General features: G+C 50.2%; 7 protein-coding genes across 9 annotated transcripts; 4 read left to right on the top strand and 3 right to left on the bottom strand.

The window, feature by feature from the left end:
• Positions 1 to 21039: 21039 nt before the first annotated feature.
• On the top strand, positions 21040 to 24520 carry RIPK3 (receptor interacting serine/threonine kinase 3). The gene is made up of 9 exons (XM_063090108.1): positions 21040 to 21158; positions 21292 to 21601; positions 22077 to 22222; positions 22349 to 22395; positions 22595 to 22762; positions 22873 to 22940; positions 23197 to 23559; positions 23697 to 23757; positions 24300 to 24520. Exons 2-9 carry the CDS (start codon positions 21320 to 21322, stop codon positions 24518 to 24520), a joined length of 1356 nt encoding a protein of 451 aa, XP_062946178.1. The 5' UTR covers positions 21040 to 21158; positions 21292 to 21319.
• A 1128-nt stretch (positions 24521 to 25648) lies between these two features.
• On the top strand, positions 25649 to 41335 carry ADCY4 (adenylate cyclase 4). Of its 2 annotated transcripts, XM_063088740.1 has the most exons (25): positions 25649 to 26144; positions 27448 to 27645; positions 27755 to 27916; positions 28539 to 28688; positions 29123 to 29271; positions 29350 to 29461; positions 30184 to 30311; positions 30459 to 30617; positions 30869 to 31001; positions 31208 to 31378; positions 33749 to 33792; positions 33928 to 34014; positions 34199 to 34268; positions 34668 to 34765; positions 35564 to 35648; positions 35759 to 35896; positions 36502 to 36612; positions 36868 to 37052; positions 37247 to 37331; positions 37714 to 37872; positions 39552 to 39698; positions 40010 to 40117; positions 40220 to 40346; positions 40677 to 40801; positions 40901 to 41335. In XM_063088740.1, exons 1-25 carry the CDS (start codon positions 25986 to 25988, stop codon positions 41051 to 41053), a joined length of 3243 nt encoding a protein of 1080 aa, XP_062944810.1. In that variant the 5' UTR covers positions 25649 to 25985; the 3' UTR covers positions 41054 to 41335. The 2 variants fall into 2 exon arrangements, with proteins under 2 accessions (XP_062944810.1, XP_062944811.1); XM_063088741.1 differs by lacking the exons at positions 29350 to 29461; positions 30184 to 30311; positions 30459 to 30617.
• A 1493-nt stretch (positions 41336 to 42828) lies between these two features.
• On the bottom strand, positions 42829 to 43905 carry LTB4R (leukotriene B4 receptor). Its single transcript, XM_063090106.1, has one exon. The coding sequence runs from the start codon at positions 43894 to 43896 to the stop codon at positions 42829 to 42831; it is 1068 nt and encodes a 355-aa protein (XP_062946176.1). The 5' UTR covers positions 43897 to 43905.
• Positions 43906 to 47061: 3156 nt separating this feature from the next.
• On the bottom strand, positions 47062 to 48855 carry LTB4R2 (leukotriene B4 receptor 2). Its single transcript, XM_063092127.1, has 2 exons — positions 48778 to 48855; positions 47062 to 48404 (listed from the first exon to the last, which is right to left on the bottom strand). Exon 2 carries the CDS (start codon positions 48382 to 48384, stop codon positions 47311 to 47313), a length of 1074 nt encoding a protein of 357 aa, XP_062948197.1. The 5' UTR covers positions 48385 to 48404; positions 48778 to 48855; the 3' UTR covers positions 47062 to 47310.
• A 2523-nt stretch (positions 48856 to 51378) lies between these two features.
• On the top strand, positions 51379 to 53642 carry CIDEB (cell death inducing DFFA like effector b). 2 transcript variants are annotated; one of them, XM_063091831.1, is made up of 5 exons: positions 51379 to 51419; positions 51728 to 51872; positions 52751 to 52900; positions 53150 to 53340; positions 53510 to 53642. In XM_063091831.1, the coding sequence occupies exons 1-5, from the start codon at positions 51379 to 51381 to the stop codon at positions 53640 to 53642; spliced, it is 660 nt and encodes a 219-aa protein (XP_062947901.1). The 2 variants fall into 2 exon arrangements, with proteins under 2 accessions (XP_062947901.1, XP_062947902.1); XM_063091832.1 differs by lacking the exon at positions 52751 to 52900.
• Positions 53643 to 54048: 406 nt separating this feature from the next.
• On the bottom strand, positions 54049 to 59552 carry NOP9 (NOP9 nucleolar protein). Its single transcript, XM_063090857.1, has 10 exons — positions 59204 to 59552; positions 58564 to 59007; positions 57632 to 57742; positions 57245 to 57386; positions 56925 to 57117; positions 55951 to 56091; positions 55422 to 55547; positions 54996 to 55232; positions 54669 to 54774; positions 54049 to 54331 (listed from the first exon to the last, which is right to left on the bottom strand). Exons 1-10 carry the CDS (start codon positions 59448 to 59450, stop codon positions 54174 to 54176), a joined length of 1905 nt encoding a protein of 634 aa, XP_062946927.1. The 5' UTR covers positions 59451 to 59552; the 3' UTR covers positions 54049 to 54173.
• An 88-nt stretch (positions 59553 to 59640) lies between these two features.
• On the top strand, positions 59641 to 66478 carry DHRS1 (dehydrogenase/reductase 1). The gene is made up of 9 exons (XM_063090588.1): positions 59641 to 59870; positions 60293 to 60466; positions 62803 to 62946; positions 63100 to 63179; positions 64258 to 64390; positions 64717 to 64863; positions 65422 to 65491; positions 65839 to 65919; positions 66068 to 66478. Exons 2-9 carry the CDS (start codon positions 60317 to 60319, stop codon positions 66202 to 66204), a joined length of 942 nt encoding a protein of 313 aa, XP_062946658.1. The 5' UTR covers positions 59641 to 59870; positions 60293 to 60316; the 3' UTR covers positions 66205 to 66478.
• Positions 66479 to 67473: the final 995 nt, after the last annotated feature.

The following is a 67473-nucleotide window of genomic DNA, read 5'->3' as shown; positions in this document are numbered from 1 at the left end:
CTTCAGGAAGGATGGGAACCAAAGTGGTTCTGGGGACTAGTCAGCAGGGTTCAAGGCACAGTCTCTTCATGGTGCTGGACGTTTTCAATTCCTGTTATATACCAAGTCCTTCCTGCTTCCAGTACTTTGCAGATATTGTTCCTCCTGTCTGGGTCTCTCTTCCCACACAACCCTTCTTGCCTGACTAACTTCTACTCATCTCTAGATCTCAGTTACAGTCTCATAGCATTCTCATATCATTCATAACACACATCCCAATTGTAATAAGATAACTGTGTAAGTACTTGCTTAATGTCTGTATACCCCACTTGAATGTAAATTCTCTAAGGAGAACTTTGTCTTATTTATCTACTAAATTCCTTTACTTTTTATTTGTGATCTACTTAAAAAACATTTGTGGAAACAAATGAAGACCAACCAAATGAGAACAGGCAAAGACTATTCAGAGCATGCTATAGCAAGGAAGTCAGCCACCATCACTTGCATGTTGGCACAGAATCAAAGGAAGAGGAGTGGGAAAGATTAAAAAGGGAAGACTTCAGCTGTGCTCTGATAGGACACTGTTGGCCTGGAGAAGCTGTAGGTGGGCTAACTAGAAGTGGGGCATCCTCTGTGATTGGGTAGGGATGTTTATTTGCCTGTGTCTGTTTGGTCCTGAGCTGGAAGGGACAAAAATTAGGGAAGCTGTCAGTTAGTAATCAAGTCCTGGCTGTTTGGAACAGATTGTTACAGGGATTATTGTTTGGCTTCCTGGGCTGGTTGCTAGAGATAGTGGTCTAACTTCCTACAAGTCTGCTTTATAGGTATTAGCCTGGCTTCCTGGGTTGGTCACTGAAGATAGTAGGTTGGTATTCTGGGCTAATTCCTGCAGGTTGTGGGTCGGAGTTCTATTTTTATAGATGGTATAGCCATTATCCACTTGTATATTCAGTCTCTCACATTCATTGGGCATCTGTTACATGCCATACACCATGCTGGGCTCTGGGATAAAAAGGATAGAAGGTAGTTGCTGACTGATTGAAGAGTTGGTAAAAGATGGTGTTTAAATAACTAGATGCATCCATTAGAATTAGACTTGGCTGTTCAATGACATAAAAACCTGAAATAATTGGGCCGGCCCGTGGCTTACTCGGGAGAGGTGGTGCTGATAACACCAAGGCCATGGGTTCGGATCCTATATAGGGATGGCCAGTTGGCTCACTAGCTGAGTGTGGTGCTGACAACACCAAGCCAAGGGTTGAGATCCCCTTACCGGTCATCTTTAAAAAAAAAAAAAAAAAAACCTGAAATATTAATGGCTTAAATGAGGCGGAAGACCATTTCTCTCTCATGTAAAGGCTCTGCAGGTAGGCACTCAGTCCTAGTATGGCAGCTCCATGACCATCAGGATCTCAAGCTCTAACTACCTCGCTTCTGGACTATCCTTAGCCTTCCGCTGTAAGGAAGAGGGCCGTGTAGCATCACATCCATATTTACACCAGCAAGAAGAAGAGCAGAAGAATGGCACACCCTCTCCCTCCTCACACCACTTATCTTTACTTCCAATTGGCCAGAATCTGGTTGTCACATGGCCATACATGTAGCTGCAAGAAAGGCTAGGACATGTGTTTATTCCAAGTGAACACAAGTCTACTAAAAATGCCAGGTTTTATTATTAAGGAAGATGGGAAGAAAGGCTGTTGGAGTTTGCCTCTGCAAACTAGAGAAATGGGATTTGGGAATTATCTGTAGATTTCAATTACCCATGTTATCTCTTTCCTCTAATAGGGGATATTCTTGACTTACTATGTGATTATTCTCATTATTTATTACACAGATCAAAACAAGTTCTTTTCATGGTTAAAACAAAACAGCTCTATGATATTCTTTGTTATCCTATTTTAGGGATGCTGTCTGTGTTGTTGTCTATGGCAACTATTTGGAGTCCTCACTCTGTGACCAGGGACACTTTTCTCTCAGGTCTTAGTGTCAGCAATGACTATGCTTCCCCTGAATCATCAGGCAAAGAGCAAGACCATCGAGACATTTAAAATGACAGATGTAGGGCTTTTTTTGTGGGCAAAGCATTTGCAATATACATTGTAGACCATTTGCTATGATTTGAATATTTCTCCCCTCCAAAGCTCATGTTGAAGCTTAAATCCTTGATGTGGCAGTGTTGAGAGGTGCGGCTGTTAGAAAATGATTGGACCGTGGGGCCTCTGCCCTCATGAATGGATTCATCCATTCATGGATTAGTGAGTTAATGGATTCATGGGTTGTCATGGGAGTAGACTGGTGGCTTTATGAAGAGAGGAAGAGAGCATGTTATCCCTCTCTCCATGTAATACCCTGCACTGCCTCAGGGCTCTGCAGAGAGTCCCCACCAAAAACAAGGCCCTCACCAGATGCATCCCCTCAACTTCAGACTTCCCAGCCTCCAACACTGTGAGAAATAAATTTTGTTTCTTTATAGATTGTGCAGTATTTATGCAGTATTCTGTTATAAGGGACAGAAAATGGACTAAGACATCATTATTGCAATTAATTTGGTCCAATCTAAAATTATGTTCATCTTTTTGTATAAAATATATGATCTAATTAAATTTATGATCACATACATTAAATTTCACATAGAATTCCCCTGATTTTGCCTTAGAAAATTCCTGCATTCTGATTTACTTTGATGTTTTCGCTTCTCACCCTTTGTTTCTTCCTAGTCAGAGAATGAGCCTAAGGAGCTGAAGTACAGCAAGTGGGAATAGCAAAGCAGACTCTCTCCACTGCAAGATGGACACAGTGAAAAATATATCAAATATTTTGGGTTTGGGTTTTCCCAAAACTTATCATTCTTTTTTTATAGCCATATTTGGATTATCAAGATGCTGATCTTTTTCCAGATCATTATTTTTACTTTCACTGCAGAAACTTGGTCAGTCTGTAAACTTATCTGCAGTTCAACAACTTGCAAGATCAGTTTCCGAATTCAGTTTATGTCTGACATCTGCTGAGAGAAGGATGCATGCAACAGTGCTTTATTTATTTATTTATTTTCTGGGCTTTGAGGTGAATATTCTGTGTTCTAAAATTTTTATTCTTCCACCTTTAGGTATCCAATGCAATTAGAATCAAAAATCTGATCCTAAAATCCTACATTCCTCATCACATTTAAATTGTTCTATAGGAACTGCTAACTCGTCCCTCAGAATCTAATCTAGTTTGTCTTGCTGGAATGTGAAAAAAAGTCTCATTTCCTTTTTCCCAGTATGCACCCCATATCCAATTCCAAATACCTCACATATTCCCTGAAGTTTTGGTGCATACGAACCTATCTACCACTCTGGGTCCTCACTTAGGTTCACACAGGCCCTTTCTTAGGCCTGTGATTCTTCTCTCTCTACTACCACCTGGGAGGGTTTTGGAAGTATAAGCATAGGAAGATGTGCATGTTCATCAGTCAAGGAGAAAGTGTTGTAGGAATGTGTTTATCCTCGTCTATTCCTCGCCTCTGCTACATGACCCTGGCTGGAGCTGACTGGATATAGAGTGGACAGCTGACCAAAGCTGAGCCAATTAAATTCTTTTCCTCTGAAACTTGGACTAACACACAGACATTAGAGATTTTAGCTAATTGGTTTTAATAGTATTAATTCATGAGCTGAATTACCAAGAACTGCCTTAGTTCCTAACAGTGTTGTTCACCCTCCGCTTGGGGGTGGAAAGATTTCCTGATGTTGCTTGACTTCAGGTGCTTCACCAGTCATTGTTAGTTTCTCTTATACCTGCCCACAACTTTGTAAATGGTTCCTTTATTAAATTCATCTCAACGACCCCTAACTGCTATACCTCTGTCTATGTTCTATAAATTCCCATTTATGCTTAAAGTAGTTTAAGTTATTGTATTAGTCCATTTTGTGTTGCTACAATAGAATACCTGAAACTGGGTGATTTATAAAGAAAAATTACATGTATTGCTTACAGTTTCTTTTTTCGTTTTTTTTTTTTTTTTTCTTTAAAAGATGACCGGTAAGGGGATCTCAACCCTTGGCTTGGAGTTGTCAGCACCACGCTCACCCAGTGAGCCAACCGGCCATCCCTATATGGGATCCGAACCCGTGGCCCTAGTGCTAACAGCACCATACTCTCCCGAGTGAGCCACGGGCTGGCCCTATTGCTTACAGTTTCTGAGGCTGGGAAGTCCAAAGTCCATCTGGTGGTGGTGACAATGACACAGGGGCCTCACATTACAAGATCGTGGAAGCAGAGAGAGAAAGAGAAACTCTCCTCTTTTAAAGCCCTCAGAACCATGCCCTTGACCACCATTTTTAATCCATTCCCTACTGCATGATCCTACAATCCAATCACCTCTTCAAGGCTCCACCTTTCAATTACCATAATAGGATTTCCCACCCTCTTAATAGTGACATGGAGGCTAAATTTCTAATAAATAAAACTTGGAGGAAACAATCAAGCTTTAGGGAGTTTTAGGGGGACATAATTCAATCCACTACAGTTATTATCTGCTATTCAAAAAATCAGGAATCTTGGTTACATCTGAGAGTCAGCTGACAGAATAAAAGGAAAGATGGGAGGACTAGGCTTTGAAATGAAGAAACTACACTGCAGATACCATAGCCAAGGTTATGTTCAAGAACAGTCTGGTTAGGATGTTACTATAGCTACCATCAGACACTGGCCAGTGCCCCATCACTGCTAGATGCTGCAATTAATTGATTCAAAGCTGTCCATGCACCCCCGCATCATTTTCTCATGATTCAAGTCCCAAGGAGGAACCAAGGTACCATTTCCATGCAAGGTCTGCCAGGCTGAGTAGAGTAAGGAAATATCTGGCCTCTTGGCTTCCTTAAAGAAAGGTAGACTCCCACAAAAATTCACATGATGTGGATTACTACATAGAAAGGGAACTTAAAAACTAATCAGGCAAAAGATGTTACATCTTTAAAACAAAATCATGTCACCCCTCAGAATGTAAACTTCTAAGGGCAGTGTCCACATCTGATTCATCTTTGTCTTTCCCTAATGCATGAGAGTGCCTTGCACTTTGAATGTGCTTAGTAAGTATTTGTTAAAGGAAGAAAGGAAGCAAGGCTATTCCTCCATTCCACCTCCTATTAACATTCTCCCTCCACCCAGGGAATCCACCATCATTGCAGTCTGCTATCTTCTTCTCTACTCCATCCCTACTTCTCCGCTGGAACAAGCCCATCCCCTTACCCTCACCTTGCTCCTTCCACCTTGTAGACCCCTATTCTCTTGGTGTAACTTCTTGTTTTCTCAACCCCTTCCCCAGAAACTCCTTTTTACCTTACCTGAGATCTGGACATTCTCTCACAATCTTCCCACCAACAAGCTGTCCTCCTACATATCAGGGGAGAAGGTGTGGTTTCCCCTTTCACAGCTTCACACACAGTGAAAGATTTCATCGTGCTATTCAGAATGGCACTCAACTTAAAATTTAAGGACCTGTCCATGGCTCACTTGGGAGACGGTGGTGCTGATAACACCAAGGCCACGGGTTTAGATCCCTATATAGGGATGGCCAGTTAGCTCACTTGGGAGAGTGTGGTGCTCTGACAACACCAAGTCAAAGGTTAAGATCCCCTTACTGGTAATCTTTAAAAAAAAGAAAAAAGAAAAAAAGAAAGAAATATGTGCAATTTATTGTTTATTTGTTTGGGGGTTTTTTGGTGGCTGGCCAGCACGGGAGATCTGAACGCTTAACCTTGGTGCTATCAGCACCATGCTCTACCAAGTGAGCTAATGGGCCAGCCCCGTGTAGTTTATTCAATGTCAGCTCTACTTCAATAAAGATTTTAAAATATGTAATTACAAAAACTAAGCCTTACTTGATTGATTCTATCAGATTCTATCAAAGGGCCTCACCCAAAAAGGAAGGTAGCTGAAAGAGCATAGATCTGTGTTTAAAACCCTGCTCTATCACAATGTCATTGTGTGACCTTGGGTTCATTACTTAACCTCTCAGGGCTTCCTCAGTTTCTTTATCCATAAAACGGAGTAATAATAATCTGCCTCACATATTATTTTTTATTGTTGCTAAAATTCAAAAGAGATGACAGATGACAGAGTCCTTAGCACATCCTAGGTGCCAGTACACAAGTAGGCCCCATGTGTGTTAGATGCATTTCTGTTCCCTTCCTTTCTCCTCCTTCCTCTTTCCTTCTAGATAGGGATCCTAGTCACAAAGATATTCAAAAGAGAAACAATGAGGAGGAAACAGGGCAAAGGGTGTGTCTGGGATTGTGTTCCCTCAAAAGAGTGCTGTGCTGGAGAGCTGGATTTGAGACTTCCTGAGGAGTGGTCCCAGGGATCAGGAGGAGGGAACAGAAAATGTGAGTCAGGGAAAGAGAAAATGCCAATGAAAAGGTACATGTTGGTCCAGCTACTGATGTGGAGCTCAGTGCAGCCACAGACCCTCTGAAGAACTGTTGACTGCACCTCAGAAAGGACAGGAGGATGGGTGGGAAGCCTGTCCTCTATTGGTTGAGTTTTGCCCTCAGAGAATTAACTCTCCTCTCCCCACACTGTCAGCTGAGAGAGAAAAGCAGACACAAGGCCTCATACATGCCATGCTGGCAGGGTCATAGGACCACCCACCACAGCTGCAGTTTCAATCAGAGGCAGGCTGAGGACTGTGGCTGATGGCACCCAAAGTGGCTGCCTCAAGCCTGGAGCCCATCCTTGGGTCAACAATACGACCTTTTTATAAAACCTTGTGGAATGCCTTTGCCCCAGACAACAAACATAAACTGCCTTTCATCAGAGAAGCCAGAGGCCCCGGATTGAAGCCCTCTACTCAAGACCACAGGCAGGGACACCCTGATTTCAATTCTCCCTCAGGACAGTTTTCTGGGAGAGAGGAGAGAGACTACCTGAGCAGTGATCACTGAAAGGGCTCTGGGAGGAAAGGGTGGGGCTGCGAATTCATCAGGAGAAGGAAGAGCCAGCTATTTCACTGAACAGTAGTTAAATCAGTTTTCTCTGCTCTACAAATAAACTGTGAACTAGAAGTGTTCCTCAAATTGGAAACTAATAATGCTTATTGTGATAATGTGTATCACTTATTGAGCATGTGCTGTATTCCCAGAAATGTGCTGTGTTCTTTTATGCCTTATTTCATTTTATCCTCACAAAAACACAATCCAAATAATTAACCAAACTCAGAGAGGTTGAGTAAGTTGCTAATGGTCAAACAGTAAGTAATTGACAGAGTAGAATTCAATCCCAGGTAGCCTGACTCCAGAATTTCTACCCCTGACTATTAGGCTATCCTCTTTATACCTGTAAAGAAAAAGACTTCTGGTCAAGATGGCAGAATAGACGGTGTGTAGGTTAATTCTAGGTGTCAACTTGGTTAGATGAAGGAATGCTGAGAAACCTGGTAAAGCTATCTTTTTAGGATTGTCCGTGAGGGTGTTTCCAGCAAAGATTAGTATGAGAGTCTGAGTGGACTGGGTGGGAAAGACCCACCCTCAGTGTGGGTGGGAACCATCCAATCCACTGGTGGTCCAGAGAGAACAAAAGACAGAGGAAAGAGGTGAAGCTCTCTCTGGGATACACTCTTCTCTCCTGTCTGTGGACATCAGAGCTAGAGACTCTTCAGCTTTTGGGTTCCAGGACTTACACCAAGGACGCCATCAGCTTCCCTGGTTTTGGGGCCTTTGGACTTGGACTGAGCCACGCTACTGGCATCCAGGTTATAGACGGCCTATTGTGGGACTTTTCTTCACAGTCGTGTGAGCTAATTCCCCTAATAAATCCTCTCATATACTTGTAACATAGCCTATTTATTCTGTCTCTCTGGAGAACCCTGACTAGTACACACGGTCCCCAGCATCACTCTCCCACAATCAACCAATTTACAACTATTAAAAAGCAACTGCCAAGCTGGGGCCGCTAGAACCCAGGGGAACAGGAGAGACCTACAGAATTTATGAAGGTGGGAGAAGCTGCGATGAGAGAAAGAAAGGATCACTCTGACTGTTTTGAGCCCCAGACACTTTAAGGCTGGCCTTGGTGAGCACACGGAGCAAGAACTGGCAAAAACCACTGCTGTGCCCTTTGTATGAAGTTTTTTGGAGGCTGCAGGGGAGAACAGGGCTATGGTGGCCCCCAGGGCAGCAAGACCGCTAACAGGATTCCTGTGGACACACATAGGAGTGAGGGGCCACAGACAACTGAAAAAAGGAGCCACTCAGAGGCTGGTGAGTCACTGCAAGGGAACAGCACATGGCCCGTCCTATGGGAAGTGTTTACAGTGCAGGCAGTGGAGGAGATGAGCCCACCAGGGGACCATTGGGGCACAGCATAAACAGCTGATCTGCCCTCCAGTCAGCACAGGACCACTCAGTGGAGACTGGTCAGGAATATAGAACTACAGGAGTGCAATTTGCTGAAAAGACTCAGTCCCAGACCAGAGTTTCACACAACCCATCTGTACCAGTCCTCACAAGACCCAGAAGTGCCTACAAGGTCAACCATTAAAACCTGAGCTTCACAAAAAGCCTTCCCCAAGAATCAGCATCAAAGCAGCAATTTAACTCAACCACAGAGCTCAAGTGCTGATCCCCACAGGAAGTTCCCCCATTTTCAAAGTACCAAAAGGACAACAAATTAGTTCCAGTGCAGAGTTTAAGTCGTGGGGGTAGCTAATAATCCAACACAGAACTGAAAGAAAAAACAAAAAACCCACATATCAGAGAAAAATTTTTGATATTAATCAGTAAAGGTCTAATACCACCAAAGAACATCTATAAAACCTAGAAGGACTGGAAGCCCCCTGGGCTCCCAAGTAGCAGAGGGGGAGAAAGTGGGAAGAAGGCTGAGGGCATCAGCCATGCCCCCCTGACATCTGCACCCAGCCCAGCAAAGACCACCAGGCTGCTGCCAGAAGTGCCCCGGGCTCCCAAGCTGGGGGGGGGAGCTGAGGGCCTCAGCCACATCCCCCCCATGTCTGCATCCAGCCCAGCCACAATTGAGCTGCCACTGGAAGCCCCCGGGGGTGCCACGGGCCTCAACCACCTCCCCCCACTTCCTCATCCTCCCACCCTATCCCCCTCCCCCTTCCTCTCTCCTCCTGCACCCCAACTGCTCCACAGCAACATCTTAGAATGTAAAAAAAATTAATAATAATTAATTTTTTTAAAAAAAGAAAAGAAAAAGTAGGACACCTGGCTGGGGAAGCAATTTAAAGCAGTGGCCTGCTCCACTGGGATGAGAGGGGCCAAGAGACCACAGAAATTACATCTTCAATATTAACTAGACATAGTAAAGAGAGAAGGGCTCTGCACTGATAGAAAGCACATTATGGTTGTATGTGTCTAGCACATCATTTATAGCTGCTCAAAATCTTTTTAATCCCACCATGCTAATGCAGAATCAAAAGAAGTTCCCTTTCCCAGCCTCCCTTTCCTTGAGGGTGCAGACAGGCAACTCAGGTTCTGGCAATGGGACACTCTGGGACACAACTCCGAAATGTCCTTTGTGAGGAACAGATGAGGAGCAGGGATTCCATTTGCTGGGACAGGTGACCATAGATAGGACAGGTGAGCTAGCGGCAGCATGGTTCTTTGTGAAAGCATCAATCTCTCAGGTTCCCTAAGAATAAGCAAGTAAAAGCGTGCTTTTGACCTGCTTGGAATCCTAAAGAAGAGCATGCCCTGGGCACTGGTTGGGGTCTCAAAAGGAGAGAACCCCAAGGGCAGGGAAAAGCAGGGCCATGGAGGATGGCACCCCTTTCAAAGTTTTCCCTATAACTCTTCTCTGAGCAAACTCTTGGGTCTATTTTGTGACTTTTCTCGAGTTGAGTACAGTCCCATCCCCCAAAGTGACAGTTTATTTGCCCATAGTTGTGCCCTTTCCCCCTCTGGTGAGGGTTTGTTTTTCAGCAGCTAGGAGCAGAGATAAGGGTTCCCTATGAGCTGGAGCAACTTCGCACCAGAGGGAGGGACCTGCACTGCCACCGGAAAAAAGGGATCCTATCACTCTATGTTCATTGTTCACATCCAGACAGAAAATGAGGACATTTTATTTCTTCATCTGCAAAACCAGCACAATAAGTCAGAACACACAGGATTGTGAGGATTTACTGTGAAAGTGCTTTGTGAACTATCAAGTGTGAAAAAGACCAGCTTTTATCATTGTTGATGATGCTGATGCCTGGGAGCAAAAACAGAAAAAGAAAGGCCACTCGGCCTGTCCGAACTCTCTCTCTCAGGTTTATGTCTGTCAAAATCTTACTCATCATATTGGAACTCCAAGAGCTGATGCTTCAATCAAGTATCAAAGGTGATGCCAGCAGGCCTATTTACAGTTGCAAGAAACCAGGAGGGAGTCACACAGAGTAGATTTCCAGGTTAGGGTAGTGGCAGGTGGGAGAGAGAATTTGCTACATCTCTGGGCAATGTCCTGAGGGAAAAGGAGAAGCTGAAATGTAGTATTACCATATTCATTTCATGAATTCGTTTTAGGAAAATCAGAAAATACAGATAAAAATAAGAATATAAAATACAAGAAAATAAAAATCACCTAAGAGTACTATGTGTGTGTGTATGCTTTTTGCCCTTTCCAATACATAGAATCATATTTTTAGCAGATTATTTTTTGTGACAAAATACACATAACATGAAATTTATTGTTTTAACCATTTTAAGTGTACAATTCAGTGGCATTAAGTACATTGCATTGTTGCAAAACCATCACCACCACCAATCTCTAGAACTTTTTCGTCTTCCCAAACTAAAATACTATACACATTAAAAAGTAACTCTCCATTCCCTCCTTCCCCAGCCCCTGGAAACCACCATTCTACTTTCTGTCTCTATGAATTTGACTATTCTAGGTACCTCGTACAATATTTGTCTTTTGGTGACTGTGGCTTATTTCACTTAGCATAAGCGTCCTCAAGGTTCATCCATGTTATAGCATGTGTAAGAATTTTATTAAGGCTGAAAATATTTTTGAAGGCTGGGTAATATTCCATTGTATGTATATACCACATTTTGGGTATCCATTCACCCATTAATGGATATTTGGGTTGTTCCACCTTTCGCTATTGTGAATAATGCTGCTATGAATGTTGGTATACAAATATTTGTTTGAATACCTGCTTTCAATTATTTTAGGTGTACATGCAGAAGTAGAATTGCTGGTAGCAGATCTTTTTTTTCTTTTCTTTTTTTTTTTTTTCTTTCTTTTTCTTTTTCTTTTTTTTTTTTTTCTTTAGTAGCAGATCCTTTTTCAAATTAGTGAGCCATCCCCTCTCATTTCTATGTGTCTGATATGATGCTAATTGGATTCATGATTAAACTTATTGAGAAACTGCTGCTCTTTCTTGCATCTTGCATATTCCTTCTGGGATAATTTTTCTTTATCTTCTTGATTCACATCCATTAGAAATTTCTTTAGGGAAGAGTCTGTTGATGGTAAATTCAGTTTTCATTTATTTTGAGAACATCTTTTTTTTACCTTGTTTTAGAAATAAATTTTTTTTTCTGGGTATACAATTCTATGTCTACAGATTGTCTTCCTATCTTTGAGCACTTTGAATCATTCAATGTCTTTTGGGTTCCACTGTGGCTATTGAGAAGTGTGCTACCAGTTTAGTTGCTGCTTTTTTTTTTTTTTTTTTTTTCCCTAAAAGATGACCAGTAAGGGGATCTTAACCCTTGACTTGGTGTTGTCAGCACCACACTCTCCGAAGTAAGCTAACCAGCCATCCCTATATAGGATCCGAACCCGTGGCCTTGGTGTTAGCAGCACCACACTCTCCCAAGTGAGCCACGGGCCAGCCCTTAGTTGCTGCTTTTTTGCAGATGTTGTATGCTTTCTCTCTAGCCTTTGAGATTGTTTCTTTGTCTTCATTGTTCTGCAGTTTCACTGAGATATATCTAGATATAGATTTTTTTATATTTACCCTTCTTGGCATATGTTGTGCTTCCTATATTTGTGGAGTATTGTCTTTCCTCAGCTCTTGAAAATTGTCAGTCATTTTCTCTTTAAATATTGCCTTGCTCCCATTTTTTTCTCTTCTCTCCTCATGGGGTTCCAATTTGACATAAGTTAGACCTCCTCATTCTTTGTTTCTTAACCTTTCTATATGCTTGTCTCTGCTGCATTCTCCAGAACTGCTTCAGATCCATCTTTCAATATACAAATTCTCTCTTCTGCAGCATTTTCTGTTTAATCAAGAATTGCAATTTTATTTTTATTTATTTTTTAAATTTATTTTATTTATTGAATCAAAATCGATTATACATATTTTGGGGGTTGAACATTGAGATATGTTGATTAAATCAATATTACTAGCATATATATTGTTACAAATGGTAATTATTCTTTATGCCCCTTGTCCAACCTCTCCCCTTCCCCCATTCCCTCCCCGTCCCCCCCCCAATTGCCCTAGATTTCTTCTCTCCTTCTGAAAGAATAATGGTTACTCTGTTAACTTGTTGCCTAGATGATCTGTCCAGTGCTGAGAGGTGTGATCAGGTCCCCCAATATTATCATAGAGCAGATGCTTTTGTCACTCTGAAATGGGTTTTGTGGAGACATCCTCTTATTTTCTTTGTCTCTGCTGGTGACTCTTCTTGTGTGAATGCCCTCCAGTGGTTGGCGGACCATCTGCATGGTGGCTGTGGCATCTGCCACTTTTGCAGCAGCCATGGTTATTGTGGTGGCTGTGGTGGGCCACCCACATGGAGATGCTGTTTTTGGCATGCTCCTTGGCACTGGCAGTATGCCTGGTTGTGGGGTGTGTTTGGTCCCCTTCTCCATGCCTCTGGTTGCTGGGCAGGCCCCAAGGCACTGGCGGCATGTGCCTGGTTGTGGGAGAGGGGTCCAGACCATTCTCCATGTCCTGGGTCCCTGGGCGGGCCCCGAGGTGCTGGCATTTTGTGCCTGGTGTGGGAGGAGGGTCCAGTCCCCTTCTGCATGCCTCTGGGCCAGGCGGGCCCCGAGGTACTGGCATGGTGTCCCTGGTTGTGAGAGAGAGGTCCAGTACCCTTCTCCTTGCCTCAGGTCCCTGGGTGGGCCCCGAGGTACTGGCATGGTGTGCCTTGTTGTGGGAGGAGGGTCTAGTTCCTGGTTCCATACCTCAGTTCACTGGGTGGGACCCAAGGTGCTGGCTTGGTGTGCCTGATTGTGGGAGAGAGGTCTGGTCCCCTTCTCCATACCCTGGGTCCCTGGGTGGCCTCTGAGGTGCTGGCATGTTGTGCCTGGTTGTGGGAGCGTGGTCTGGTCCCCAACTCCATACCCCAGATCCCTGGGTGAGCCCCAAGGTGCTGGCTCAGTGTGCCTGGTTGTGGGAGAGAGGTCTGGTCCCCTTCTCCTTGCCTCAGGTCCCTGGGCAGGCCCCAAAGTGCTGGTGTGGTGGGCTTGGTTGTGGGAGGGGGGTCCAGTCCACTTCTCCATGCTTCAGGTCCCTAGGCTGACCCCAAGGCACTGGTGCAGTTTGTCTGGAAGTAGGAGTGGAGTCCGGTCCCCAAACCAAGCCTCCAGTTCCCAGGCAGGCCCCAAGGTGCTGGTGGTGTGCCTGGGCCAGAACTAATTTTTTGTGCTTTGCTTCTAACACGGGGAACTTCCTGTGGGAACCAGTACTTGAGCTGTGTGGTTGTTTAAATTGCTACTTTGCTGCTGTTTCCCTAGGAAAGGCATTTTGTGCAGCTCAGGGTTTAATGGTTGACCTTATAGGCACTTCCGGCTCTCCAGAGACCCAGTGGATCTGTGTTCTGTAGAATCTCTGATCTGGGTCTGAGTTTTTTCATCTAACTGCACCCCATGCAATTCTGCATTCCTGACCAGTCTCCTCTGAGTTGTCCTACACTGATTGGGGGGCAGGTCGGCTGTCCTTGCTGTGTCCCAGTGTTCCCCTGGTGGGCCTCTCTCCCCCAATGCCCGTGCTGCAAACACTTCCCATGGGATGGGCCCTGTGCCAGTCCCTTGCGATGACTCACCAGCCTCTGAGTGGCTCCCTTTTTTCAGTTGTTCTGGCTCCTCGCTCCTGTGTGGGTCCATGTGAACCCTATTAGTGGTCTTCCTGTCCTGGGGGCCGCCAAGGCCCTCTTCTCTCTTGCTGGCTCCAAGTAACTCCATCTGAAGGGCATGGTTGGGGATTCTGTCGGCTCCTGCTCCATACACTCATCAGCTCCAGCCTTAAAGCAGCCACAGCTCAAAACACTCAGAGCAGCTTTTTCTTTCTCTCATCGTAGTTTCTATTTTTTTTTTTTTTTTAAAGATGACTGGTAAGGGGATCTTAACCCTTGACTTGGTGTTGTCAGCACCAAGCTCACCCAGTGAGCTAACTGGTCATCCCTATATGGGATCCGAACCCGTGGCCTTGGTGTTATCAGCACTACACTCTCCCGAGTGAGCCACGGGCCGGTCCCATCGTAGTTTCTCCCGCCTTCACGAACTTCATAGGTCTCTCCTCTTCCCCTGAGCTCCAGCAGCCCTGGCTTGGCTGATGTTACATTTTTATAATTGTAAATTTTGTTGATTTGTGGGAGAGAGAGACTCTGGGGACCGTCTATTCCGCCATCTTGATTGGATCCCAAGAATTGCAATTTTAATGATTACATACTTTTTTTATTTCTTGTTATTCTACTTTTGTCCTAAATCTATTGGGGCATTTATGATAATCTCTTATTCTTGAGCAGTTTTGTTTGTTTGTTTGTTTTGATCAGTTTTTCTATTCCATCTTTTATTTATTTAAACATTTTACAATAGTTTCTTTAGATTTTTTATCTAATTATTCCAAACTCTGAAGTCCTTAAAAATTTAAACCTGTTGATTATTGTTCCTGCTGATTCTTCTTCATGGCAGTTTGAATCTTTATATATTAGTCAATATTTTTGTGAGCTTATGTTTGGCTGAACTTAATCCAGCAGCCTGAATGAAGATGCTTTCCTCCAAGGAGGATTTGACTTGCTTCTGCTGAACTCCAGAGGACATTAATAATCTGGAGCCACTTAAATTTTATGGTTTACTTGATCAAAAGGAAATTAAAAATTCCATCCACAGATCCATGTGAGCAAGTCTAACATGGAAACTAACATTTTTATTAATTTTAATATCTAGTGCTACAGCCTAGACAGGTTTCCTTTTTGTTATGTATTGTTTTATTTTGCTGGGAGATGCTCTTGGAGGATTACCTTTATTTTCTTGGGAACTCACTAATAAATTTTAAAATATATTTATTGTCCTAGCCAGAGCAATTAGGCAAGAGAAAGAAAGAAAGGGCATCCCAACTGGAAAGGAGGAAGTCAAATTGTCCCTGTTTGCAGCTGACATGATCTTGTAAATAGAAAACCCTAAAAGCCCCATCAAAAACCTCTTAGAACTGATAAACAAATTCAGTAAAGTTGCAGGATGCAAAATTAACATACAATATTCAGTAGCATTTCTATACAGCAATAATGAGCAAGCTGAAGAAGATATCAAGAAAGCAAATCTATTTACAATAGCTACGAAAAATATTTAGAAATAAATTTAATCAAGGAGGTAAAAGATCTGTACAAGGAAAACTATAAATCACTGCTGAGAGAAATTGAAAAATACACAAGAAATGGAAAGACATTCCATGTTCATGGACTGGAAGAACTCATATTGTTAAAATGAACATACTACTAAAAGCAATCTACAGATTTAATGCAATCCCTATTGAAATACCAATGACCTTTTCTATAGAAATAGAAAAAACAATCCTAAAATTCATATGGAACCAAAAAAGACCCAAATAGTCAAAGCAATCCTGAGCAAAAAGAACAAAGCTGGAGGCATCACACTACTTGACTTCAAAATATACTACAAATCTATAGCAATCAAAATGGCATGGTACTGGCATAAAAACAGATACATGGACCAATGGAACAGCGTAGAGAACCCAGAAATAAATCCACATATCTACAGTCAATTGATTCTTAACAAAAGCTCCAAGAACATACTCTGGGGAAAGGACAGTTTCTTCAATGAAAAGTGCTGGTAAAATCAGGTATCCAAATGCAGGAAAAAAAACTAGGCCCCTCTCTCTCATCATATACAAAAATCAACCCAAATAGATTAAAGACTTCAATGTAAGATCTGAAATTATGAAACTACTAGACGAAAACATAGAGGAAATGCTTCAGGACATTGGTCTGGGCAAAGACTTTATGGGGAAGACCTCAAAAGCACAGGCAACAAAAGCAAAAATAGACAAAGGGGATTATATGAAACTAAAAGAATTCTGCACAGCAAAGAAAACAATCAATAGAGTGAAGAAACAACCTGAAGAATGGGGGAAAATATCTGCAAACTATGCATCATGCAAGCTATTATATTCAAAATATACAAAGAACTCAACTCAATAGCAAATAAACAAATAATCCCATTAAAAATGGGCAAATGATCTGAATAGACATTTCCCAAAAAGAAGACATACAAACGGCCAACAAGTATATGAAAAAATGCTCAGCATCATTAATTATCAGGTAAAGGCAATTCAAAACCACGAGATATGGCTTTACGCCAGTTAGAATGACTATTATCAAAAAGACAGAAAATAACAAATGCTGACAAGGATTCAGAGAAAAGGGAACTCTCACATGCTATTGTTGGAAATGTAAATTAGTGTAGCCATTATGGAAAACAGTACGGAGGCTCACCAAAAAATTAAAAATAGACTACAATATGGTCCAGTAATCCCACTACTGGGTATACATCCAAAGAAGAGGAAATTAGTATATTGAAAAGATATTTCCACTCCCATGTTTATTGCAGCACTATTCACAGTAGCCAAGATATGGAATCAACCTATGTGTCCATCAACAGGTGAATGAATAAAGAAAATGTGGTACATATACACAATGGAATACTATTCAGTGATGAAAATGAAACCCTGTCATCTGAGGTGACATGGATGAACTTGGAGGAGGACATTATGCAAAGTAAAGTAAGCCAGGAGGAGAAAGAGAAATACCACATGCTCTCACTCACATGTGGAAGCTAATTGATTGCATAGAAGTAGAGAGTGGAATGATTACCAGAGGCTGGGAAGTGGGGGTGAGGGGAGATAATGAGAGGTTGGGTAAGGATACAATAGCATATCTAGATAGGAGGAATAAGACCTAGTGCTCTATAGCAATGCAGAGTGACTTTAATTAATCACAATTTATTGTATACGCTCAACTAGCTAGAAGAGAAGATTTTGAATATTTCCAACACAAATAAATGATACATTTCATTTGAGGTAATGAAAAAAGAAAAAAAAGGTCAGTGATTGCCAGGGTTTCAAGATAGGAGGAAGAGAGGGAACATGAATAGAAGGAACACAGAGGATCTTTAGGGCAGCAAAACTATTCCGTATGATACTGTAATGGTGAATACATGACGTTATTCATTTGGCAAAATCCATAGAACTGTACAACACAAAGAGTAAACCCGAATGTAAAATTAAGTTGATAATAATGTGTCAATATTGGCTCATAAGTGTAACAAATGTACCACACTAAAGTTAGACGTTAGGGCCGGCCAGTGGCTCACTCGGGAGAGTGCGGTGCTGATAACACCAAGGCCACGGGTTCGGATCCTATATAGGGATGGCCGGTTGGCCCACTGGCTGAGCGTGGTGCTGACCACACCAAGCCAAGGGTTGAGATCCCCTTACCGGTCATCTTTTAAAAATAAATAAATAAAGTAAGATGTTAAAAATAGGAGAAAACTGCACCAACCAGCAGCCAAAAAAGAAAACCCCCAAAAACAAACAAGCAAAAAAGGAGAAACTGTGTGGGAGGGGGTCTGTGAACTGTCTGTATTTTCTGCTCAATTTTTCTGTAAACTTAAAACTGCTATAAAATTAAAACCTATGGGGCCGGCCCATGGCCCACTTGGGAGAGTGTGGTGCTGACAACACCAAGTCAAGGGTTAAGATCCCCTTACCAGTCATCTTTAAAAAAAAAAAAAAATTAAAATCTGTTACCTAACATAAGTACATATGTTTGTTGTGCTTTATACAGCATTTGGGTGTTCTGCTATCGGAGGCTTTCGAGAATATCAAATCTGTCCTACTACTGGAAGAGGATTTTTAAAACAAAAAAATGTGATTATATGATACACATTGTTTTATAACCTGCTTTTTCCCTCACTTGATATATGATTAAACACCTTCATATTAATAAATAAAGGCCTACCATGTCATCTTAATGACTGCATAGCCTTCCACGGCATAATTTGTTTTATCTCTTTACTATTATTGGCTTTTTAGGGTTCCATTTTTTCCCTATTATGAACAACATCCTTCAGTGAATATCCTTATAACTAAATCTTTGCATACATCATGATCTTCCCTCCTATTCAACTGTTAATAAAAGTAATACATACTCAATGTAAAAAAATTCAAACACTAAGAAAAATGAAAATTCTCCATAATTCTTTTTACTGTCACCTCAATTGATACCATTTGGTCTATAATTGGAATCTCTTAATCAACAACAGATGAGAATTAGGACTAAAATGTGCAGGAAGAGAGACCACACTTACCCCACACACACACCCCACACCCCGCACCCCCCTCAATAACCAGGGATAAGGAGCCAGAGCTGTCACTGGGGTTGGGCTGCAGGTAATCAGAGACAACAAGGAACAGAGAACTGATGGGATGACAGACACCCAAATAGACTCCAAAAGCCTGGGCGAACTGGGGTCAGGGGCAACAGGATTTAGGAAAGGCCAGAGTTCCTGAATCCAGGAATCACTCTGTCTCGGCCCATCGCCCTCCCCCTTAGCTGGTAGCCACTGGTCTTGCGCACTCACTCCAGGCTCTTCTCTTTGTCCCTCCTTCTTTTAAAGGGGCTCAGTTTATTCTGAGTCAAAAAATAGAATAGGTCCTGACACCATCTCCAACCCCATGCTTCATAGTAGCTTTTCCCCAATTCTCAGGGTATTGTCCTAAGCTGAAGAAACCCAGCCATAAAAAGGTCTTAAACACCTTTCCATCTCCTTTTTGCCTGCTCCACTCAAGTGGAGGTATCGAGCTCAGGGTCTTCTCCCTAAAGAGAATCACGAAGGGAGTGGCTGCCCTTTCTGATGGCTCTCAGCACCTGATTCTAGATTTTTTCTGAGAACCTGCTACACTTCTTGCTTTCTTGGGTTCTGTGAGATACCCTCTCTCCCTATACTAAAGCCTCCTTCAGATATATTTTGTCACCTGTGCAGGTGAGAGTCCCCAGACCATAAAGGAGCCTAATCTCCTCTTTCCTCCCAATGAGTATGGAGCTCCAGTGGAGTGATCAGTGTGTTAAGGAAGCCTCAACATTTTTGGTTGTTCATTTATTCATTCAATTCAACAAACATTTATTGGGCACTTACCATGTACTGGCTTTTAAAAAACCTACAGTCTAAGAATTCTTAAATAGCTTAAAATAGCATGTGCTAACTCCATCAGAATCCAGTGTGTGGATCTTAAGAGTCCCCAGTTGTTCTAAAAACCACAGTTTACTGATGGTCACTTCTGCTCCAACCAGCAGAACCCATGGACCACTGGACAGAATGAGCATTAGTGGGAGCTGACCCATGACCCAAAGGGTTGAGTCTCCGCACAATGGACTGAGGGCCTAGGGCTGGCCCTATCTGGTTCCCACAACCTCCAGCCATAGCCAGGCCTTGGGGAGGTAAAATATAGACACCTTCTGCCCACACTAAATCCTTAAGGCTCCTCAAGCTCCTGAGTTCTGAAAGGCCAGAGCATATACAAGTTAGGAACATGAATTGATCAGGGTATTTACATGGAAGATCTGCCATGCGAGGGAGCAAGGGAGAGGGCAGGGAAGCTCTGAGGTATTTCCATGGCAGTGTTCACCACCATGTCAGCAACCTTCTGGCTGGGCCAATACATCTTGCTTGACCACAATGCCTTAGGAGTGGGTCTTGGGCCTGCCAGCTCCAGGAACTTCTGTTTATAGGGCAGACCAGTCCAATGTCAGGGGCTCACCTCAGCAAGAGCAACTATCAGGGACTGGGCAAGAATACAGGTAGGGACTCTCTACACTGTTCGATGATTCCCACCTTCCCCAGCTACCTACACCACCAGGTGAGTGGTGCAGCCCTGAAGTCTATGTGCAAATAGAATAACTTGATGGTTCAGAGCCAGGCTGGGGCAAGGTATTTAAACCATCAGTGCCTTAGTTTCCTCACCCATAAAAAGGTAATAAAAGCAGTACCTTTCGTTTTAGGGTTGATGTGAGAATTAGATAAGCTAGTCTGTGAACCTGGCACATCTAAGCTTTAAAGAAGTGTCAGCTATGATCTTAGGGCAACTGTGGGGGAGCAGAGCCTTAGGACCGTAAAACCCTCCTAAGCACCATCTCCCCCCCTCCCCGCCCCCCAGCTGGGAATCCTGTGGGAAAAGGGAGAGACACCGGCTGTAGGCGTGGCCTGATTGTAGGTTCCTGGAAGGTGAGGACTTCTCCGTGGTACTCTCAATGCCCAGCTACCCCTAACCTGGCAGCGGCACGCAGCAGGTGCACAGAAAACACTGATCAGAAGAAGGAAGCGCTAGCTTTCGTTCTGCCCCACCTCAGAGGCGGGACGTAGTGGCGCCTGTAAGGGAAGGAAGTTGCTCGGCCTTTCGTTTTACGGGGAATGACCTGGGAAGCGGAACCCCTGCCTTGGTCTAGAGATCGACCCCTCTCCACATCCCTTGCCCACCTCCGCCGAGAACTCCAGCCCCAGTCGTTCCACCCGTACGCCCTGCAACTTCTAGAAGCCCCTCTCGCCTTCCAACCCGATGTCTTGCGTCAAGTTATGGTGAGCGGGGAGTGGGACGTTGATCCGCAGCTTCCGACATTCACACACAGGGCGCCCCGCGGACACGCTCAGAGGATGCCTTTGCGCCCAGTGCCAAGGCCCAGGGACGGGGCCCCTGCGGGGAGGCTGGGGATTGCACCGCCGCTGCCGAGCCACGGGGATCGGGGGCAGCAGCGCGGACTCGGGGCATGTCCGGCTAGTAGGCAAGACCCCTCTTTCAGGCCCAGGGGTGCCCCAGCCTCCCTGGTGCCCCTCGAGGAATTGGAGAACCCGAAGTTCGTCGCCGAAGGCGGGTTCGGCTCCGTGTTCCGGGCGCGACATAGGAAGTGGGGCCATGATGTGGCGGTCAAGATCGTGAACTCGTGAGTGACCCCAGCTGCGGGCCGGCCGGGAGTCTGACCAAGGAGGCCGAGCCGCTGAGCTCCGGGGCCTGAATGGGGAAGGGAGGGCTCTTCCAGGACCTGGGCGCGACTCTGGCTCTCTCCTGGAGGGTAGGAAGTCGATATCCAGGGAGGTGAAGGCCATGGCAAGTCTGCGTAGCCAGTACGTGCTGCTCCTGCTGGGGGTCACCGAGAACCTGGAATGGGAGTACGTGTCCGGGCCAGCTCTGGTGACTCAATTCATGGAAAATGGGTCCCTGGTGGGGCTGCTACAGCCTCAGTGCCCTCGGCCCTGGCCCCTCCTCTGCCGCCTATTGCAGGAGGTGGTGCTCGGGATGCGTTACCTGCACAGCCAGAACCCAGTGCTTCTGCACCGGGACCTCAAGCCCTCCAACGTCCTGCTGGACTCAGAGTTGCATGCCAAGGTCAGCCCATGCACACCCCAGCCCAGCCTCGGGCATAGCCCTGCCCCAGAGCTGCTCCAGCCCCGCCCACTGGACAAAGGACTGCAGCCCTGTCTATTGAATACCCTCGGCCTCTCCTTCTGGACACAGGGCTGCCCAGGGGTCATTGCCCAGCCAGGAGTTTTAGCCCCTGCCATACCAAGTGACAGAGGCCCTGACTAATCCAGATCAGTTCCACAGACCCAGCTCTCCAGACCCTCCAAATAGCCATGGCTGACATAGCCCAAGAGACTCAGACATTGACCCAGCCCCACCCAAAGGGAACTTAGATCTCACATCCAAGGGTCCCACTGCTTCTGTCTTTCGTCTGACCCTCCACACCCCCATTTACAAAGCAGGACCTGCACCTTGTGTGTGTATTGGAGAGGTGGGATTCCAGAGGTTGCCTGGCCCCTTCCGTTGTCCCCTATCTCCTCCTTCTTCCCTTCCTTTGCAGCTGGCAGATTTTGGCCTGTCCACTTTTCAGGGAGGCTCACGGTCAGGTCTAGGGTCCAGAGAGCCAAGGGGTACTCTGGCCTACTTGGCCCCAGAACTATTTGCTGATGTAAACCGAAAGGCCTCCATGGCCAGTGATGTCTACAGGTAAGTTACCCACTGAAAACACACATCCCAAATTTCTACACCTCTCTGAGCCCTTCTAGGGGATGGCATATGGGAGAGGAGCCTTGCCAGTGGTTGGGCCAGGCCTCAGCTTTGTGTCTCCTGCAGCTTCGGGATCCTAATGTGGGCAGTGCTAGCTGGAAGAGAAGCTGAGCGTAAGACTCTAGGCAGACTATGTGATCCCTAACCCCAGATGCCCTTGTCCCAAAAGCCCCCAAGCCTTCCCCTTCCTCAGAGTGCCCTTCTCCCTGCTCACCTCCCCCTTGGATTACACTCCCTACCCCTTTCCGTGATGGAGCAGTGTCCCCTTATACCCTGAATGCCTTCTCTCCTCACCCCTCACCCTCACCCCAGCAATGGCCCACACATCACTGGTGTGTAAAGCAGTGTGTGAGAAGCAGATACGGCCCCCACTGACAGAGCTGCCTCAGTCCAGCCCTGAGACCCCTGGCTTGGAAGATCTGAAGGAGTTAATGCAGTGCTGCTGGAGCTATGAGCCCAGGGACAGGCCCTCCTTCCAAGGTGAGCTGGTATTTAGCTGGCAGCTGGGGTAGGCTTGGATTTGTTAGCAGAGGGCTTTTCCCAGGGAAAGAGGTTCAGTTCATCTGTGACCCACTCTGCTGTCCCTCCAGAATGCCAACCAAAAACCGATGAAGTCTTCAATCTGATGAAGGGCAAGATAGATGCTGCTGTGTCCATGGTGAGCACTCAACACCATCCCACCACCCCAACCTGGCAACTGGTCAGGGATGGCACAACATGGCTCCCTGGCCATTCACTGACTCCCCACTGACCACCATTCTTTATGCCTTGACCCTCATCCCTACCCCCTCCATCCCAGCCCTGAATTCCCAGGCAACAGAGGATGGACAAGGGGACTACTCCCACAGACCACTCTCTCGAGTTTATTCTAGCTCACCCAACTCATGCCTAGCAAGCTCCTCCTGTCCCTGCAGGTGAAGAAGTTTCTGTCTGAGCACAGGAGCAGCAACAGGAGATTGTCTACCCCAGAGCCAGGCCAAGGAAGGACAGAAGTGGATGGCTTTGAGGGAACCACAGAAGCCAGTGCTTCCATGATTTCTGAGAGACTGAACAACCTGAATCTGGAGGGATCCCTCAGCTCTTTTCTTGAAAAATGCACAAGTCATACTGAGAGGAGCAGGGCTCAGGAAGAGCAAGTTCACCCTGCCAGCACAGCAGGGACATCTTCAGATTCAGTGGCCCGACCTCCCCAGACTCCAGAGAACTTACCTTTCAGAAACCAGATGCCCGGCCCCACCTTGACTGGGACTGCAGGTCTCGGACCCCAAGGGAATCAGGTAAGATATTGGCAGGATTAGAGGATGCAGTAGGATTCCTGTGAATCCTGTCCCCTTGCCAGGGAAAACTTGGGGTTGTGGGGGTATGCTGTGGAGAACCAAGCTCCAGAGGCTTGAGAGCCCTGTGTTGTTTGCAGGAGGCTGAGAGATGTGGCACAATCTGGTCCTCCAGGGCCCCAGGATCAAATCCAACAACAGGTATCCACTCTCCATCTCTTTCTTTCCCTTGTTCAATTCTTCCACCAGCTTCTTCCTCAAGACCTATATATAGATCCAGGGTACCTTGTTGGGGGAGGAGAGAAAGGGTTAGAGATGATTTAACCCAAGCTTCTCATTTCATAAATAAAGAAACTGACACCCACTGGGAGAGGATCCTACTGAGGTCACACAACAAAGCCTAATTTGTCCCTGGGTCTTCTAACTTTCCCTGGCACCAACTCTGTGAGCCCCATAAATTCTGTTGTTACTATGGCAGTCCAGAGGGCCTCCCAGCAAGAAAAAAAGTAGGGTCTCAAATGTCAGTTTTCACCCCTCTTGAGCTTCTGCAAACCCAATTCTAGAGAGTCAGCCTATACGGGAAGGCAAAGGACACCCCTGACAAGCCACTGGCTGGCGGAAACCCCATAATTGCATTTCCCCCAGGTGAACACGGGGTGTCGTTGCTTCTCTGCCCCCGCTTTGCCTGCTAACTTTGCCTTTCTGACTACTAAACCCTCCCGCCATCACTATTTCTCTTAAAGGGCCTCCATCTGTTACCTTACACAACTGCGCTGGGGTGCAAATTGGAAATAACAACTACTTGACTACGCAGCAGAGAACTGCCTGGCCCACGCAGAGGCTTTCAACTTCAGGCATGGGTAGGGGCTGGCAGAGCCTCCCACCAGTAGGTTCAAAAGAAAGAAGGCAAGAACCTGAAGCCTGGAGTGGGCCCCAGGGCCAGTATAATCATAGTGGGAATTAAAGCACCTTCTAAGCTGCCTCCAGGGGTTGGGGCAAAGCACTACCCTTTTTGGCTCCTGACTTTCTTAGAGGGCAGTCCAGCCTGCACCCAAACTGACTGTGATCTGCCCCCCAGAAGTTAATAAACATGATGGAATGTTAACCAAAGTCCGCCCAGGAGTCTGAGGCTCAGCCAAGGGCAAGGGACAGGGATGGGGGGCTGGGAGCTGACAGTGAAGGAGGGGGAGGCACTGCAACTCCACCAAGGCAGGAAGCAGGGACACTGGGATCTGGGAGCGGGCAACAAGGTGGCACACAAGGTCAGGGCCCAGCCGGTGGCAGGAAGGAATCCTGGAGTCCTGGCTCCCCAGACCACTCTGATCTCAGGGTGGAGTGCTTCCTCTAGGGCCCGGGAGGGCCACCCCAACCTAGGCCTAAACTCTGAGGCTAGATGCTGTGGGGCCCTGGGAAGCGGGGAGATCTCCGTGGGAATTCACAAAGCTCAGCCCTTCTATTGCCCTGTACGGTGCCCACTCTCTGAGGTCAACCCGCATACCATCCCTCCCTCCACCACACACTCACACATTGCTTCCTGGGTGTGGGAGCCCTTCTGATTCTCAGCTGGGGTCCGGGAGTGGAAAGTCATGGCTCCACAGCTACACATAGAAGTGTCACCTGCCATCGAGCTGGAGACAGCGGGAGCATGGACAATTCAGACCGGCCACAGCAGCTGCCAGCCAGGTGGGGAGGCAAGGGAAGTGAGGCCCCCAGTTCTGACCTAGATCCCAGTCTCCATCTGGCACTGGGACCCACACTCTTCCCTACCTTCTGGCCAGGCTTTAGCCCTCCCTCGGTCTCCCCACATCCAAACATTCCACCCCCATTTTGACACTTCCCATGCAGCCCACCCCCATGCCCTGGCGTCTCTTCCACAGTCCACATTCCCCTTCCTTGAGGGGGCTGATGTGGGGAGGCGATGGTGTTAGGAGAAACAATCTGAGTGGGGGAGGAGGCCAGGGGAGTTCGGCTCTGGCACGGGAAGGGGCCGGGCTGTCCCGTCGGGGAAGTGGGAGGGGGCCAGCGGCGCCGGGAGGGAAGCGCCTGTCCCCCTGGCTCCCTGCCGGGCTCAGCTCACTCAGCTGCGGCAGCGTCGCGGGCAGTGAGTTCAGGGGAAAAGGAGGAACCCGGGGCTCCTCTTCACCAACCTCAAGTCTTGTCCTTCTGGCGATAAGGCTTTTGCTTGGACACCTCCACAGTCTGGTTTGAGGGACGAGGGGGGAAGAATTGGGGAGTCCCCTCCCTACCAGCTGGGAGCGGGCTGGGAGGCCGCACGGAGTGCCTGGAAGGAGCCTGGGTTGCCTCAAAATTGGGGGCACGGGGTGTAAGCGGCTTGGAGCAGGAAAAAAGGCCGTGTGGCTGGCCGGGCTGCAGGAGGTAACCCGGAGCCTGGCCCTCCCCAGCCCCGGGAGCTCGGGGTTGGGGAGACCATGGCCCGCCTCTTCAGCCCCCGGCCGCCCCCCAGCGAAGACCTCTTCTACGAGACCTACTACAGCCTGAGCCAGCAGTACCCGCTGCTGCTACTGCTGCTGGTGATCGTGCTCTGCGCACTCCTGGCGCTGCTTGCCGTCGCCTGGGCCAGTGGCAGGGTGAGCAGGGCCTGTAGTGCCGGGGGCCTCCTCTATGGCCACGTCGCTGCTGCAGGGTCGCGGCGGGAGGGTCAACAGCCTAGGGGACATTTTCGAGGTTGGGATTTGTGGGGTCTTCTTTTCGATGTTTTTTGCTGAGAGCCAAGAAAGAAACGTTGACCCTTGCTAAGAACTGTAGTGACCCTGGGCAAGTCACTCCACCCTTCTGGGCCATGGTCTCTGTGTCTGCACAGGGAAGTAGCTGAGTCCTGGATGCTTCTAATTTCTCTCCCAGTCCTTGACAGACTTTATGAGCTTCTGTGGTCTACGGATTCCAGAACGAATCCAACACCAGATTTTCCAATTTTCCAGAGGGGAAATTCTACTCAGACCCCGGGGGAATTCATTTCCTGGTTTTCTCTCCCTCTTAAGGGATGTGGGGCAGTTGTACCCACAGACTCCCAGGAGTCACCCTTCATTCTGCTCTCATTTAGCACTAAAATAAATCATTTCCACTTTCTGTTTTGAGAGCAAGAGGGTCTTCAATTTCATTTCTGGAAATAGCCTGCTCCAGGTTTTCTTTTCACTCCTTAGAGGCAAGGTGGGAAAATCACTGGGCGCGGCCAGTCCTTGTTGGTCCACCCCGAAGTCCGGGAAGAGGTGGGGACAAAGGGCGGGGACAGTGATGGACCTTCCATGCCGGGAGCTGAGACAGGTGGAGAGGTCACAGCCTAGACGGCAAGGGAGGTGCTGGGTGCGGCGAGTCCCGGGCGCCCCCTGCTGCCCGAGCGCTACTTCGCGCCATCCCCGAAGCGAGCTGCCGGGTCCCCGGGGCGGGGAATCGAGCAATTGGCCAGATTTGGAGAAATTCATTCCTAACTGCTTTCTTGTGAGCTAGGATCCTTCACTTGCTTCGGGGCCCCAGGTGGGTGCCATGATTTCCGTTTGACAGATAAGAAAACTGAGGCTCAGAAAGGTCATGGATTCACAAATAGCAAATATAGGTTGGAGCCGGGTTTTCTGGGTAGATGTCCCAGGCTCAGCAGCCACCGCAGCAGGCAAGTGAAATATTTGGCTGGACTATACGAGATTGTGGACTCTAGATTAAAACAGTAGGATACTGGCAATTTCATATGGCTCCACCAAATGTGAATGGCAAACCAGCCGAGGTGCCCCGCCTCCTTTTCGTACTTGGGTTTGAGACCCCTCAGAACTGGCCTGGGGAGCTGCCCGTTCTTCCTCTATCTAGTTCGTTCCTCCTGGCCTTGGGCGAGCTCCCCAAACGCCCCATCACAATCTCGCCTCGCACACCCCTTCCCCGAAGGAGCTGGCCTCAGACGCGAGCTTCCTGACCACTGTGCTGTGCGCGCTGGGCGGCTTCTCTCTGCTGCTGGGCCTGGCTTCCCGCGAGCAGCGACTGCAGCGCTGGACGCGTCCCTTGTCTGGCCTTGTGTGGGCCGCACTGCTCGCCCTAGGCCACGGCTTCCTGTTCACCGCGGGCGTGGTGAGCGCCTGGGACCAGGTGAGAGGGGCGACAGGAGAGGAGGGGAGGGAACGCCGCGGCCTCAAACCCGCACCCACGTCCTGAGTAGCGCAGCGTAGGTCTTCAGCTTCCCGCGCCTCGCCCGCAGGTGTCCTTTTTCCTCTTCGTCATCTTCACCGTATATGCCATGCTGCCCTTGGGCATGCGGGACGCCGCTATCGCGGGGCTCGTCTCTTCGCTCTCGCACCTGCTGGTCCTCGGTCTGTACCTGGGGCCACAGCCGTATTCACGGCCCGCGCTGCTGCCGCAGGTGAGCACACAAGCAGCACAGGCTGCGCCCAGGGCCGACTCTGCCGCGCTCTGGGACGTTCCTTTGGGCGTTTGCAGATCTGGGACTCCAAGGCAGAGCGCGGTGCTGGGCCAGGATACAAACACAGCTAGACCCCGACCGTGCCCTTCTGAACCCGATGCACCGGAGCAGCGCGGTGCCTGCTGATACCGGAAAAGGGCTCTGGGCCCACGGGGAAGGGAGTCGTGGTTCGCCCGGGGGTTAGGGAGGTGGCGACAGATGTGGATGATGGAAACTTCACAGAGAATGTAAAATCAGAACTTGAGTAGTTTATGCGATGGGCGTGGTGTCGGGGGTCGGGGATGGTGGGGTGGTGTTCCAGGCAGAGGAAACGTACGCGCAAAGGTTTCTACACCTAAGAGACTATGGTGACGCAGCAGCTATAGTCGAGAAGGGAGCATGGGGGAGGGGAAACGCCCCTATGGATCCCACAGTGTGGCACCACTTGTCCCGCAATACGTAGGTCCCTAACTGTAGAGCCCGATCCTCCCCAGCCCATCTTCGAGACCATTTCTAGCTATGTACATAGCCGCCTCCAGCCCCACCCGGTCCGGCGCCCTCTGAGACCGGCCCTGACCCACAGCTGGCAGCAAACGCGGTGGTGTTCCTGTGCGGGAACGTGGCGGGAGCGTACCACAAGGCGCTGATGGAGCGCGCGCTGCGCGCCACGTTCCGAGAGGCGCTCAGCTCCCTGCACTCGCGCCGGCGGCTGGACACAGAGAAGAAGCACCAGGTGAGCCGGCCCTAGTAGGCAAGAAGGGGCGGGACTAGTGCTCCGACGGAGAGAAGATGTTTAGATTATGTCACCGGGCTCCTTCACAAGCTGAGTGGCTTTGGGCAGGTCACTTGACTGTCTACTTCCTCTTTTGCATACACCTCGGAAGACTGTTGCTAGGCTCAAACAAATCGAAGCTTATGAAAGCACCTTAAAACATTATGGTATTAAGTGAAGCACTCTAATGCAGGCGTCAGTGCTGGCAGCTCAGTCTCTAAGGGTGATCAGAACAGGACGAGGTGCTGGAGCCCTGCTATATAAGTAGCTGGGGGACCTGGGTAGTATGCCGGAGAGCACCTGCTGGGGGTGGGGCAGTGCCTAGGTGGTTTGGGGGACTGGGACTCCTGGCTTTAGGGTGCCGGAGGGCTGGTGCTCATAGTGACCTTCTCTAGGAACACCTTCTCCTGTCCATCCTTCCTGCCTACCTGGCCCAAGAGATGAAGGCAGAGATCATGGCACGGCTGCAGGCTGGACAGGGGTCACGGCCGGAGAGCACCAACAACTTCCACAGCCTCTACGTCAAGAGGCACGAGGGAGTCAGGTATGACGAAAGATGGCTGGAGAGGAGGGGCCCGTGGCCTCAGTCCCTAGCCCCACTGACACAGTCTGCTCTGCACAGCGTGCTGTATGCTGACATCGTGGGCTTCACACGGCTGGCCAGCGAGTGCTCCCCTAAGGAGCTGGTGCTCATGCTCAACGAGCTTTTTGGCAAGTTCGACCAGATTGCCAAGGTCAGAGGGGGCTTCCCTTCCCACCCAGGGACCCTGAAACATCCCATCCTGGGGAGCCCCTTCCATGGGAAACTCCAACCCTATAAGATCCCAATCCTACTTCAGAGCCCATGTGAGCTCCCAGATGCTCCAATGGAAGTAGAAAACCTCTCAAACATTCCCAGTCACAAAGCTGCTCACCATACATCTCTAACCTGGAGAGACCTCTCATCATTATAAATATCCCAACTGCAATGCCTCCAAATATGCTTAGAGCCCCCAACATGTGTCTCTGGACACTACAACCAAATCCAGAAAGATTTTCGGATGCTCTGACCTTGGGAAACCCTTCCAAGGGAAAATTCTGCCCTGTGCAACCTCAGCCCAGCCACCTGCTCTGACCCCAGGGATGCCCCCAAGTAACAAGTTCTTAGGTCCTCCCCACAACCCCTCAATCCTGAGGCTACTTTCATATGCCCAAATTTAGGTACACCCTACACATGCCAAAACTGGGGAAAGCCACAAACATCCCAGCCTTGGGAAACCCTTCTGAGAAAGAGATCTGCATGGGAGACCTTAGTCATCCCCATATCAATTTAAGGGAATATTTAGATCTGACCTAGACACTCCCAACCTCAGAAGTTCTTCATGAATAGCACACTTGCTCCCCACTTTTCCCAACTCCCCCCTACCCCTCTGGCTTCTAACCAGGTTCCTCTACACACACCCCCACACACTCCCAGGAGCATGAATGCATGCGGATCAAGATCCTGGGGGACTGTTACTACTGTGTCTCTGGGCTGCCACTCTCACTGCCAGACCACGCCATCAACTGTGTGCGCATGGGGCTGGACATGTGTCGGGCCATCAGGTCAGCTCAGGTGGGCGGGCAGGAGGAATACAGAAGGATAGATGTGGGAGGGGGCAGGCAAGGTGGTGGAAGTCCCACTTGAGAGAAGAAGTGTGGCATGGGTAGGGCTGAAAGCAGGACTCAGACTGTCTCACGCACTCTGCTCAGGAAACTGCGGGCAGCCACTGGCGTAGATATCAACATGCGTGTGGGTGTGCACTCGGGCAATGTGCTTTGCGGAGTCATCGGACTGCAGAAGTGGCAGTACGATGTCTGGTCCCATGATGTCACACTGGCCAACCACATGGAGGCGGGCGGTGTACCAGGGTGAGCCCTGGGGCCCCAGGCGGTACAGCAGAAGGCCAACCAGGCTTCTGCACATACTGCCACCCTTTTTATAGTTTCTTAAGATGAGCACAATCCCATGTGAGGCTCAGGGAGATTCTGGGATGCAGGGAGGGGAGCTGGGAGGCACCTCTTGTAACCCAGGGGCTTTCTCTAAGTCAGACCTCCATGAATGATCTTTGAAAGATATTTGCAGGCCCTCCCTGCTGACTCCCACTGCTCCCTCTTTCCAGACGAGTGCATATCACAGGGGCTACCTTGGACCTGCTGGCAGGGGCTTATGCTGTGGAGGATGCACCCATGGAACACCGGGACCCATACCTTCGGGAGCTAGGGGAGCCCACCTACCTGGTCATCGATCCGCGGGTAAAAGCCCAGCCTAGATGGACACCATGTGCTGGCCCACCAAACCACCCCACAGCCAACAGATCTAATCTCTTCTCCTATGCAGAGATTGAGTTACTGGGTCTGGGGCATCAGGGGGGACAGGGGGAGGATGTGCAAGCCTCTAAAGTGTAGGGGGGAATGGAGAAGCGTCTGTGATCCTTACTCTCGGCCCTCACATGTCCCAGGCCGAGGAGGATGAGAAGGGCACTGCAGGAGGGTTGCTGTCCTCTCTTGAGGGCCCCAAGATGCGTCCATCACTGCTGATGACCCGCTACCTGGAGTCTTGGGGTGCAGCCAAGCCTTTTGCCCACTTGAGCCACGTGGACAGCCCTGTGTCCACCTCCACCCCTCTCCCGGTATGTGCACCTTCCTTGTGGGCCCCAGCACTTAGGTAAACACACCCCCATTGTCCTTAGGACCCACTCTCAGACTCCCCTGCCCCCATTGCCAGTGAGTCACTGGATGAATTGTGACATCCCAAGGTCCTGAACTGTGTGGTCACCCCAGTCACTGGTTCAGGCCCTTCCTTGCCCTTCCTTTCAGAGAAGGAGCAAAGATCACTGCCCTCCAAGCTTATCTTAAAGAAGATGCAAGTTCCCCATAGACACCATGCCCATTGCTCCCCTGCCTCCGCTCATGTATTAGTATGTTTTCTGCTGCTTGTAATGGAATACCTGAAACTGAGTAATTTATAAACAAATGAAATTTATTTCTTACAGTTTTGGAGGCTGGGAAGTTCACAGTCCAGGGGGCACATCTAGTGAGGGCCTAGTTCTGGGCAGGGACTCTCTACAGGGTCCCCTGGTGTCACATGGCGAGAACGGCAAGACTGAGAGCTAACCTTCTCACTTCTTCTCCTTATAAAGCCTTCAGATCCACGCCCATGACCGCCATTAAACCATCAACACATTACTCCATGAATGTATCAATACATTCACAAGGGCACAATCCTTGAGATCCAATCACCTCTTAAAGGCCCCACCTTCCACCACCATATTGGGGGTTAAATTCCAACATGAACTTGGGGGAAACATTCAAAGCACAGCAATTCAGGGGAGCCCCTTCCCTTGGCACCACAAAGGCATAGACCCCACTTCCTCCTGACTCTGATTCCAGTGCTGCACACCCATCCCACCAGGAAATTCTCTGTTTAACTGAATTCCTGCAACTGCACACTCTCTTCTTCAATCCCCTGACATTGGGGAGTGAGGGGAGGAGGGAAACTGGCAGCAGTGCCTCAGGGGATCACTTAACTCCAAGCCTCAACATGGGGTAAGGGAGAGGTCAGAAGGATTAAGCTCACAGGAGGAAGAGGAAGGAAGAGTCCAAGGCCCGGCTGACTGCTGCAGGATGAGGCCTCCAGGGTGGGGGTAGAGTAGTATGTGGGGTTTGCTATAAACCCAGGGATGGTGAGATGACCTTGGGAGCAATTCCCATGGTAGGAATGCCTGCCAGAGCCCATGTTAGACCTCCTGCCACTCTCCACTGGTGTGCAGACTGGGAAGCCTCAGGGTGGAGAAGCAGGAACCCCCTGTTCAAGGGTCTGGAGACCTTGCATCTTCTCTGAGGTGAGCCTGAGGCAGGACCTCACTAGCCCAGAAATTCACTTTTTGGTCCCTGAAATCCCAGGGGCTCAGTCAAATGTTAGAAGTCCTGAGAACCCCCATCCACTTACTCTTAAGCAGTGTGCAACTTCGGAGTGGTGGGGCAGTGTTCACGCTGCGTACCTTCATCCTTTTCTTCCATGTTTTACGACCACCTGCTATGTGGCAGGCACTAGGCTTGTTTTTGAGAAGATAGAAATGAACAAGATGTGTTCCCTGCCTTCAGATGACTTACAAGCATTGGGGGGAGGGGCAGGGAGGTAGTTTGAAAAAAGGTAGACCCAGGTGTGGATGCATAGATGGGCACATACTTAGAACATACCATTCTCTCTCAATATCTCCCTCTCCCTCACCTTTTTCCATTCATCAAGTTTTTGTTTGGGGGGTGATGTGACCCTGTGACCTTGCTTCCTTCACATGAGCCAAAGGGAACAGGGAGGGATGATCACCATACTACCTGTCCTGGACAGTGGCCGCGGAACCCTGCTCTCTCTATCCGCGGTTACTTATTTGCCTGCTCATTTTCATATCTCTGCATACACGGTGCATTCCTTTTGGTGAAGAAGAGAATGATTGTCATCAGATTTTTTTCCCTTTCTCATCCCTTTTCTTCTCCATTCTTTGTTATCTGCCCCCATCATCTCTCAGCTCAGCCTGGCTGACTGCACAGAAGGTGAGAGGAGTCAGAATGTTCTGTACTGTCACTTCAATTTAAACCAACAAGAATATTTTTGGCATTCAAGGTTGTTGGGAAAGTCCTTGCCTTTGGAATTTGGGCAGTCTTTAGGGAAAGTGAGACAGAATAAACAGCCACTCAGGCCTATAGAAGACAAAGTGTTGTCCAGTAAGTGATAGAAACCATGAGGAAATAAAGGGTTTAAAGACCCTGGCTCTAAAGAGTCAGGAGGAAACTTTAAGGAGGAAGTGGGGTTTAAACCTCCCCTTCAAGAGCAGGTGGGATTTGGTGGAGCGAGTGAGAGAGAAGTCATCAGAGGCAGGGGAAAGATCCAGGTCAAGGTCAAGGATGTGTGTAGAACGTGCAATGCAGTTCACGGTCTGCCTCACTGCAGGAGCAACACTCATCATCTTCCCCCCACCGCCCCCAATGTGTTCTCCCCACAGGAGAAGGCCATGGCTTCTTTCAGCCCCCAGTGGAGCCTGGACCGGTGAGGAGGCCTGAGCATCTGGCACAGTGGGGCTGTCTGGGTGACCAACCTCCATCCTCCCTGGGGGGCTGCTCCTGCTTTGCCCAGATGCTTTTGAGGGTCTCTGTGGTGACAGACTTGGCTCTCACTGCACAGGAGCCGTACTCCCAGGGGACTAGATGATGAGCTGGACACTGGGGATGCCAAGTTCTTCCAGGTCATTGAGCAGCTCAACTCTCAGAAGTACGGATAACGAAGAGGGCTGGGAGGGTTGTAGCCCTGAAGTCATGTGGTGGAAGAAGGAAGGTGCTCCCCTGAGGGTCTGGAGGGAGTGAGGGGCTTCCCTGAGGGGAAGACTCACCTTATCACCCCTCCTGCCCTCTCCCTGCTCTGCCTGTTTCTCTTACCACCCCCAACCTCCCACCAGACAGTGGAGGCAGTCAAAGGACTTCAACCCACTGACACTGTACTTCAGACAGAAGGACTTGGAAAAAGAGGTGGGTGGAGGGTATCAAAGGATTGCCCAGCTTTAGTTCCTTGGCCCAGTGTGTGTGTGTGTGTGTGTGTGTGTGTGTGCGTGCGTGCGTGCGTGCGTGCGTGCGTGCGTGCGTGCGTGTGTGTGTGTCTGGCCCTGTGTCTCCACCTTATCTCCCCAGGTCTGCTCAGTTTGTGATCTGGGGGTGAGGGGCTTGTGCCTTTCTCCAAAAGGAAAGTCACCCTGTCGATTGAGTTACCTGGTGGTGGTGGGAGGAAGGAGGGTAGCTCCTTGGAGAACTGGTTGTGGCTACATGGAACTGAACTGGAGGGTGAGGTGGTGAGGCTGAGGAACCCATCCTTTGCCTGGGATTGATACCTTCAAGGTACACTATCTCTACCCCTGACCCCCTACCTTCCAGTATCGACTCTCTGCACTCCCTGCCTTCAAATACTATACAGCTTGCACCTTCCTGGTTTTTCTTTCCAACTTCATCATCCAGATGCTGGTGACAAACAGGTGAGAGAGCCCCAGGCAAGGGAGGCCCTGACTCTCATGTACTGATCCCCTTGCCCTTCATGATCCTTGACCCACATTTTCTTCCATTAACCCCTTCCTTAGCTTCAGACACTTACCCACAGAGGAAACACGTGTGCTGGGAAACCAGTGATAATCACAGTGCTCTTCTTGATATCATCCATCCTGTGGTCATAACCCCACCATTTTCACATGCCTGTGTCTTTTGGCTCTAACAACATCCTCATGAAGGTTTTGTTCCCATTGAGAAGCCCAAATCTCATAGCAAATGAGTGAGCTTAGAAAGTAGGTCCTCAGGGCCAGCCGGTTAGCTCAGTTGGTTAGAGTGTGGTGCTGATAACACCAGGGTCCAGGGTTTGATCCCTGTACCAGCCAGCCACCAAAAAATAAAAGAAAGAAGGTAGGTCTTCATTCCTAGTCCACTGATAGGAGGCATAAGGATCTGTTCAGAACTCAGCCAGGTTAAATAGCTTTGGCCTAAAGTCCCAGAGATTGGTCTGATGTAACCTCAGCCGTTCTTGCGAGCCTTCTGCCCACTTCCAATATTGTCCCTACCTTATTGGTTGCTGTTCCACCCCAACACTGCCCTCAACCCTTCAGCTTTCCCAAATCATCAGAACACAATGTCTTTTGTCAGCCTGGATGCCATCAGCATTTCAGCCAATCTGGATTCCCCAGGACCTCCCCCACCCCCATCTCCATACCAGATCACGCAGCGTGCTCACAGCACACAAGGAGCCTATTCTGGCACTTCAAGGCCTTGCTCTTGTCTTCTTTTAGGCCCCCAGCTCTGGCCATCACCTACAGCATCACCTTCCTCCTCTTCCTCCTTCTCCTCTTTGTCTGCTTCTCAGAGCACCTGACGGTAAGGAGGGCTGGAGGGTGGAAGGGGTGAGCTGAAGCCCCAGCCATGAACTGGCCTGAAGAAGGTGCCCAGCCCGTGTGACTAAGTCATGGCCCACGCTCCCTCCACAGAGGTGTGTCCTGAAAGGCCCCAAGTTGCTGCACTGGCTGCCTGCTCTGTCTGACCTGGTGGCCACACGACCTGGACTGCGAGTAGCCCTGAGCACCACCACCATCTTCCTCGTCTTTGCCATGGCCGTTATCAGCCTGGTGAGGGCAGAGGAGCCCCTGTCCCTCCCCATCAAGTCATGCCGGACCTGCCAGGGACTGAAAGGGGACCCCTGGATTTGGGAGAGCAGCAGGACTAAGGCCAGAGGATGCTGGAAATGTACAAGTATAAAGAAAACAATTACAGTCAGCCATAGTCTACCATCTGGGCATAATCATTGTTAATAATACTTTGGTGAATATCCTTCCTATCTTTTTTCTATGCGGGCAGATATTTATTACTTAGCTCACTTGGCTGATTTTTCAGAACTTAGAATCATTCCAAGAGTTCTATCCCAGGAAAGCACCTAGGAATCGTTCCTCAGCCAAGTTACAGAAAAGGAAGCTAAGGCCCAGAGAGGAGAAGTAGCTGGCAAGAGTTCATAGGGTGGACCCGTGGCAGACTATTACTCATGGCACCCCTCCCACAACCTCTCCCCCAGCGAGGACCCTAGTGCTCAGTCTCCCTCACCAGCCAGAAATAGCAGAATCTGCCTCTTTGGAAGAATCTGGCCCTGACTCATCCCCGAGTCAGCCAAAACCCAGCACCAGCCACCCTTGTGCCCAAGGAGCTGCCTGCCTCCCTCAGCTTCTCATCTCCTCTGCAGTTCTTCTTTCCAGCATCATCGGACTGCCCTTTCCAGGCTCCCAATGTATCCTCCATGGCTTTCAACCTCTCCTGGGAGCTCCCTGGATCCCTGCCTCTCATCAGTGTCCCAGTGAGTGTTCCTGCACAGTCCTTCTCCTCCAGACCTTTCCTTGGCACCCCCTCTCCCACCTCCTTAGTTGAAGAACCCTCCATCCTGTGGATTGGAACAGACATAGTACACCCAGTGTGTGTTTGTGTACAAGGCACTCCCTGTCTCCTAGATAGGACCTGGGCCCTGGGAGGGACAGGACAGGGACCATGGGGTGTTCTCCCACCCTTGCCTGTGGAACATGCCCACTCCTGACCACCTTGCCTGGCCCTGCAGTACTCCATGCACTGCTGTGTGCTGGGCTCCCTCTCCTGCTCCCTCTTTCTGCACATGAGCTTCGAATTGAAACTGCTGCTGCTCCTGCTGTGGCTGGCGGCCTCCTGCTCCCTCTTCCTGCACTCCCACGCCTGGCTGTCTGACTGCCTCATCGCCCACCTCTATCTGGGCCCCTTGGACTCCAGGTGTGTACAGCCGCTGGCAGAGTGCCCAAGCCCTCCTGGATGGGGCTGAGATGGGACACAGCAGAGCTGTCCTCGCCTCACTGACCTGAACCACTCACGGGGCAAAGACTGAGGGCTACGTGGGCACTGGGGGCCGGGAAGAGGCCATCAGGAAGGGGCAGAGCGAGGGCAACCCTGATCCATGGTCTCTGCAGGCCAGGAGTGCTGAAGGAGCCCAAACTGATGGGAGCTGTCTCCTGCTTCATCTTCTTCTTCACGCTCCTTGTCCTGGCTCGGCAGGTAAGCCACCCAGCTCAGCCCTCCAGGGCCTCCTTACAAATGCTGAGGCTGGGGTCCTGTGTTTCTGACTTCTTCTCTCTATCTTCAGGGCTGGCCTTCCCTCCCTGAGAGGGGTGCCCACAAGTTCTCCCCGCCCTTCCTCCCTCCCACCCCCAACCTGGGAAGGCCCATGCTTAAGAAGAAATATGCTGCCAGTTCTGTACCCCCTAGTTTGAGTCTAGTTTCAAGGGTAGTCGCTCTCCAAGGATGGTTGCATCTTAAGCCTTATATCTAACTGGTGGGGAGCGGGGGTCAGGCATCATGGAGTGGGGGGATGAACACTCAGGAACTGGGGCTTCCCCTGCACTGTGTCTCCCCGTGGTCCCCTGGTGACCCTCCCCAGAATGAGTATTACTGCCGCCTGGACTTCCTGTGGAAGAAGAAGCTGAGGCAGGAGCGAGAGGAGACAGAGACGATGGAGAACCTGACTCGGCTACTCTTGGAGAACGTGCTCCCTGCGCATGTGGCCCCCCAGTTCATTGGCCAGAATCGGCGCAATGAGGTGACTCCTGACCCCTGACTCCTGAGCCCCAGATGCCTTAGGGTCTCATTGCAGATGAAAGTCTTGGCCTTGGCCTATCATCTCTGGACTCCCCTGCAGTGGGTCGAGCAGTCACCCAAGCCCTCGTCCCTGTCAGGTGGCTCCATTTTCACAAGGTCTCGGGCTGTCTTTGGTGAGCACAGAATCTCTGCATTTCAAATTCTTACTTGGAAGGAGTGTCTTCTCCAACTCACAGCCACTCTATACCTTTCAGAAGCTTAGTCAAGTGTCGATGGGAGTTTTCTGGAGGATACCAGGGGTCTTCAAAAAGTCCATGGAAGGATTCACACTATCTTTTAATTCTGCTCTTTTTCATGAAATATTTTTTCATGAAGTACTCTCATACAGTCCACCCATCTCTCTAGACTTGCACTATCCAATATTGTAGCCATTAGCCATACATGGCTATTTAAACTTAAAAAAAAATTTTTTTTTTGACCAGTAAGGGGATCGCAACCCTTGGCTGGGTGTGGTCCGCAATACGCTCAGCCAGTGAGCGCACCAGCCATCCCTATATAGGATCTGAACCTGCGGCTTCGACGCTAACAGCACCGCACTCACCTGAGTGAGCCACGGGGACAGCCCTAAAACTTAAATTTTAATTAATTAAAAAGTTCAGTTCCTCAGTTGCACTAGCCACATTTCAAGTGCTCAACCGCCGCATGTGGCTAGGGGCCACCCTATTGTACAGCACAGATATAGAACATTTCCATCATCGCAGGAATTTCTATTGGATGATGCTGCAGTAGATCCTCAGAAAACTAGCAATAGTCAGACTATCAGAAAGTCACCCGCATATTTGCACCCCTGCCACCTGGCCATCTTTGCTATGGAAATGCTCTTGGCTTATACTGAGGCATGTTGGAAGATACAGCTCAGGGGCTGTTTCATAGACTTATGCTCCTGGACTGCTTTCTGCTCTCAAGATCAGGAGTTCAACTCTCCTTGTTTCTTCTTTTTTAGATACAGGGAATCTTGTAACTGATCCTATTTCTCTATTCACATTGGCTGCTAGAAGGCTCAGAACAGGAATCTAGGATTTACAAGGACTTTGTGACACCCATTTTGTGAACCAACCTCAGATGTGATTCCGTCTTGATTATCGTCTGACCCTTATTTTCTCTTTGCCCCTATTTCCTATTGTTGCTTTATCTTATCTTCCATATTGTAGCTATCTTTGTAAGTTGACTTAACACTTTTTAGCAATAGACGGGATATAAAAATAATTCCCTTCGACATGATCCCAGTTCTAGGAGCAACTCTCTTCACATTGCTGTGAGGTGATCCTGACCCCAAACCTCTGTCTCTCCTGGAATCACGATGAGACCAAGCCTTTGACTCCTGAGTCACATCCCTGGGCTAACCTGGCCCCACTCCTCTCCCTCCTTCCTAATCCTTCTTAAACAGAAGGACTAGGAGTGTGGATGCAGGGACGAGTGCCTTGGGCAGACCCAGAAAGGGGAAGAACCAGGACTGGCCGGTTGCTCAGCGGGTTAGAACATGGTGCTGGTAAAACCAAGGTCGAGGTTTCAGATCCCCATATGGCACCAAAGCCACCAAAAAAAAAAAAAAACAGAAAGAAAGAAAAGAAAGGGGAAGAATGTGAGTACACCCCTCACCACAGCCTCCTGCTCTCCCAGGACCTCTACCACCAGTCCTACGAGTGTGTTTGTGTCCTCTTCGCCTCAGTCCCAGACTTCAAGGAGTTTTACTCTGAATCTAACATCAACCACGAGGGGCTGGAGTGCCTGCGGCTGCTCAATGAAATAATTGCTGATTTTGATGAGGTGACAACTTCAAAGGTTCCCCAAACCCTATGTCCTGTATTCTAGAATTTCCCACCAGTCCCTCCTTCCGCTCTGTTTTCCTGGCCATGAGGCCAATTCTCCCCTCTTCTCCCAGCACTACTCCTCCTCTGATCCTCCAGCTGTACCCCCTCCAGCCAGCAACGTTGCCCATTATCAACCCTCTCCTTCCCACCACCATCCCCAACCATCCCACAGCTTTGCCCTTTAGCCTTCAAAGGCCTGGGGCTGGGCTTCTGGGAGAGGGGAGGGAGAGATCAAGAGACACTAGGGACACAGTCCTCTCTGTACAGCTGCTCTCCAAGCCCAAGTTCAGTGGGGTGGAGAAGATCAAAACCATCGGCAGCACCTACATGGCAGCCACAGGCTTAAATGCCACCTCTGGACAGGACGCACAACAGGTAGAGCAAACCCTCCTTACCTACAGACCTCCTCTGGGCTCTCGTTGCTGGGCCCATAGTGGGACTCATTGCTGTGCCCTCATCGGCCCATCCTGGTGGCAGGCCCATTGCCAGGATGCTGAAAGAAGCTGCAGCCACCTTGGCACCATGGTGGAGTTTGCAGTGGCCCTGGGGTCTAAGCTGGATGTCATCAACAAGCACTCATTCAACAACTTCCGCCTGCGTGTGGGTGAGGGTCCTCCCTTGCTGGGGCAGTCTGGTACCTCCTGACCATCCTACTCTCTCCCCACTCCAAGTCCTCTGTTAGCTGCTCTTTAGCTCATCTCTGGACCCCTCTGCAGACTCACTCCCTGGGATGGGACATGAAGCTGCTGGACCAGAAGATATGGGGAGAAGATAGCTCACTCCCTCCCTTAAGTCACACTCCTCCAGCCCTGGAGATCCCTCTCTCTTCTAAGGACCCCCCTGGCCCTTCTCCCCAGTTCCTTGAGCTTTCTCTTCCCCCTCCCTCCTCAAAGTTTCCTCTGTTGGGGCCTCTCTTTACCACACCCCTTGTCAGGGTTGAACCACGGACCAGTAGTAGCTGGAGTGATTGGGGCCCAGAAGCCGCAATATGACATTTGGGGCAACACAGTGAATGTGGCCAGTCGCATGGAGAGTACAGGAGTCCTTGGCAAGATCCAAGTGAGGAGCCACATTGGAGGCATGGGGGGAGGGGGATAAGGATAGAGCCACCCCCATACTCCTTCACCCCCATACTCCTTCACCCCCCTCCAATTGTAGGTGACTGAGGAGACAGCCCGGGCCCTGCAGTCCCTGGGCTACACCTGCTACATCCGGGGTGTCATCAAGGTCAAAGGCAAAGGGCAGCTCTGCACCTACTTCCTGAACACAGACTTGATACGAACTGGACCTCCCTCTGCCACCCTAGGCTGAAACCCCCAACCTCCTCTAAGATCCTCAATAAAGAGACCCTGGGATGTCTGGAGCCAGTTGATGTCAGAAGCTGCTGATGTAGCTGGGGATCACCTTCTCTTTTCCCTCAGCAGGATGGCTTCTTCCCAGGCCAAACTGAGTGTGTGTGAAACAGTGAGCCTGAGTGTGTTGTAAGGACGTGATTCTTTTCACAAGCTCAGGAAGAGGACTGCCTCGGCCTCTCTGTCTGGAAGACAAACTGATTCCAGTATTTTGTACACCTTGGAAGCATAAAGAATTTTAGCCATGACTCAAAACAGGATTTGTTCTTTTCTGCCCCAACCCACAAATATTTGAAGGACTCTCCAGGGAAATGTCATTTGATCTTTATTCATTCAACAAACATAGTATGTGCATACTATGTAACATGGGCGAGAGCCCTGGGAAATAATCTAGTAGGTCCCTCCCAGTTTCAGCTGCTGTTCTCAAATCAGCCCACCATGCTTTCCAGTAAGGACCTGTAGACGATTTGGGGGTTCTCCAGTTCCCAGGTCCACCAGATGCCCCCTCGCTTCCTTCTGCACCATTCTGCACAGATGCTGATACACGAAATGGGTCTTGAAGTATCGATAGTTCATTCTCATCTGCTCATATTTTGGGAACCACAGGAGAATCTTGACACCCTACGTTTGTTGCAGATGTTGCACATGGAATTTTGGTTTTGTTCTCCTAGTTGCTCTTTCCTATTTTTATGGGAAAGATCCCAAAAGTACACTACTGCCACTACTGCTGCCACTGCCCCTGCCATCTCCCTAAAATGTCAGAACAAGTCTGGGCCAAGATTCTCTAAGACAGCACTTACACACCCAGGAAATAATGACTCATTTCTCTCACTTTGGGGAATCTTTGTTTTGTAGGGGTGACCATGGCCACAGAAGGCCCTCAGCTCACTCTGTGCCAGGTTGTGTTGGGGCCGGGGGTTGGCAGGGAGGGGCTGGCAGAAGCTGATGTGCAGATTCCAGGGCATAAGGTCTGATGACCTGCTTCTCAGGTGAGGTCTCCTTGGAGATGGAGGGAAGGAAAGCAATCCCCTAGAACGTCTCCTGTGTCAAGGAGGAAGATTGTTGGCTGGAAGTTGGACTCATGCTAACAAGGATACATATCACAGGCTTCAGGGAAGAGACACAGCAGAGCTGTTTTCTCAGAAGTTTCCTTGAGTCACGGAGTCAGGCTGCTAAAGCCCCCGTGGGTGGTCTTCCTTGACAAGCTCTGTAGATCGCGTTTTTCTTAGTATGATCCGCAGAAGCCCAACTCGCAATCACCGGGGGGAGGATTTCTTTTTGTTTTCTTTTTTCAAAAAAGGTGACCGGTAAGGGGATCTTAACCTTTGACTTGGTGTTGTCAGCCTCACACTCTCCCGAGTGAGCCACGGGCCGGCCCCAGAGGGAGGATTTCTATGCCTGTGTTCGTATCCCTTCCAGAAGTGTAAATCACGGGGAACTCAAGGTTGTGACTCTCAGCTCCTGAGAGGGGCCCCGCCAGAGCACCCACGAGAATCCCAATCCCCCATCACACACAAGCAAGCCCCACTCACCGGCTTCACCTGATTTCAGACGGGTTTTAATGGTAAAGCCGCGGGAACCCGCTTGCTCACTCCGCCCTGGCTCACCCCACCCCCACCCCTCCTTCCGCTCCGCCCCCGCCCCCAGGCCCCTTCTCCTCCTCCGGATGCAGAACTGAGTCAGGCCAGCATGGGGCGTGCCAGCAGGGGGAAAGCGAGCGTCCTTCCACCAGGCCTACTTCAGTTCGCTTCCCTCATGAGGGCTGGGGGCGGCAGTGAGGCTCTCGGCGGGGCCGGGCTCCGGAGAGGCGGCGGCGCCCCTCACGGTCTGGCCCAGGGTGCCCCCGCGGCGGGTGCTGGACGCCTCGGAGCCCGTGCCCTCCAGCAGCTTGGCGACGAAGCCCAGGCCGGCCGAGCGCAGCAGGCCGCCGCCGGCGCACGCGTACAGCACGGGGTTCACGCTGCTGCTCAGGAAGGCGAGCGCGATGAGCACGTGGCGGGCCAGGAGCAGCCGCCGGCCCGCGGGCCCGGAGCCCACGGCCCGACCCGCCAGCGCGCGGGCCGCCTCGGCCAGGTTCACCACGTGGTAGGGCAGCCAGAAGGCGGCGAAGGCCAAGATGATGAGCGCCACCAGGCGGCCGGTACGGCGGCTGCGGCGGAAGCGACGGGACTGCAGCCTGCGCCAGATGTCCGAGTAGCTGGCCACCACGGCCAGGAAGGGCAGCAGGAAGCCCGTGATGGCCTCGAAGAGGAGATGGAAGGCCCTGTGGCCTTCGGTGGGGTAGTTCGGGAAGCAGACCAAGCTCCTATTCTGTCTCAAGATCACCTTGCGGTACACAAGGACAGGTGTGGCCAGCAAGAAGGACAACACCCAGATGCCTGCCAGCACCCGCCTGGCAATAGCCTTGGTGCGCAGCTTCTGGGACACAAAGGGGTGGGCCACCGCCAGCGAACGGTCCAGACTCATGGTGGTGATAAGCAGGACGCTGGCATACATGCTGACTCCGCAGACATAGTGGCACAGGCGGCAGCCAGACAGTCCAAAACTCCAGGTGCCTTGGGCCAGGAAGTGGAGGAAAAAGGGAGCAGTGAACAATACAGCCAAGTCTGCCAGGGCCAGGTTCAGCACCAGCAGGGCGGTGACAGAGCGCTTCCGCATCTTTTTCAGGATGCTCCATACCACGAAGCTGTTGCCAGGGAGCCCCACAGCCAGCGCCACTGATAATAGGATGATAGCCAGCAGAGAGATGAACATGACACCTGGTGCAGAGTGTGCTGTGGGAGATGTAGTGTTCATGGCCATTGCAAGGACCTGGAGAGTGAGGTGGACATGTGCATAAGGATAGGGGACCACGGGTTTCCTGACACCCTGGACACACCAAGCCTGAGTATCTGGTCTGTCTTCAAGGTCAGCAGCATCAGAGGTCCCTCTGAAAAAAATTGCCCCCATCACTGCCGACTGACCTGTCTTAAGGGGATCTAGTTAAGTGGAAAGGCTAGTTTCCTAACTGGGCCATGGGGCCCCTTCCTGCCCAAGACCCAGTTGCAAAATATACAGCAACAGCAGCAACAGACCTTTTCATCCTCCTTCCCTGAGGAGACCCTAAAACCCAGAACCAAACTAGGAGACTTTCCTCACCAATGCCGTATCTCTTGAAAGGCTAGCTGCTCTGTCCCCTGCCAGGCCTTCAGCCCCTCAGTCCCACTGACCTCTTCCAACTACCTACCCTCTCTCCCCAGAGATGCCCAGGGTCCACCAGGAATACCAGGGATGGGGAGGAGTTAGCAGACAGGTGACAAGGACAAACCCTCCCCAACTCCTTTCATACTCGTCAGGCTTTCCTTGAAGATTCCTTTGTACCTCCCCTGGCTGCATCCCATCCCCCCACCTCCACCCTCCACTCCCAGGATAGTTACTTACAAGTGTTGCCAGGTACTGGCTAGAAGCTGGTGCCAATCCCAGGGTCAGGGCAGGGTGCTATAACCTATCCCTAGATCTGTCCCAGTGCCAGGGGTCTGGACCCAGGTTGGGGTGCTGTCAGCTAAGTCAGCCAGAGAGGAAGTTAACAGAGGAAGGAGGACTCCTCAGGGGTGGGGCCAGATGAGAAGAGCCTGGAAGGGGCAGTAAGCGAGAGGAGAGGGGTGCAGGGAGTGAGTAGGCTGGGGTGTGGCCTCAAGATGCAGGTCTAGACTGGAGAATTGAACAAAGTAATGAATTCTATCACATAGGAGAAGGAGGCAAGGAAGCTGGCGAGGGCAGACAGGCTCAGACTGAGAATCTAGAATGCTGGTATCTGTATTTTTGTGTGTGGATAATATAGATTTTTAATGAACAGGAAGTGTAGGTTGGAGCTGTGACTAGGTTCTGGGTTTGAGTTTGAGCTAGGTAACATCATGATTTAAAGAGGGCATGTCAGTAAATGCTGAAGGGTCAGCACCCTGTCCTTGGCTTCTGTTCAAGCTATTGGTCAAGTTGTTGGGGGCAAGGAGGAGGGCACTGTTTTCCAGCACCTTCCATCCCTCCCCTTACTTAAAGGGATTGGTTCCATTTCAGGTCTATTGATTCTCCACTCTTTGGTAGAAGCCAAAGTCCAAATGGACTCCTTAGAATGCCAATTTCTTCTCTTTTCCCCATCCATTTGCCTTGTGCTTGCTCATGTGGTTACCCTGCTCAGTTTGGGCTTAAGTTTGGTTTTCAGGCAAGGAGATGGGCCCCATCTCTGTCCTACATTCCCACAGCCTACTTACTGTCCAGTTCCACTTTAGATACACAGAAAAGCAGAGGCTGAGCCAAGCTGAGCGGAGATGAGGGTCAGGACTGAGGGAGCAGGGGCAGTGGCCCTCATGCCTACCCTTCCAAGATGGGAAACTAAGAATGCGGAAAGAGAAACAGCCCCAAAAGGGTCACCCTTCGCCTTCCCTGGATGGAGGGACATCTCTCCTTGAAGTCTCCTGGAGAAGCTAAAGACTGAAACTTCCTTCTTCCAATCTGACCATGAACCTTTCTGCTTCCCTTTCACCTCTGTCACTTCTCAGGAAAGATGCAGCGTGTAACGATGTCACTGAGGTCCCTTACCCTCTCCAGTGCCCCCACTTGCTCTGCTTTAAGAAAAACCAGAGCAGAGTTGACCCAGTAGCTGTCAGGCAGAGGATATGATGAAAAGAAATGGGCTGAAACCGCAGCAAGAACTGAGGGCAGAGTGGAGGAAGGGTTTTCTGACTGCACGGCATATGTGAAGTGGGGAATATGTAACAGAGGAAGTTGGAGAACCTCTACCTCAGTGCGTGAGGACGAGAAGAAGCCCCTACAGTCTGCGTTAGGGTATAGAAGCTTCTGGCCAGAGCTCCAGGGCCAACTAGAGGCCCCTTTGGACAGAAAGTGGTTTGTCTTTGCCTCCTCTCTCAAGCTGCTCCCCACCCCATCTGCCTCAACGGCCTTTCTGCTTCCACCCAGAACTAGTTGCTCTCAGCACACTCCCTGCCGCCCTAGTTCAGAGCTCCATTCCAATCCCAGTTTTGGTAGCCCTAGATTGACCCTGGGGACTGGACTTCCTTTGCATTCTCTTGGCCTCTACCTGGGGGATATGAACAGTCACTAAAGCAGAGCCTGGGGGTTATGGTCGATGTAACCACTCAGGTGACCGGACAGGGGTTTCGGTGCTAAAACTGGGAAAGTCCTGGGTCAACTGGAATGAGTTGATCACCTTAGTGACCACATAAGTGTGCATGTACAAATCACAAATGTCAGGATCCATACAGTTTTTAGACCTAGAGATAGATTCCACAAAAGGTGGAGGCTGAGAAGTAATGGGGGAGGGATTAGGAACAGCTAGCAATCTTGGGAGGAGTCAAGACTTGGCAGAGAAAAAAAGGACAGAAAAGAAAGATGGCATCTCCCTGAAAAATTCTTCCTGTCCTCCAAATATTCCTGCCATTCCCCATACCCCCTTATCTCCAACCCCCAATCTTCCCCTAATTAAGCAAATGCCTGCTTCTGGGCTCCTTTTTAAGTCAGGTTGCCTTTTACAGGGAGGGTCAGATGGTCAGAGAGGAAGGTAAGTCTCAGACTTCCAGGACCCCTATACCAATGTCCACTCCTTGTGTGCTTCTCTCCTGCAGTACCAACCACAAGGTGGACAGGAAAACTTCCCTTTCAAACCACACAGAGTCACTTTACCTTTCCAGAGCCAGTTTCTTCCCCGGGTGGCTCGTATAAACCCCAGAGAACAGATCCTTTACACACCCCTTATCCAAGCTCCCATACCTTTCCTTTCTCTCTCTCCCTTTATTTCCAGAGTGGTTCTATGAGTTAAACTGGGAGAACCAGGCCTGGGGAGGACAGGGCAAGATGCCACTGCCCAGCCCTGGCCTGACCCAGCAGGGAACTGGGTGGCTTCTGTACAACTCAGGCATGATGAACCACCAGAGGGAGCACGCTTAAGCCATCATCTAATGGCTTCCGTGTATTTCACAATAAGCGCTATTGGCAACAATTAGGCAGTGCTGGCACATGGGTACATGCCAACCTGCAAGCACACAATATTTGTTAACATGGATCATCACCGCCCTCACAATCCCTCGGTTTGGAGGAATCTGCCCTGCCAGATCCAAACGTGTCAGAGGAGGGTCCCCAAATGCTCAAGAGCTGTCAGTTCTTGGGAGTGTTGGGAGGGAGATGATGGACAGGGAAAAGCAGGCCATGTGGTATGGTTTGGTGTCAAGGGTCCCATTCCTGACCGTCCCTCTCCATCCCTCCCCCGGGGTCTCCATTGCCCCCGCCCTGACCCACTTTCAGCTGAGGAATACTTCGGAGCTCCAGGGTTCCCTCCCTAGAGCGGCCGCCCCCTCGGGCCTCCCCGGAGCCCTCGAAAAGCCGCTTGAGGAAACGGGGACCTGCCCGGGGCAGCAGATCCCCGGCGGTGAAGACGTAGAGCACCGGGTTGACGCTGGAGCTGAAGAAGGCCAAGGCCGTAGTTCCGGCCCGTGCGGCCTGCCCGGCCCCGCCAATCCTCGCCAAGGCCCCTTCAGGTGGAGCCAGCGCGGCCACCGCTTGCAGAAGGTTGACCGCGTGGTAGGGCGCCCAGAGCAAGCCGAAGGCGAGCACGATGGCGCTCACTAGCCGGCCCACCCGCGCGCCCTGCCGCCCGGAGCCCCAGCGGGCGCCGCGCAGCCGCGCCAGCGTCACGCTGTAGCAGCCGAGCACCAGCCCGAAGGGGAGCACAAAGGCGGTCAGAGTCTCCAGGCTCAGGTGGGCGGCGGCGTGGGCCGGCGACGGGTGGCACAGCTGGCACACGCGGTCCGCCCACAGCTGGCGGTAGACGGCGGCCGGGGCGGCGAGCACCAGGGCGGCCAGCCAGACGGCCAGCAGCAGGCGGCGGGCCAGGGCCGGGCTGCGCAGCCGAGGCGCCAGGAAGGGGCGGGTGACGGCGAGGCAGCGCTGCAGGCTGAGCAGGCCGGTGAGCAGCACGCTGGCGTACATGCTGAGTGCGCACACGTAGTACACCGCCTTGCAGCCAGCCTGGCCCAGAGGCCAGGCCTGCCCCGTCAGGAAGGCCACGAAGAGCGGAGTGAGCAGCAGCACCACGCCGTCGGCCAGCGCCAGGTGCAGCACTAGGGTGGCCGCCAGCGGCCGTCCCCGTGCGGGCCGCCAGCCCGCCAGGCTCCACACCACGAAGCCGTTGCCGGGCAGCCCCAGCAGCGCCGCCAGCAGCAGGAAGGCCGTGCCTGTGGCCCGCGACGCCTTCCAGCTCAGCAGCGTCTCGTTTCCCGGGGGACGGTAGCAGACCGACATCCTTCTTCGCCTGCAGGGGGCTGGAAGGGGCCACAGAGGGCATTCAGGTGGGGCAGAAGCCCGCATTACCTCTGATGCCGGATGAGAAGGGACTGTGCCTGCCCTCACTTCCCTGCAGCCTGCTTCTCTTCTGTTGCGGAGCCTTCCTCAAGGACCCCAGGCCCCAAGTCAAATACTACTCTTTCCTGGAACCCAGATCCCCTGCCCCCAGTCAGCTGACCTCCTCTACTTCCGGCCCCTTCCCGGAATCTAGTGGTACCCAGGCCCCCCGTCCTCTCTCCAGGCTGTCACTATCTCCACCTTCACCCCTTCTTCTTTGTCCAACCCTGTTCCTTATCCCTCGGGGCAAAAGTGGGTGGTAGGGAGTAAAGGGGCATGGGCAGATCTACTTACCCGGCTGGGAGCAAGCAGGGTTGGGGGCCTGCCGGGGGCCTGGGGAAGCAGCAGTGGGTAAGGTGCCTACTCCTGTCCTGTGCCTGTCACTTTTGCAGAGGGTGAGGCGGGAATGGGAGGGACAAGATGGGGCTCATCCTGGGCCCTTCCTGGGGCCTTCCCTCACCCTACTCCTTCCCATAACTAACAGGTCCAGGCATGTGAGGGCCTGCCTCCCCAGGAAACAGGATAAGCTGAAGGGGTGCAGATATGGTTCCCTGGCCATGAGGGGAGTAGGAGCACTCTGCCGAATCCTGACCTTGGGTCCTGCTTCTGCAGTCATCTCTTCCCTAGCTTTGGCCCCAAGCCCCCCAGCCCACCTTCTGCAGCACTTATGTCCTCTGGCATCCCTGGCCTGCACTCAGCAGAGGTGACCCAAACAACCCATTCCCCCAGCTACTCTATCTTTGCCTGTTTTCAGCCTCCTGATCCTGCTGAGACCCATTTTTTAGCTCCTGACCTACCCCCTCCTATCTCTTGCCTTGGGCCCTGCCCCAGTAACTGTACCCTCAGGGCTCTCACTGAGTTGTCAATGACAGCTTTTCAGTGTAAGGTGTGGTGCTAGGTTCTGGGGAGAATGGGATGCATAGGGGTATAAGGGGCTTATAACCTGGTTGAGGAGTTGTAATGCAACCATGAGGAGAACACACTACCAGGCTGCACCAGGATACAAAACAAGAAAAAAGGAAAAGGTACAGTGGTAGAGACATACTGAGAAGCAGCCTCTTTTCTGGGAGAGGTCAGGCAAAGCTTGGAAATGGACAGAATTGAGGGGGATCTGGCAGATCCATAGAGTTGAGGGAAGGGAAAAGGAAGTCTGCCCAGTCAACAGCCAGAACTGGGGATTCCTTGGGAACCAAGACAATAGGAGCATTATCTTAGTTTGGGTTCCTCCAAAGTGGAGACCGAGTTAAGGACATGGGTACGGATAATCCTGTATTTGGGATGTCAACTCAGGAAGCAGGAGTGAAGGAGCAGGGTAAGATAGGGAAGAGGAAAGCGTGTTATTGTCTTCTCAGTAGGCATTGGGAAACCTCTAAGAAGTGTACAGAATGCCCAAGATGAAGACTGGGGCATTTCCCCTTGTTTGAGTATTGTCTGGGAGACCTTAAACACCCCTATACCTGCAGCCTGTATTTATCAGGGGGCTGGGTGAGCTGCCATAGCTTCTGGCAAGGTTTGTTCCATCCTGGCCAAACTCACAGCTGCAGTCACCCCATAAGTGGCAGCAGGGGAGTTCCAACAAGGGAGTGGCCCAAAACAAGGGCCACTGGGGATTCTAAAAAGAAGCACTAAACACCAGGGTGATCAGTCCAAAGCATTTATTAGGAGAAATACGTATAGCATGGACTGCAGCAGATCCTTGCAACAGACTAGAGAAAATGGATGTCCTACTTAGGTATGTCTGCAGTGAGGGAGTCAGGGTATGGAGTTTATATGAGTGTTTAAGGAATTTGGCTCAGGGCCAGGGCTAGTTTCATTTGGTGTTTTGGGCAACAACCTAGACACCTTATCAGTGCCTGGGAATGTTAAAGGCCTCTGCTTGGTTTCAAGCCTGCAAAAGAAATACAGCTGGCTGGGTCACAGAGTGGTCAAGGCACTCTGTGTTCCTTGGTAAGGACACAGAAACTGGGAGGCCCTACAAATCTTCTGGCAGAAAAGCAGAGATTGGGCTCATTTGAGGCATTCACTCAGTGAGAGTCTGAGCTTCCATGCAACTGTCCATCATAGTTGCAACTGAAACAGAGATGGGATGCAAGACGCCAAAGGCTGAAGTCCTGATGCCATCAAAGGATACCCTCTGCCCCATTCACATCTTCATGCCCATTAATGGGCAAAAGAAAGGTGAAAGAATGTGACTACTCCAGTGTGGCTGAAGCAGGTAGTTCTGCAGAATGAAGCCAGAGAAATGTTCAGCCGGCCCTTCCCCTTGGCCAAGGACGAAGGAACAGGTCAGCAGGATGGCCAGGGTCCCAAATAAGATCCATCCTCTCCTCACACCACTGCCTCATCTCTCATTTTCTCCAAGTCCTGCTCCCATCCCCTCTCCCCACTCTCAGCCCCGCCTCTTTTCCTAAGCAGCAGCTTATGATTTTCCAGTAGGTGGCAGTAGGTGGCAGCACACCCAGCACAGATCACATAAAATGCAGGTCTCGGAGGCTAGGAGCCAGAACCTGTCCCTAGAAATTTCTTCCATAGAAATAAAAACAGCTGAGGTCATATTCCATCCTCTTTAGTAGTTCCCACACCCTCACAACACAAGCCCCCACCACAGATACACACACAAGCTGCTCTTGCTTTTGCTAGGTAATCCTTCCTCCAAGACCCCCTCTAGGCCCCTCCTTCCTGCCCCCCCACCCCCACCCCCACCCCCGCTTTGGACTTTGTCCTTCTTACTGGCCAGGCAGGAGGGCCAGAGTCCAGGATTGACTCATCCCTACCTCACCAGGGCCAAGACCCCAGCTTTGTAACAGAAAACACCATTTCAGCCCCAGTACAGCAGAGAACCACCCAGCCCATAAGTCACAGAGGAGAGGCAACCTTCTACTCCTTCCTTCCACCATGGAATACCTCTCAGGCCTGAATCCCAGCGGTCTGCTCAGGTAATTTCTAACCCTCTTCTCTACCCTCCAACTCTGGGAATACAGGTGGGGCAACAAACTCCACTCAGCCCTTAGGGGACTCACCCATATCCCTCCCTTCCTGCCCCCTACTCCACACAGGTTTGCCCAGCTCCTGAACCACTGGCCCCCGCCCCAACGCCATGGTCTTTCCTCTCTCCCTTGACTACTCTAACCTGCAAACCTGGATTCCTCCCTCCCTAATCCTCCAGCAACCCCACCCCCATCATCCCTGTTGCACTCACCAACCCCCTCCTCACCCCTTCTTGACCTTTCTTCCCAACTACAAGGTCAGTATCCAGTATGAGCTCAGAGCTTGGCCGGAGGGTCTGTGCTTCAGCTCCACCACCCCAGCGACCTTTCCGTGTCTGTGACCACAAGCGGACCATCCGGAAAGGTCTGACAGCTGCCACCCTCCAGGAGCTGCTAGACAAGGTGAATGAGCCAAGACCCTGGGTTCCTATCATAGGGGCAGCCAAGGGGTTAGAGAATCGTGAGATTTGGGGGTGATAGCGCAGAACGGACTGAGGTCACACAGCTGCCCCTCCCACTGGGACAAAAAGGAAAAGCAGGGAGATGAGCCCAATGACCTCTGCCACATGTGGGTCAATTTGTTTATTTTCCAAGTAGTAGTCTTTTCCTTGGGAGTAAGAGAAGCAGTAGATAAAGGAGGGTTGTAGGGAAGGAATTCAGAAGTCAGTATGAAATGTCGATTGTATGACACATTCCATTCAAATCCTAATTCTGCCACTTCCTAGCTGTTAAACCTTGGGAAGTTATTCAACCTATCAAACTCAGTTTCTTCACCTATAAAAAAGGAATAATAATACACCACCTTCTAGGGTTGTTGAAAGGAGTAAAAATGGATAATGTATGTAAAGTGCTCAAAGATATCTGGCACATAGTGAGGACTCAGAAAGGTTAAATGTCATTGTTACTGAAAACAGTTCTGGAGGACTATAAGGGAGGCAGAAGAGTAAGGTGGGACACTGTAGATAAGATAGAAGGATGACTTCAGGAGAACCTGACTAGCTTTTCAATTCCAAACCAGTAGGACTGACTTGGAGGGGAGCAGGGGGAGATGACAGTGACATGATAGGAGCAAACAGGAAAAAAAGTCAGCCCCTACTAAGAGTCCCCCAACAACTAAAGAACACTGAGAGCTGACGCCTTTAGAAGGGACGGCAAAGCATGGGAAGTAGAGTTGGGGTATCAAACAGTGTCTAGGGCCAACCAATAGATGCTGGGTAGCTAAAGACGGGAGGAGCATGGATAAGATCTGCCCCTTCCCTCCTGCTGCTCACCACGGGTAGGCTTTGGAGACCCTGCTACTGAGTGGAGTGCTGACATTGGTGCTAGAGGAGGATGGGACTGCCGTGGAGAGTGAGGACTTCTTCCAGCTGTTGGAGGATGACACATGCCTGATGGTGCTGGAATCTGGGCAGAGTTGGAGCCCTACCAGGGTAAGAGGCCCATACTGGGGCTGCTTAGGCCACCAATCCTTTATAACTTTCCCAAGCTTCTTCTCTAGCCTAACCCTGATCTTTGGAGCAGAGGCACTGGGACAGTTGTAGGACAGTTGTAGAGTTGTCAAGGACATCATATAGTGGACAGACAGTCCAGGCGAGGGTGGGTCTGACCCAGTGCTGATGGAGATTAGTGGTGGGTGTAAGCATGTGAGGATCTATCGCACTGATGTGAGTCCCCTACAGAGTGGGGTGCTGTTATATGGCCTGGGCCGGGAGAAGCCCAAGCACAGCAAGGATATCGCCCGCATCACCTTTGACGTGTACAAGCAAAACCCTCGAGACCTCTTTGGCAGCCTGAACATCAAAGCCACATTCTACGGGCTCTACTCCATGAGTTGTGACTTTCAAGGACTCGGCCCCAAAAAAGTACTCAGGTCAGAGATCAATATGTTATACTCCACCCCTACAGTCGGACAGTCCCCATAATTCCTTCTCTACACCCACTTACCCCCAGTTAACTCCCCCTTATGTAAAGCCCCCAGCTCTATGGCCTCCTCCCAGGTTCCCATAACCATCTGATTTTCACTTGTCTCTGTCCTTCAGGGAGCTCTTACGTTGGACCTCCACACTGCTGCAAGGCCTGGGCCATATGCTGCTGGGAATTTCCTCCACTCTTCGCCATGTGGTAGAGGGGGCTGAGCACTGGCAGCAACAGGGTCGCCTCCATTCCTACTAAGAAGGAACCCTGAGCTTTTGCCCCCAGACTCATGCCAAGAGACACACTGTGAAGACTCTGACAGCATCAGGTTTTGGGACCTGCAGACATTGCAGGCTAGGTAACACATCCAATCTCCCCGCTGTCCTCTGACCCCACTGTGATAGAACCCATCAGCATAATGCCTTACAGCCCTAGCCTGTAACCTTTCCTGAAGAATGCTGTCCCATCCTAGCCATATCTCCAGCCTCCCACTTACCATGAAAGGCCACAAGCCTGTTCCCAAGCATCTTGAGCCCATCCTGATTGCTGCTACATCTAGATTCCTTACCCACTCCACCTGTCCCTAAGCTCCCCAGCAGCCTCTCTGACTTTACCTAGAGATCTCTATTTCTTCACACCCTTCCTCACAAAAATAACAAAAACATTTCCAGTAAAAATATAAAAATGTTTACGAATAAGACTTTTGACTCCAATTTAAACAAAGAAAGGGATGGGATAGATACTCTCTCACCCACCCCCCATCAACACCCAGTCCCAGACCCAAAGATCTCAGTCTTCAAGTACTGAGTTCAATGCCCGCCTCCGCTTGGCCACTGCTCCCTGCTGCTGTTCCCAAGCTTCTCGCCGCTTCAGGAAGGTAGTCAGGGCCACGTTTCGAGCCACATGGTGGCCAAAAGGGTCTCTTATCAGCTCCTGATTCTGCTCCCCTACAAAGGGAAAAACTCATGTTTAGTAGCACCATGCAGTCACCTATCCATGTTTGAAGACAGATTCTACTTGGGGTGAAAATCCCTCCATTTTCCCCAGACCCTGCTCCTGCCACTGGGATAGAGTGAACACCTCTCTCTCCAAAGAACAGAAGCCAAGAGGAGGAGTGGGAGCACAGAACTGCACAATCAATCCGCAGAGGAAAGGGGAAAGCAGACTGCTAAGAACCCATGTCCAATACCATTCTTTGGGACTGAAGTCTCTGCTAAATTTAAGTCCACTCCCAGCCCCAGCTGGGAATGTTTGGAAACATCAAAGAAAGGTACTGGTACTCACCCAGCTCTGTAGCAATTTCCTTTCGAACCCCCAAGGCTGCTCCACTCCAGATGGCATCTAGCACACGGCTGCCATGGCGACTACAGGCCAGAGCTACATATTGTCCCTGCATTGAGACAAGCAAGGTAGATACATCTAGGGATGTGCACAAAAGTGTTTTGGGGGAGGCAGGGGAGAGTGAAGTTTCAGAAGAAGTTAGAGGCTGAGTCAAAACAGTCTAAGAACTATGTATCCTCTCTTTGACTCTGAGGGTACAGTCCTGGGGGAAGCTCATATTGTCTAAATGGATGATGACAGGGGAATCAGGGCAGAAGCCAGAAGTCTAACCTTTAGCATCTGCAGCACACGGCGGCGCTGCTTGCGAGTCACAGAGGGGCTGGTCAGGATGGCATCAAGCACATGGGAGCCAGCAGGGCTTTGGGCCAGAGCCAGAAGTTGTGGTCCAGTCAAGGTACCCAGACTTCGAAGTATAAGACCAGGGGTGGAGAAGTGCAGCAGATGCTGGAGCAGTAGAGACCCAAGGACTGTCACTTCTCCCAGGGCCCTGGCTGCAGCCATTTCTACCTGGGAGCACAGACTGGAAATTAGGAGGCAGCCACCAAACCAAGTGGATGAGCCTATCCCCATGATACTGCTACCTCAGCCTGGATGAAGTCAGAGATCTCACCTCCTTCACCTCAGAATGAGGGGCTTCCTAAGCCCTGGGAGGCCTGGCCCCAATTAATCACTGGCTTGGCCTCTCCCCTACCTCACCTGGTGCTTGGCAGGCACTGCCCCCTCCTCCTCCATCAGTCTATAGTACACCTCATAAGCCATCAAAGTGGCAAACAGAGGCACACAGGCCACTTGCCGGGATGAGGGCTCTGCACAGTGGAATGCCTAGGGGGAAGATAAAAAACAATGAATCTGAGAACTACTCCATCCCTAAACCCAACTTTCTAGACAGGGAAAAACATTCAGGAAAGGTGAGAAGACCTAACTAATTACATAAGAAATGTGAGCTCTATGAGAGGAGGATCTCATCTGCCTTGCTGTATCCCCAGCCTCTACACATATAACAGGATAAATAAACATTTATCCCTTAAATAAACCTCTCTCAGTTCTGGGAGAAAATGTTCATTCCAGGGCTGTGAGATGGCTTCTGGCCTCATTCTTCCATCTGTTAACTCCCTGAGCACTAGACCTCTTGGGTCCAGAGGTACAACAGCTGAAGATTAGATAAATTCTAACAAGAAGAATTTGGACCAAGGGCATAAATGGGTTGCAGGTAACACCCACTCACCTCCAACAACAGCTGCAAGACCTGGGCTTGGTGGGCCCCAACTCTGCGGCAGGCCCCCACAAGGGCAACGACTACCCCTGGGTGGCCCTGGGCCATTATACCTTCCAGGGCAGGGCTCAGTTCCTCAAACACAGGAGACAGCTGAGGGAAAACATGGGGTGAAGAATCTTTGTCATTCTGGTAAAAGTGGGCTAAGTTATTCAGAGAACTCCCTGCTGAAAACAACTAAAAATGCTAGATAATACATAAAAAGCATTGCTAATGTCAGGGCTTTGGTTTGGCTGGAAAAGGCCTAGAACAAGGAGGCAGTCTTAGAGATGCTGCCTAACATAGGGAGGGGACTTTAAATGGCCCTTCCTATGTGTTAAGGGAGAAGTAGGGGTAAGGGAGGACTAGAATTAAACCTGCCCCTTGCACTCCAACTCCCAACTCATGAGAGCACAGGGAACCATGCCTTCATGCTAAATAGTACGGGAAAAGAGAAGTTATGGCCATGTGGATTTGTAGCCAAGTACCCAGAGTCTGGGTGGGCCATGGAACCTCAAGCTGCAAACTTAGATTAAGCCAGTTTCATAGGGCCGGCCCGTGGCTCACTTGGAAGAGTATGGTGCTGATAACACCAAGGCCATGGGTTCGGATCCCTATGTAGGGATGGCTGGTTAGCTCACTTGGGAGAGCGTGGTGCTGACAACACCAAGTCAAGGGTTAAGATCCCTTTACTGGTCATCTTTTAAAAAAAAAAAGTTTCATGCTGGTCCTTGCACCTGAGAGAAGCCAAAACTAATCTTTTCTGGGAAGAAAGCACCTTCATCCTAAGATATAGAAAGCTCCCAGGAATAACTTTACAAGGGCAATGGCCAGCACATCGTCAGAGATTATATAGAGAGACAGGCACACAACAACATAAAGCCCAAAGAACAAGAACTAGCGAACACATTAGCACAAAACAGATCCAGCCCATGTTTCCAACTCACCAGCTCAGGGGTAGTAATAGCATCCAGTAAGCGCTGCAAAGGGAAGTTGGCAATGGGATGTGCAGCTAGGGTCTGCAGCTGCCCCTGGAAGTGATCCTCAAAGAGGCTGTGGAGCCTTGGGGGCTCCAACACCAGCAGCACCTGCTCTAAGAGTCTGGAGCTCGTCTGATCCCGCAAAAATAGCAGTAGGGGGCTGGAGACAAGGAGAAGGAGATCAGGTAGTCTTAACTCCACTTCATCCAAAATACAGTTGTAACAAAGCACCTCATTCATTTCACACACCCCACCAACGTTGTTCAATCCTGAGGCCCTGACCATACCTGCCATCTGCTGAGGAATTGCGGGTACTCAGGTAGCCAATCACAGCATTGCAGAGATGGGCACAAAACTGGGGCAGTTTGCGGTGTAAGATCTGAAAGGCCACTTGCAGGCAGAAACTGGAGATCTTGTCGGTGATAAACACTGTAAGGAGAGAGTACAAATAATAATAGCAGCTTTCCCAAAATCCAGACTGTACAACCTCAAACCTTGAGCAATAAGGCACAGGGATCTACGGATACAAAGGGCCTGTACAGAGTGCTTTGCAACATCAAACCAGACTAGGTTTGACAAGAAGAGAAATACACTGACCTAAATAGGGGCCTCGTTTGGTGGTAATCACCTCCATAAACGTAGATCCTAGACTCGCCTCCTACTTCCCTCCTTACCAGCAATGTCCTTCAAAAAGCAGGAGCTCAGGTCCTGAAGGCGATTCAAAAAGGTTTCCGGGACCTCAAAATCAGTTGGCTTACATTCCCGAGCTGGGGCTCTTTGCACTTCTGAAGGAAGATCAAGAACGTATGCAAGGGTGAGACCACAAACTACCATCCAGGAGGGAGAAGAATTCCATAGATGAACAAGAATTCAGCTTGGAGATGCAGAACAGATGTGATACAATTGAACGTCCCTTCTTATCTGGATGACTGAACTGACACTACATTTCTATTTTAATATTCCTAAGAAACTTCAACCATTTCCCCTATGGTCCATAGGAGATAGTTGAAACTCCTCTTGCGGGTATTCAAAACATTCCTTTTGGGCTGGGGGGACAGGGGCCCACTGGCCAGTACAGGGCTCAAACTCTTGACCTTGGTTTTATTAGGCAATGCTATAACCGATGGAGCTAGCCCACCAGTCTTCAAGACATTCCAAAATCAGGCCTCACCTAAATTGTCTAACCTTACTCCCCAGAGTTTTTCAAAATGTAGGTCACAGCCTATGAGTATATCATGAAATCAATTTAGTGGGTCTCAACCAGCATTTTTTTTTTTTAAAGGAAATAGAGCAAAACAAAATTAAAAAGGAAAGAATTTCCTACTGGGAGTTTTGGTTAAAAAAAAGTTTGAAATCTGTTACTGCTCTATATGAATCACCTCCTCCTCCTGCCCTTTTCTAATAGCTGTCCCCAAACACCTGTGCATCCCTACCTCTGGGCCTCTGAGCACACTAATCTTTGGCCTGCTAAGCCCTGTCTTAATTTCTCTGCTAATTCTTCGAGGTCAAGATCCCCCATGAAGACTTACTTTTCTGTTTACTCTCTCCTCTGAACTTCCTAAACACTCCTTCCCGTAGGTCCACTCCCCTCTGTTGTAATACTTACCAGATGATTGGGAGCCACGGGGCCTGGCTCTCTCAGACTCCAGAAGAGTCCCTCCTAACACCTGCAGCAGAGTTCTGACCACGAAGCTGCCATGTGTGTCTCCGCAGTAGAAAAGAAAATCATCACACACCTCAGCAGCTAGTCCCAGGACCAGCTCTTCCAGGGTCTCTAAGGGACCATCCTTCCTATCCTCCTCCTCTTCCTCTTCTGCAGGACTCCCCAGTAATCGAGGCAGCTGCAGCAGAGCACTTTGCAATACATGGACCCCGCACCGATGACAGGCCACAAAGCGCAAGTTGGAGCGCAGAGCAGCCCATACACGACACAGCGGTTTCAAGGGACTGAACCCCAACAGTTCCTGTAGCATCTCACTGCCAGTCCTGTTCGTGGCCAAGGCTAGGGCCTGAGCCTCCACTTCCTTCAAAACATTGTGCACTATCAGCTCTACAAAGAAGAAAGAAGTATTTTAAAGAGACTGAGAAGAGATGAGAATAAGGTTAAGTTCCATCACTTAACGAGGGGGCGGGGGTTAAGAGGACAAAGGATATGAAACGAAGTCCCCACGCCCTGGGGACCTCTAGGTTTCCTCGCCAATCCTGGGACTTTATGCTCTTGGTCCCACCTGGAAGTGGCTCCCTACCTCGCTCTTCCCCGGTCTCAGGAGCCTCTTTCAGCGCGGACAGCGCCCGACGGAAATACCCGAGAGCTTCGGGGCTCAGGTGGGGGGGCGTGTCTAGAGCCGGCTCCGAGCGCCCTTCCGCAGGCGGCCGGGGTTGCCGCTCGCGGCCTGGCGTGGGGCGCCACGACGCCTTGGCCCCGCGCCCCCGTTTGCCACCAGCTGGAAACCGGCGCCCCGCCTTGTGAGAGAAGCGCGGACCCAGCCCCATGTGTGCATTGAACCCTCAGTCTGGGAAAGCTTCTTTAGCGCACCGTGACCCCACGCTAAGAAGCGTGAGTCGGCTTCACACCGAGCTTAGGCACGCCGGCGCTCCCCCGGCGCAGCGCACTGCGTCATAGCTCCGCGACGGCCCCGCAGCCTGCGGGGTGGGTGTGTCCCCACATCGCCCCGCCCCCGTCTTCTGTCCCGGCCGCGGCCTAGAATCGCACCCCACCCAACCGTGAGATCTTTGAGCCCCGCGTCCACGTAACCACTCAGCCCGAGCCGGAACCCGAACTTTCACCCCAGCCTCGCTCTCCGACTCAGGTGTAGTCACCTCGCCCCACCCTCGCGGCCAAAATTAAGTTCTCGAACCACGGGTGTGGTGAGCTAGACTGCACGAGGACCGCAGAGGCAGCACAGGTGGCAGGTAAGGGGTGCGAGCTCCCCTCAGCTTAGGGTTCGGATTTCCCGGCTTCCGAACTCACCCCGGACCCGGAATCCGCGGCCCTGGCTCTGCCGGGAGCCAGAGATCCACATATCCCAGGACTTTGCGTGGACGCGCTCTGAGGTCCTCCCGCGCCAGATCCCCTCCTCCGCCCCCCCACTTAGCCCTGCTCAGCAGGTCGCAGTAGGCGTCCAGCCCTGGACAGCTCCACTCAGTCCCTTCTGCACTCCCTGGACTTCCAAAAGGGATAGTCAGCCTTGTCCTGGGGCCCCAACTCAATTGTCCCCCTCTAAAACTTCTCCTCAAAGCATTTCCACCTAGGATCCCCCTCTACCCATGCTGGAGTCCGCCCTCCACGCACACAATCTATAGGCTTCCCTCAGAGCAAGTCTTTGCTTCCACAGACTTTCCCGTTTTGCCTGTGAGCCATGGCAGCTCCCATGAAGGGTCAAGTGTGTGTGGTGACTGGTGCCTCCAGAGGTATTGGCCGCGGCATTGCTTTGCAACTCTGCCAAGCAGGTGCCACAGTTTACATTACAGGCCGCCATCTGGACACCCTCCGGGCCACTGCTCAGGTGGTGAGTGTTTCCTCGGGACCACAGCTGCAGAAACCACCTGAGGGAGCCCTTCAAATTAACCACTCTCTCTCTCCTAATCCCTCATCTGAAACGGTAATATTACTAAACAAAACCTGAACATTTGCTTGAAGTTGAATAAATAAACCCCATAAATAATTTCAGGTAAGGTCGAATTTTGCCACCAAGTGAGTTTTATGAAAAAACTTTCTGTTAGAGAGCTTCAGGGATTTGGGAATTGTAATAAAGAGTTGTGGACATGTGCTTTCCTCCATTTTAGGCAAGACTTTATTGAACTGTACATTTTAACTTGACTGCTCTACTGGATTTCAGTTAAATAAATATTTGAGTACCTGTGACTTGTTAGGGACTGGGTGAAGCACAATTATATATTACCAAGACTGATATATAATTTCTGCTCTTAAAAGATAGAGTCCAACAGGAATTCAGATGCAGAAACCAATCATTTGTATGTAATGTGAGTAAGAGAGATACAAAGAATGCCCTAGGTGTGTGGGGATGGGACATCCCGATGATACAGGGAAGTGGTTAGGGAAAGCCTTCCGAAGGACGTGGTTCTGGAACGAAATCTTGAAAGGTAAGTTAGGTAAAGGAAGTTGGGAAAAGCATTCCAGCAGAGGGAGCTGCATGAGCAGAGGGACAGCAGTTAAAGGTTATGGATGTTGTGAGATAAGGCAAGGGAGGCGCGGTGCGTAAGAGGCTAGGAGGAGAGTGGGTCTCAGAAGATCCTAGTAGATACCTTAGGCTTTACTCTCTAAGAGATGGTGATCCAGTTAGATTTTAAACAGATTTGTGTTTTAGACAGTTCATACTGGCAGACTATGAAGAATTAATTTAAGGCAGAAAGGCTAGAGGTCGGGTGAGTAGTTAGGGGGCATTGCAGTGGTTTAGGCAAGGGGGTAATAGGGTGGGACCCAAAGCATGGATCTTGAATAAGGTACTCTTCTTCCTCTGAAGTTGGAGGATGGGGGCACATTTGCAGAAGGTAAGACAGAACAGGAAGTAAAAATAGTTCATGCCTGATAGCTGTGAATTTTCGATTACTGAGCAGGGGAGTTCATGGAATGAGGGTAAGAGGGCTGGGATTGAATTGAAGTCTCAGGTGAGTGGTGAAGGTGGGAGCTAGGGGCATGAGAGATGGAAATGACCAAGAACAAGAATAGTTACTTGCTTCTCAGGAACAGTCTCCATGCCTTGTTTTTTCTTTATCCTCAGCCTGCAGAGTACAATGTCTTGCACGTGATAGGCCTCAGTAAATGTTTGTAAATTTTAAACCTCAGATTCTAATTTACCTTGCTCTGTGATGGAAGGGCCAATCGTTTCTGAAACTCCTCAAACAGACACCAGAGGGCAGTATTGCCCACCATGTTGCCTCAGTGCTGGCTTTGATTCCTTTTTTTTTTTTTTTCAATTGAAACATAGTTGATTGTACATATCTGTGAGGTACAGTGTTGAATATCAATACCTGAGTGCAATATGTGATGCTCAAATCAGGAAAATTAGTATATACAACATTACACAATGTAATAATTTTACTTTGCCCTTTACCAATTTCTCACTAACTCCCCCCACCACCCCCCTTTACCACCTCTGGTGGCCTCAGTTCTGTTCTCTCCTTTTGAAAGTTCAATGAATTATTGTGATTATTGTATTTCTTTCTTTTTTTTAATATCCTATTTATGAGTGAGAACATGTATTTCTTTTTCTGTGCCTGGCTTATTTCACTTAACGTAATTTTCCTTAAGTTCATCCATGTTGCTGCGAATGGTAGAATTTCATTCTTTTATGGTTGAGTAGTATTCCATTGTGTATATATACCACATTTTCCTTATCCGGTCATCTGTTGATGGACTTTTAGGTTGGTTCCATGTTTTGGCTATTGTAAATAGAGCTGCAATAAACATGGGAGTGCAGGTATCCCTTCAACACAGTGATTTCCATTCCTTTGGGTATATACCCAGCAGTGAGATTGCTGGATCATATGCAGTTCTATCTCTAGTTGTTTGAGAAACCTCCATACTGTTTTCCATAATGGCTGCACTAATTTACAGTCCCACCAACAGCATAGGGTTCCCCTTTCTCTGCATCCTCATCAGCATTTGTTATTCTGTCTTTTTGATAATAGCCAGTCTAACTGGAGTGAGATGATATCTTGATGTAGTTTTGATTTGCATTTCCCGGATGCTTAGTGATGTCAAGCATTTTTTCATGTGTTTCTTATGATTGCATTTCGGTTCCCAAGCCTACTTTGTTTGGAAGTTGCATTATGTCTTACATTTATGTGTGACTGTGAGCTCATATCCCCTGTCCCTCTCTAGGCGCAATCCCTTGGGGGCCGGTGTGTGCCCGTGGTGTGCGATTCAAGCCAGGAGAGTGAAGTGCGAAGCCTATTTGAGCAAGTGGGTCGTGAACAGCAGGGGCGTCTGGATGTGCTGGTCAACAATGCCTATACCGGGGTCCAGGTAACCTTTGAACTTTTATCCCAGCTGCACACTCCTGGCCTCTGCCTCTAACCCCTGAGTCCTTGTTCTCATTCATTGCCCCTTCTGTTACCCAGCCCCCACACCTTACTGCCTTTAGATCATCCAGTTGAGCCCCCTCCTTGTGCCTTCCAGGCTATCCTAGACACGAAAAATAAGTCATTCTGGGAAAGCCCCGCCTCCATGTGGGATGATATCAACAACGCTGGGCTCAGGTGGGTGCTCCCCTTCCCTCACCACAAGGACCCGGGCTCCCCTCCCTCACTTAGCCAGCCTGAGGGCCTAGGCCTTTCCCTATATGTCCTCTCCTTTTCCCTCTGACCTCTGCTGTCTCTTTCTTCTCTCTCTCTTTTTTTTTTTTTTTGGTGGCTGGTTGGTACAGGGATGGAACCTAAACCTTGGTGTTAGCAGCACCACACAGTAACCAACAGAGCTAACCAGCCAGCCCTTCTTTTTTCTCTCTTATGTCTCATCTGTCCCACTAATCTCTGGAGAAGTTCCAACTGGACGAGTCTACACCTAAGAATGTCAACTTTTTGCCTTGTTTCTATCAGTAATTTTCATCCGAATAAGCCCTTGGCCTCTCTCCTGACACAATCTCTGCCCATCCAAATGCAAGACCCAGAAGGGAGCCTCCTTCTCTCAGTAATGCATACAGCCTATAGTCTGTATTTTCAAAAATGGTTAGAGGGAAAAATTGGTTTTAAATCAGGAGAAGGTTGATAAGAAAGAGTGAGCACCAGCCCTCCTTAGCCTCCACATCTTCACTCCAGATGCACAAGCAAGGGCACTTCCAGGTCAGAGTTGGGAGGGCAGTACTGTCACAGGGTCACACATACATATGGCATGGAAATGAGATAAAACACAGCATTTAGAATTTGCTCAGTAGAATAAGCACCAAACATGTCTCTGTTTGTTACTGTTGGAACAATGTCACCCTCTCAGATAATTAAATTACACTTGATGGATATGATCAGGCACCTGTGAGAGTAATCAAGAGGTTATCTGCAAATTTGTGACTAACACAGGTAAGAACACCCATGGCTCCAGTTTTGGTACTCTGGTGGCAATCCCAAGGAAGCAGGATGAGAATGCATTTGTGATTTCTAAAGTGCAAGAAAGATTGTGAGGACAGAGGGGGATGGTCAGCACACAGGCGAGAAAGGAAGAGCCAAGGAGCTGAATATTGGCCAGTTCCCATGTCCCCCAGGGCACCTCTGCTGCCAGAGGCTGCGGCACCCTGGTCAACACCGACATGGTTCATTCCTTCTCCTTCCCTGTCCCACCTTCTAGAGGCCACTACTTGTGTTCAGTGTATGGGGCACGGCTAATGGTACCAGCTGGTCGGGGACTCATCGTGGTCATCTCCTCCGTTGGGGGCCTGCAGTACATGTTCAACGTCCCCTATGGCGTAGGCAAAGCTGCGGTGAGGACCCAGTGGAATAGGGTTTAGGGAGGTATAGGATAGTGATGGTGATGGTACCTGTATCACAGGAGGTACAGTCCCTGCTGGTCAGATGTTAAGGCTGGCTGGCCCTCACCTCTCCGCCTCATCCATGGACAGTTCTATTGCTTGGGCTCCCCTTGGCCAGCCAGAGTAGGCATCACACTGGGGAAGGTTGGCAGCTGAGACCTCAGGGCTCCTGGGAAGGGCAGGAGGCTGGAGGATCCCCATTGGAAGCAGGGAGGGAAGAGGAGGAGGCAACATGGCCAAGTGCCCTGGCTCTCACCCTGCCTTTCATCCCTCCACAGTGTGACAGACTGGCTGCTGACTGTGCCCACGAGCTGCGGCGCCACAGGGTCAGCTACGTGTCCCTGTGGCCAGGGCTAGTGCAGACAGAACTGCTGAAGGATCATATGGCAAAGGAGGAGTCCTATGAGGATCCCCTGTTTAAGCAGGTTAGCAAGGGAATGGCAAAGGAAGCGGAGAATACAGGGCACTCAGCCTCTCCATCTTCAACAACAGGACAGTATCAACAAGAATAAATATTCCCACTTATCGGGTGCTCACTGTGGCAGGCTTAGGGCTGAGTACTGTACACACATTATTTCCTTTAATCCCACGAGGGAGATACTATTTCCGTTTTACAGATGGTGAAACTGAAACCCAGAGAGGTTAAAAAACTTGCTCAAGGTCACATATAAGTGGAAAGGTTGTCAAGGTTTGAAGCCCATGCACTTGAGCTCTGTGCTGAACTAGCCTAGAAGGTCTAGGCACTAGTTGGCACTACCAGATCCTTCCATTTAGGGAAGCCAGTGAGTTGTGGTGCCAGACTACAAGGGCTTGCCTGGATGTGGGGAGGAGTGGCTCTGGCCCCTTGCAAGACATTGTGTCCTGCAGGTTCTGCACTAGGTCTTTGGCCTTTCTTTCTCCTGGTACAGAAGCTGGCCAGCAGGAAGAGATTTGGGCAGTGCCCTTGAAAATTAACCCTTCACCTCTCTGCTCCTGCATTTCAGTTCAAACCACTTTTCTCATATGCGGAAACCACCGAAATGAGTGGCAAATGTGTGGTGGCTTTGGCAACAGGTGAGGAGATGGAGGCAGCTGGTAACAAAGGGCATGAAGGATCAGTAGGGCGGTGGTAGCCTGGATCTGGTTTGGGAGGTGGTTGAGGAATACGCCCTTGTTTTCTCTGGCTTTCAGGGGCTCAGAGGGTCAAGATTCCCACTTTGAGGTATGGGAGCCTTAAGAACTGACTCTTGGGAGGTATCTTGGGCAAAATCCAGATGCCCAAGAGCCTTCTTAGGAACAGACAGAAACAGTTCTCCAGGGCTCCTGAGCCTGTCTCAGTGGTGCCCTGTCCAGTTGGGCCCAAACCTGTCACTCTGTGCCACTGCCGTGCCTGCCATCTCCAGCTGTATGTGTGCTCACAGATCCTGATATCCTGAGCCTGAGTGGTAAGGTGCTGCCATCCTGTGACCTTGCACGACGCTATGGCCTCCGGGATGTGGATGGTAAGAACTCTGGCCCAGCAGCCAGCCTTGACTACTGTTCCTTCTGTTCTCAGCTCACTCCTTCTCTTTCAGTCTCTTCAGCCAAGGTTGGGTGGCTGAGGGGTGAGAAAGGAGGCTGTAATTCTCTTCCTCCTCCTCTTGCCCCCAGGTCGCCCTGTCCAAGACTACTTGTCTTTGGGCTCCGTTCTCTCACATGTCTCCAGCCTGGGCTGGCTGGCCTCCTACCTGCCCAGCTTCCTCCGCATGCCCAAATGGATCATCACCCTCTACACTAGCAAGTTCTAACCCTCCTGGATTGATGTCACAACTCTGCTTTTCTTCACATTCAGACTGTGGCAGTTGGGCCTATCTCAGTGGAACAAAGCAGTCTTTCTTACCTACCCATACCCTTGATAGGAAGGGAAGGCCTCTGCTGTGTGTCTATGTGAGTTCTGGGGGCCCTCATGGGTCCTTCTTTGAGCCTCGGTTTTCCTTGTCCCTACATTTTACTTTTTCCTCAGTATTAAAAAAAAAAAAAAAAAGTACTCTGGGAGCTAATAAAGGTCTCATTTCTCCTTCAGTGTGTTTCTGAATGCTAATTCTTTACTCAGCATAGTGTTAAGGGGAGGACTCAAAGACATAGAAATGTGTAGGCTCTCAAGGGGCTCTGTCCCTAAGATAAGGCCCCTCTCCTCCAGACCTGTTCCTGTTCTTCCCTTCAAGGTCTGTCTCCAGTGCCCAGCAGGGGAGCAGGATCTCTCCACAACCAAAAGGAGGCACACCCAGTCTCACACTGCTTTCCCACCCTCTCATTCCACCATCTATTTAGGGATGCTTGCTGCCTTCTAGCTGAGCCTCATCTCTGGGTGAGGCCCAAACCAGCAAGGGTAGATTCGTGGTGTTTATGGTTTCTTGGAGAGAAAGCACCGCCTAAATCTTGGGGAGAAGGTACTGCCTGAAACCATGTGAGGGGCAGAGGAATAGTTGGTGGCCCTGACACACTCTCATCCCTCTCAGGATGGCACCACCTGAGTTGCTTTCTGCAGAACTGATTGCAGAAGCCTATAGTGTTGCCTTCCCTGCTCAGGGGGCTGTACCAGCCTCAGGCAAGGCAATGGGGTGTGTTCCCAAGAGGAGATAAGGCCATTCTGAGGGAGCCTTCCAGCCAGCAGCCTAGATGACCATACATGGTGACAGGATGGCTGCTGTAAATCAGAGGGAAGGAGATCATTTCCCTTCTGTGAAATCTGCAGGGTGAGAGCTAAGGTTTCTCGAGGCTGTCCATAACATCTGCAGAAGCTGAGATCGTTTGGTGGTTGTTGGGGGACAGCCCCCAGTCGCTGTTCCAGCAGTGTGCTGGAGTCACTCACCAGCTTGTGAGAGCTGCTGATCCGCATCTCTTGCCAGTCTGCATTCAGTGACTTCATGTTAGTTGCTTAAAGTCAGCCATGGTGAAAATATAGATACCACCAAAATTCACAAATGCTACCAATCTGGGCTTCTTTTTTTAAATTTTTTTAAAGAGAGCTGGCTTATCAGTACGTGACTGGTATAGGACCTTTGGAACTATATACC

The sequence above is a fragment of the Cynocephalus volans genome, chromosome 3, assembly GCF_027409185.1.
Source record: "Cynocephalus volans isolate mCynVol1 chromosome 3, mCynVol1.pri, whole genome shotgun sequence".
In the NCBI taxonomy this organism is placed as follows: domain Eukaryota; kingdom Metazoa; phylum Chordata; class Mammalia; order Dermoptera; family Cynocephalidae; genus Cynocephalus; species Cynocephalus volans.
This window is presented reverse-complemented; position numbering and strand designations above follow the sequence as displayed.

What these genes read in the sequence shown, in the direction of transcription:
- RIPK3 (XM_063090108.1), top strand. Translation starts at nt 21,320, where the DNA reads ATGGCAAGTCTGCGTAGCCAGTACGTGCTGCTCCTGCTGGGGGTCACC. An exon ending in AGCTGGAAGAGAAGCTGAGC is followed by an intron (nt 22,396 to 22,594) that starts GTAAGACTCTAG and finishes CCCTCACCCCAG; the next exon opens with CAATGGCCCACACATCACTG. An exon ending in TCGGACCCCAAGGGAATCAG is followed by an intron (nt 23,560 to 23,696) that starts GTAAGATATTGG and finishes TGTTGTTTGCAG; the next exon opens with GAGGCTGAGAGATGTGGCAC.
- ADCY4 (XM_063088740.1), top strand. Translation starts at nt 25,986, where the DNA reads ATGGCCCGCCTCTTCAGCCCCCGGCCGCCCCCCAGCGAAGACCTCTTC. An exon ending in GCTTCTCAGAGCACCTGACG is followed by an intron (nt 35,649 to 35,758) that starts GTAAGGAGGGCT and finishes CTCCCTCCACAG; the next exon opens with AGGTGTGTCCTGAAAGGCCC. An exon ending in TAATTGCTGATTTTGATGAG is followed by an intron (nt 39,699 to 40,009) that starts GTGACAACTTCA and finishes CTCTCTGTACAG; the next exon opens with CTGCTCTCCAAGCCCAAGTT.
- LTB4R (XM_063090106.1), bottom strand. Translation starts at nt 43,896, where the DNA reads ATGGCCATGAACACTACATCTCCCACAGCACACTCTGCACCAGGTGTC.
- LTB4R2 (XM_063092127.1), bottom strand. Translation starts at nt 48,384, where the DNA reads ATGTCGGTCTGCTACCGTCCCCCGGGAAACGAGACGCTGCTGAGCTGG.
- CIDEB (XM_063091831.1), top strand. Translation starts at nt 51,379, where the DNA reads ATGGAATACCTCTCAGGCCTGAATCCCAGCGGTCTGCTCAG. An exon ending in AATCCCAGCGGTCTGCTCAG is followed by an intron (nt 51,420 to 51,727) that starts GTAATTTCTAAC and finishes CCCAACTACAAG; the next exon opens with GTCAGTATCCAGTATGAGCT. An exon ending in TCCAGGAGCTGCTAGACAAG is followed by an intron (nt 51,873 to 52,750) that starts GTGAATGAGCCA and finishes CACCACGGGTAG; the next exon opens with GCTTTGGAGACCCTGCTACT.
- NOP9 (XM_063090857.1), bottom strand. Translation starts at nt 59,450, where the DNA reads ATGGGGCTGGGTCCGCGCTTCTCTCACAAGGCGGGGCGCCGGTTTCCA. An exon ending in TGAGACCGGGGAAGAGCGAG is followed by an intron (nt 59,008 to 59,203) that starts GTAGGGAGCCAC and finishes TCTTCTTTGTAG; the next exon opens with AGCTGATAGTGCACAATGTT. An exon ending in CTTTTTGAAGGACATTGCTG is followed by an intron (nt 57,387 to 57,631) that starts GTAAGGAGGGAA and finishes CTCTCCTTACAG; the next exon opens with TGTTTATCACCGACAAGATC.
- DHRS1 (XM_063090588.1), top strand. Translation starts at nt 60,317, where the DNA reads ATGGCAGCTCCCATGAAGGGTCAAGTGTGTGTGGTGACTGGTGCCTCC. An exon ending in ATGGCGTAGGCAAAGCTGCG is followed by an intron (nt 64,391 to 64,716) that starts GTGAGGACCCAG and finishes ATCCCTCCACAG; the next exon opens with TGTGACAGACTGGCTGCTGA. An exon ending in TGTGGTGGCTTTGGCAACAG is followed by an intron (nt 65,492 to 65,838) that starts GTGAGGAGATGG and finishes GTGTGCTCACAG; the next exon opens with ATCCTGATATCCTGAGCCTG.